Source organism: Cyprinus carpio, chromosome A1, assembly GCF_018340385.1.
Source record: "Cyprinus carpio isolate SPL01 chromosome A1, ASM1834038v1, whole genome shotgun sequence".
NCBI lineage: Eukaryota > Metazoa > Chordata > Actinopteri > Cypriniformes > Cyprinidae > Cyprinus > Cyprinus carpio.
Genome location: NC_056572.1, coordinates 8,372,509 through 8,435,108, shown reverse-complemented (window position 1 = coordinate 8,435,108; position 62,600 = coordinate 8,372,509). Strand labels below are relative to the sequence as shown.

Genomic DNA, 62,600 nt, shown 5'->3' with positions numbered 1-62,600 from the left:
TGACTGAAGGTTAGTATCACTGATACCAAATACTATATGATGTCTCTATGAAATAATTTTTTTTCTTCTAATATTTAATCATTGATTATAGCCATTCAACATTACAGTATAATTGAGAGCTATCAATTTGGACATTTATTAGACTTTAAAAGGTAACAACATATAATTTAAGTGAACTCAGCAATCTTCAAATAAACCCATTAAAATAAATGTCATATTTAGTTACCTGTGCCCTTCAGGAAGTAGGAAATATACAGAAATTAAATGTAGTTATCAAACTCTAAATTCTACACTAAATATAGATGAATCCTTAAAGCTACAAAACTTATTGATTTCCTCCTTTTCTTTTGTTCTTAATAAATGCATGCACAGTTTTAAGCCAGCTTTAATCACCTTTTTGGTAACTTCATGACTTAGGCTAACTGACAACATAACTACGACATTTCATGCTCATAGTTTCTTTTGCGCTTTAACATGATATACAGCATGCACCCCGCATTTGTGTGTGCAATTGAAGAGCACATGCTACGAGCACAGTATAACTGCTGACAGGAAAGGAAAAATGGTTTTTACTGACATATGGCCTGACAACATCTCATCTGACCGCAGTTCACTGAAGCTCCCTCTTCACCTGTAACCAGAAGCAGCAGTTGTGAGTGGGATGGCTAACCCTAGTTTCGCCCTGCGATAATTGCATTAAATATTTTTAACTCATTAAACTTTAAAAAAAAATAATTGCATGTGTTAATGCATTAATTTTAACAGCACTAATTTAAATGCTTAAGTTTATGATCAAAGCTCTGTAGTTTTATTTTGGGAGCAAAACATGTAATGCAATGCAATACAGTGAAGACTGAGAGATGCATTTTATGAACAAATGTTCCTCAAAAGCCTGATGTATGATATCTGATACTCACATCTTAACATAAAAAAAATGTATTAATAATCAAGTAAACCATAGTTGCCTCAGTCCAGTAAATGTTCATCTTGAAATATTAGTAAAAATATAACAATTATTCTTAAGTTTACTTTATTAAAATCAGTAAAGATTTCAGAGCAAAAAAAAAACATGAACCATGACCTGAATGAGAATTATTATTTATTTTTTAAGAAATTGTAAAGATCTAGTTTGATTTTTTTTTCATCAGACTTTCACCCCCAAACATAAAAAAAACATGTACTAGATGATATTCAGCTGTCAATGTGCATGCAAAATTTGTGTTAAAACAGGGTTAAAGTTTCAATAATATCTGTTTTGACTAGGTCAGAGTTAAATAATAAAATAATTTGAAGGGAAATTAGTTAATTTTTAAATTGTAATTATTAGCAAGTCAATCTCAACAGAACTTGAGGGTTAAATGGCAGCACTGTCTCATCTTCAAACAAACCCTTATCTCATATGATTAATTAACTTTAAAGTTATACCCTAATTGTAATGCCCTGTTGTTTTACAGAGTACGTATATGACACATAGAAATATTTTAGGGGAAACATTTGCATGTTTCATAATGCGGATTGTGTAGCTGAATGAATGAGATGATTACTGTATATCTGTGTGGCATGTGATTCTTTTGTAAAGGTTCAGAGTTTTACATGTTACTGGCCTTCAGGAAGAAACATATTAAAGGAATGTTCCGGGTTCAACTTCTACATCTGTGCTGCAGATTAACACAGAAAATCATTTTGAATTGTTCCTCAGTTGTGTCCACAGACATTTTGAGGGGCAGGGCTTCAAGTGGAAAAAAAGGCACTCCTCATATTTAATTTTTTTCTCTAAACAAAACGTTAAATATATTAACACAACTCTATTTTAATTCCCTCACACTCACCCAATTGTTTCATGTTGTGTTATTTTTCAACAGATGTCTACAAAATAATCAGTTCAAATAGAGACCATGGTCTTCTTTAGCACTTTGTCACAAGAACAGGCAACAACAAAAGAAACTAAGCCACAATGTGTATGTTTTCTATGCTACTGGTTTCAAATATATATTAAGAATAAATGACTGCACAAAGGAGAGGGACATAGTTTCACTAATAATTTGTTTATTTTGCAGAAGACAATAAATTGTTTTAATTATTTTGGTGTTATTGTAATATAAAATCAACAAAGACCTTCACACTAAACTGAAAAAAGCAGTTGGTGCTAACTTGTTATTTTACAGGAAAAACACTGCATACATAATTAAAATAGACTGCAAAATTATGAAGTTCTTGTTTAAGGCATGTACTGTTCCATTTTGAAAAAAGGCATCAGAACTAAAAAGTCTCAACATTTCCCGACCTGATATTTTGATTTTTTATCGGTTTGACAGGGAAAGCTTATTGGTTTGACAGGGAATTCAGAAACACACACACACACACACACACACACACACAAACACACAAACACACACACACACACACACACACACACATATACATGTCTGTCATGACAACTCTCGGAGGGATTGGCATGGTAATGTACATGATAATGTTAATGTATTTGGTCTTGGCGGAATAGATCTGCTATGCTGCTGCTACTGCTGCAGAAGAGCAAGTACTGAGACTTGCTACTGTCAATACATCCACAATATGCTGCTGTAAGCATGTAAGAAATATTGCTGCTGCAAATATTACATACATGAAACACATACATGAGACCTATCAGACTGTGCCATCAGAGTTTCATGCCAGAATTCTGTATATATTCATTAAAACAAACAAAAACAGAAAATCTCCCCAGAAAAAAAGGGCACTTTCTCTCGAGGAAGAAAAAGGGCAGGTGCTCAAGCCCCCTGTGATGTCTGTGTGTGAACGTGCCTGGTTGTGTGTACAGTGATACAGTAGAAGTCTATGGGGAAAAGCATTGCAGCAGGAGAAGACAGACTATAGAAACTTTAGTCAAAAAACTTAAACATTATGTGTCAACATGACACTGGTGTAATAAAATTATATCCAATTTTTAATCTCCTGTTAACTACACTGAGGAAAAAAAATGGTGTAGGGTTTACTTTGAAACAGTTTCACTCAGAAACTGCTAGTACATTTCACAAAAGAAATACAAAGAAATGGCAAGTAACACATTGAAGTAAAAATGAAGCAGAAATTAAATATTGAAATATAACCATTCTGAAATAGTAAATAGTTTATCAAACATATTAATAGCTCTTTAATTCCATCCTCCAAACTTCAATTTTAAGGTTTTTGTCATCAATCTTATTCATACTGGTTTTTAAAACACAAACATAACAGTACCTTGTGTATTATCCCAGTGTATTTGATATGATGGGGAAAGCACCAGAAAGCTACTGTGCGTTGACCTACAGTAGTAATAGCAGCATGTATATCAACCTGCTTGTGTTTTGCCCTTATTTCTGTTGGCTTTTCTTATGGCATAATAAAGCACACTATCATAAGGGACACACTGTACTATAAATCTAGTTGCAAATTGATGAATACATGCCTGTAAACATTTTATAACTTAAAATTTCTTTTCAAAGGCATTTTATGGCATTTAGGGATCATATTATGGGATCATTCATGAAAGTCTGCTTATTAAACTGGATCGACTGAAATAATTTAACAGGAATGCCTTCCACCAAACATTGTTTTTTTTTTTTTTTTTTTTTTTTTTTTTTTTTTTACATTTTGCAAAAAGGTTCTTTTTTAAAAGTTAGTTGCTAAGATAACATTTCCTATTTAAATTTCCACATTTTCAAAAAAAAAAAAAATTCTAATTTCTCATCAATTTATATTTTATTTTATTTTAGCTTACAAGATTTCAGTTTTAACAAACACATATTTTTATTAATCTTATAATTAATGTCAATATTAATAGTATTTATTGATATTTTAAATGAGCATTTGTTTATATTTTTAGTTTTCAATTAAGTTTAGTAATTTTGTTTCATGCTTGTTATTTTTTTTCATTCTTATATTTCTATATAGCTTTAATTCATTTGCGTTTAGTTTTAATAAGTTTAGTACTTTGATCAAATTAGTTTCCAAGTTTTTCATGTAATATTGTTATTTTATTTATTTCAGCTTTATTTCAATTAGCGAAAATGATAATAGTTTTAGTGTGAGTTAATACAATAACACTGGCCACAGTCATAATTTAGATTGCAGTTTTTCACCTTCTCTCAGAATAACCTAAGAATTAAAGTGATTGTTCACCCAAAAATGAAAATTGTGACATTATTTACTCACCATCAAAACCTGCATTCCTTTATTCTTCTTCTTCCGTGGAAGAGAGTTTTGTCATTTTGAAGTGTATTTTAGGCTTGTAATGTCACTAGGAACATGATACGAGCCCTTAAATCACATCACACAATAATGGTGTCATCCAGCGTCTGGTTCACTCTACAGGTTCATCTTTATTCAGGACCTCATAGTACTGTATATGTCACCTTAAAGTCTTTAATAACTACTGTAACTTCTTCCATTGACAAAATATAACAACTACATCTCTGCTTCTGTGGGAATCTGTGGCATTTTACCATATCATGCAATTAGACAGAATTAGAGCAAGCACACACATTTCCATCCACACACACATATATGCAAAGTATGCTTGTTAAAGTAAACAATCTGTTCCACTAATCTCAGTTGTCTCATCCAGAACATGTCTCTGACTGCTAGAGTCCATCAAACTCACACACACACACACACACACACTTACTAATTCTCTTCACCATTTCTCACTCTCTCTCTTTATAGTGTCATACTTAAAGTACTTTTAAACCAAATGTACTAATTCTCTCTTAACAAAAACAGATTTTGACACAAATGACATAGACATGACTGATTTAACTGCAGTAAACATTGATGTCATGTATCGTTTGGTACGGCTGACATTTAGCTGTACCAAGGTGGTATTATTTGATAATCAAAAACACACAAAAAATAAATAAATAAATAAAATAAAATAACATAATTAAAGATTTAAAAAAAAAACTTTATTATATATATATATATATATAACTTTATTATACTTAAAGGTGCATAAAATAAAATTTATAAAGATTTAAAAAAAAACTTTATTATACTTAAAGGTGCATCAAGTAATGTTTGCAATTTAGAAAAAGTTTTACCCTGAAAGAAATGAATTTTATTTTTGTAAAATATGTTTTAAATTTTGTACATGAAATATGATGCCACTCAAAAAATGTTTTATTTTTTGTTCCAAAAACAGCATTTAGTGTTATTTATTTTATTTCAGTCATTTTGTTTCGTGCTTTTCTCAATATTTTTTATTATTTTTTTTCTTTCTATATACAGTAGTTTAAATTAAATTTTATTTCAGTTGTTTTGTTTGTTTTAGTAATTTTGGTACTTTTTTCTAGTTAGTTGCCAAGGCAACGTTTCAAATTTTCGTTTATGTTTTTTAAGTTTTTCAACTAATATTTATATTTTATTTAATCAACTTACCTTATTTAAAATTGATGTAAATAATTTTTAATATGCACTGGTCAAAAAACTGTCATAATTTAGATTCACTTTTTCCAAATTACCGAAATTAAAGTGATTAAAATATTCTGTCATTATTTATTCACCAAAACATCTTCTGCTTTTGCATGATGCAACAGACAATACTTTGTGCACCTTTAATTATTTTTCATTTCTTTAAATAAACAATAATAATAAATTGAGTTACTAAATAAGTAGCACATGGGGATTTTGACAATGATTTTTTTTTAGCCGAATGTAAAACATTTGGGAAGGCAATGACAATCAACCCAAAACATCCATCTTTGCTTTAAAGTGAGACTGCATTATCAGACTGTATTATAGTGTGGACTACAGAGCTGAGCATCATCCCCTCGCCACCCCGCTACTAAAACGAGATACGATACATTTACATTTAGCTAACATTGACGGCAGTCTATGTCCTTTAGCGCTGCTATATTCCTTGCCTTCTGATTGGTTGTGGATTAAAATGCAGGTGCGATCTTGTATCCAGGGGGGCGGGTCTCCACGGTTTCGATGAGCGGTGGACTCTGGTAAGCATTGACGGGGATGGTGGTCTGACCAATTACATCATTGGAGGGGTACGGCTGCTTGGGCGGCTGTTCGCCCATGTGCTCGGTGGTGAACAGTGTCAAGTCAGTACCGAGCAGGAACCTCTGAACAGCACACACCGTAAGGCCCGCCTAGTCAGGATAACCAGGATTATGCATATTAGTCTGATTAGCATGTTAATGAGAAAGACAATCACGTTCATGAGGTATCAAGCATAGTAGCAAGAGTTAGTTGGAATGCTTGAGTTAACCCAGTAACAGTATAAACACCTGAAGATCCAGAAGAACTATTTCTGTCTTTACTAGATCAAGAGTAGAAGTTCATTCTTATAGCTGTAAATGACTTTAAACAGAGTACACAATATACAGTATGTAATGCAATGTAAATGGGAGGAAAATAGAGTCTGTGTTGTTGTGTGCCGGAAAATCAGTCACTATAGTCATCAAATTTTGCATGTATTTCTGGAGTTTTTGTAAACTGAAAATTATAAATTACATGTATTGTCTACTCTGCCTAAATATATAGTATCTAAGGAAATACTTTTTGCATTCTTTCAGCTTTTATAGTGATCATATTGTGCCATCACGTACAAAAAGATTGTGCTAAAAGGTAAATCTTTGTCCCTTATTTACCCCTAAATGGTACTTATTAGTACACAGTAGTATCTAAAGTATACATATTAATAACTTTTGAAAGACTACCGCCCCAGTGACAGTTTTGTACCTTTTTTCTGAGAGTGTACTGAACATATAGATAGCACTTTGTACTACTGTCAGAAAAAGCATAGTTTAGTGTGCATTTGACATTAGTATAGGAAATCTACATCTACACTACTGAGAGAGTGTTAGGATGTTTGGACAAAAGCCTCTGTTTATCCTCCATAAAGGCAGTGTTCTTAAACCTGTGCACTGCTAGCAGACATAGATATGCCTGAAACACAAACACCAATGCTGGCAGTCAAATATACACGTAATTGTGATTGTGTAAAGCATCTATAGGAAGGTGGAGTGACTTACCCAGGTCAGGATTGAGAAAAAAGAGAAGGCAATAGCTGCGCGTGCCGCGTCTGACGCCTGCTCCAGCGGCAGCTCTTGAGGGGACGTATGACTCCACTGACTGGCCAAAAAGCAGAATCCTACAAACCAAAGGAACGTCCAGAATCCTAAAGAGAAGAGATTGGAAAATGTGTAGCGGCAAATCTATTTTAAAAGTCTTCAAAAAACTGAATTTTGATTTGTTTGTATTTTCCAGGTACATGCTACATTTTATTATTGTACAAAAATACAGATAATTTCAGCAATTTGGCCTATAGACAATCAGGATTATAATAGTATTATGGTATCATATATATCATATTTGTTACTTGAAATAAAATTAAGGATGACTGAGATCAAATAAAATAAAATATAAAAACTTACTTTTTTATTTCAGCTAGTTGACAAGCCAACATTTTTAAAACTACAGTATACGGACATAGTATAAAAAAAATATATAAATTACAAAACACAACAAAGTTACTGAAATTTTACCTAAATGAAAATTTAAAATATAAAACACAAAAACGTATTCTAAATATTAATAATAACCAGCCAGTTTATAAAGAAAATGTTCATATTTAAAAAATAGTTCATTGCTATGACAGCCTGTAATAGACATTTCTCACTCTTTGTGAAGCTGTAAAGTAATGACAAAACTGTAATAAAAATATTTTAATAACTGAAATAAATAAACAAAAAAAGCATATTTTAACTGGCTTTGAGTGGTCATCACTATACATAAATGTACAAGTAAATTAAAATCACTGACTGGATATTATTGTAATTGCATCAGAATAAACAAATTATTTTCATTCATAAAATCACAATGATTTATATCAGAACATTTTTACCTGAAAATACCATCTCCAACAGCACTGCTCTCTTTCTGTCTTTAACACTGCTGATCTGGGGGAAATAGATGTCCAGGGCCAGGAAGAAGATGCTTGCTAAGAAAGCCATTATTCCTATAGTGATGCCGTAGTTACAGGCATCTGCGTTCTTATTAAAGACACAGTGCAGTCGCTCGCTGCCCATATTCACATAGCCCTCATTTATTATAGAAGCAAAGACCACCATGGAGAAGATCTGGAGAGAGACAGTGAAAAACGACATGAGTCACAGGAATAGGTATATAAACCTTATCCCTGGTGTTAAATTAATAAAACCCCTTAAATTATTTGCATTCTCAGAACAGAAGGCATCTAAGTGAAGCTTTTCTTCTATTATGTTATACATGCTAAATGGAGGGGACACCATTCTCCTTACCGATGCCGTGTTATGCATTTCCCAGGAAAGAATTTCATTTACACCTCAGGGAGAAAATGTGGCTAATTCTCACTAATGCAACAGATCACGCACAACCACACCCACTCAAACAGATGCCAAGGGATCACCAAAAAGTGCACAACATGCAGTCTAGTGTGTTTTGGAGCGACAGTAAGAGAAAATCACAAGTAGTGCTCATATATTGCGGTGCCATGTGCTATTTTTGGCAATGAAATCCCATAAACTGACGCACACATCACACAGTCGTCACAGAAACAGTTATAGCTGCTGTGGTTATTGGCTGCATGGCTGGATAAAACACTGTGTTAAAGCAAGAAGCAACTACCAACATGCCTCGAAGCCCTACATCTGACCCCGATTTGTTGAAGTAACCTATAATCTACTCAGGTTGAGTCAGTCATGTTAAATAACATGCCTTAAATAAAGTCAGTTAAAACTACTACAAAACATTTTACAATGCATGGAGGCTTTTTAAAATTCAAAACATTATCTTCCTCTGCCCTTATGCACGGATCTGGTAATTGGTGTCCATTTACGGACATATCAGTCATCTGTAAAGTTACTACAGTGAGTTAATTTATAGTTTAAGCTCACTTGTGCATTGCCATTCCGGAGAATGGCCACTGGCTTTAAAAGTTTCTACCAAAACTGTACAGTATATTTATTTTCTTATAATACAGCATATTTTCTTCCTACAATGTTTAGGGAGATCTGACATTAATATTTTGTCATTTTGTTTTTTTTTAAAGAACATTTCAATAACCTAAAACTCTAGGTGTGTCATTTGCATTAGAAGAAAAAAATATATAAAGGTCAACAGTACATTTATTAACATCTTGACATTATTTTTAATCATACAAACTTGACTAATGACAAAAAAGTAATAAATCCAAAGAAAACAACAAAGATAAAACTTGACTTTTGTTATTCATTAATTTTATTGCACGAATGACGCAAGGGTTGTAACACCAGTGACAACAACACAGTGACAAATCTGCAAAAAACACTATTGATCAGACTAAAATCAATCTGTTATACAGCAATGACATGTAAATGAACCAAATGAGAAAATGACATTCAGCGATAAATCATAAATCATTTTTTTTTCTTATTAAAACGCCAGATAAAGGATAGAATGAAGATTTATTAAATGTCTGAAGTCTGTTTCATTAAATATTACCACTGTTTATTACTATTATTATAATAAATGTAATATATTCATCACTGTATTTTAACAATGACCCAAATATCTCTAGGCTACATGTGGCACTACACTGCGCGCACGCAATGCGTGCGTCACTACCACAGCAACATCTGACGTGCGTCCACCTAAAGAAGACAGCATCCTATAATAACACCCAATCATTACGTTAAATGATTACATACGCCCTTTAAGCACTGCAAATATACAAAATAAAAAATATATAAAGCAAGATCACCCTTGTTAAAATAACCGCTCGACCATTAAAATGGGAACAGAAGCATCATTCTGTCAGTCATAATTCATAGAAGATTGCTGTTCTTACCCATGCCAGGACTCTTAGGACTGTCTGTGGCTGTTTGATGAACGCAATCAGATCAAATGCCGAACCGGTTCGGCCCGCTCCAAACGAGCCCGCTCCATCCATCCTCCCAGCAGTGTGGCGCGCTGACTGCTGCTGTGCGATGCTCTGCGGAAGAAGAGCTGAGCGCGTTCACGATCGCCTGTCGTGCACACCCATAGTCGAGCGCGCGCCTGTTCGTGTTAAATAATGGTGGGGATTTTGATTCATCTCAATGATTCGAATCTTTTCAAGCAGTTCACGAAGAAGAAGGCCCACCATATCATGTATGTAGCTAGAGAACATAAATGCAGGAAATAAAAATAAAAATAATACATTTTAATATAATATAAATATTTTTTTACGACAGCCCTCAGTCAAGTTTGACTTTTCGTCCCTTTGTAGTAGAGTTCATCTGGTCATCTCTATAGGCCTAGATAGCTATGCCAGTAGAAGGTGGTAACAAGTCGATGTCTTTGTTAGTGTTTGGGATTGATAAACGCATTTACTAAGTAACAAGTTTTTTAGCATTTTAGTCACGAAACAATTAACGTTAAAGCAGTTCCGGTAGAGGACAGCAACTGGATCTATGCTAAATCTTCAGCTGTCATACAATATATACTTCTTTGGTGAGTTACTGTAACCCCACATGAAAACGTACAGAGCACAAAACACGAGTGGCTATCGTGTTATTATGTGGAAGAAAAATAGTTGTCCAGTACATCACAGGTTTACCAAAAATGCGATTCTAGGTCCGGGAGTGAGTCAGTTAGGTTAATAAAATTGAGGTTTGGCCAAATTAACAATAAAGAATTTATTGTTACAGATGTTCTGCAAATTATTGTTTAGTGAACTTGTTTTTATAAAGAAAACTTAGGTGTATTTAAGTTGTTATTAGAGTACAACTCTATATTCTTTGATGAATTATTAAAATGAACTGCAATTTTAAATATGAGAGTGACGATTGATTATGGTTTGCGTCTCACATTGTGTTTTCGCGCACACACCATAATACTCCATATGGTGGCAGTATAACATAGCCTACTGGAATGCATTTCAATTATACAGCATAGTGATTACTCATAGGTATGGTGCCCACAAAAAATGTTTAGACACTTAGCTATATACTTATAAATGTGTGAATTGTTTTGCATTGCATTCATTGTTTTTCTCAGAACCAGCTTTCATTTTCTGAGCCATGTTTGCATTGTATATATATATATATATATATATATATATATATATATATATATATATATATATACATATCAAACTTTATTGAAGACTCAAGGTCCAAATTTAAAAGACAACAGGACAACATATACAACCCATAACATCTATCACACACAATAAAAATTTACAAAATACAGCAATACCAATGTCTCCACAGCTTTGACTGATACCGTGTAGTAGTTATTAAGTTTTGATTTATTATTTAGTTCAAATTATTTATTGCTGTCTGACAGATATTGTCGTTCTTACATTGATTTTGTAATTGAATCTATGTAATCTATGTAAACTCAATATACAGTACAATGTTTAGATATGCAAGTCATAATGATACTGAAGGTGGTTGCTTCTTTTTTAATGCCGTCACAACTTTAATTTTAAGAATTTTTGATTGACGAGTTGACACCATTCTTGCATTAATCTCTCTCTCTCTCTCTCTCTCTCTCTCTCTCTCTCTCTCTCTCTCTCTCTCTCTCAATCTCACTTCAATTTCAATTTAGGTGAGCTTTATTGGCATGACAAAAACTGTACATTTGTATTGCCAAAACAGTTGCTGCTGGGCTGCTTACAAATAGTACACATATGTATTAACAGAAAGAAAAAGAATAATAGTAATAGTAATAATAAAAATATATAAAAAGTATTAAGCATGTAGTGCAAAATGAATTGGTTTATGTAAGTGTATAAGTTAGGGAGCAGCAAACACACAGCAGTTCTTGTGTTTTCCAAACAGATACAGCAGTTTCTCCTGGTTCTTAAGAGTTTTAAAAATCTGATGTATCTGCTGTATTTTATCATAGAAAACTGTCCATATGTCTGTGTATTTGGAGCATTCTGTTAGGAAGTGCAGTTCTGTTTCCATCTGATTCAGATCACAGTGTGAACACAATCTCTGCTCCGGGGGCAGCCATGTTTTTCTGTGTCTGCCCATCTCTATCATCAGCTTGTGTCCGCTGCGTCTGTATCTGGTCAGCGATCTTCTCAGTTTCTGATCTGACACTGTGTACAGATACTCTGCCATACTGTATTCTCTCTTTAGGGCCGAATAGCATTGCATTTTACTCTGTTGTTGTTTTTGGGTTTGCCAGTGAGTGATGTAGTTCTGTTTAATTTGTGCAGTAATCTGATTGGTTCTGATGTTGTGATTCAGATCATCAGTAGATGTTAGTGAAGCATCAGGACTGAATCCTTCTCTCTCTCTCTCTCTCTCTCTCTCTCTCTCTCTCTCTCTGTCTCATAGATGTCAATGGGTCACCACAGGGAACACACACCATCATGAACACCCATATGCTAATTTAAGACAAATATCATTATTCACCTTTGCACTTAGTCCAATTGGGGATGAAGCCACTACATTTTAATCACTGAAATTAAAGTGTGTCAGTGTGGACTCCAGTTTTTAAGTAGTTCTTAGACGCCAGGTAACACCAGTTCTTGGTGCTGATCTGGTCACTTCTATGGTTACAACATTACGTCAATATGTTTAATTACTCCTGTGCAAGTGCTCCAATTTCACTTTGATTGTTAGTAATCATGTATGAAATATTCAGCTACTGCTAATTAGTAACCTATAAATCAGAGAGTCATTACTTTTCAATGTGCAACAGGTTGTGTATCTGTAACAAAGAAAGTGAATTCAAATGAGGAATAATTATCACAATCTCAACAAGTGTGTGGATCTGGTCCAAATCTGGTTCTCAATTATTTTTGAGAAATAATATAAACATTTACTACAAAGGGACAAAAATCAACATTGATTGAGGTCTGTGGGTTGAAAATAAATATTGCATTTTATTTAAAAATATAAACAATTAGGGGTAGACCTAAACATTTCTAAGATGAAAGTTACTATTTAAATGCATTTCTAGTATTATTAAAGTTTATATATTAAACATTTTGTTACTGAATATTACAAAATAATTATAAAAACGCAATAAAAGCAGGTTTGAGTCAGTCCTTTCCTGTCTACTCTCGTTCCTATTAAAAAAAATGTTTAAGTAATCATAATAAATTCGAAATAATTCGTAAATATCGCAATACTTTCTTAAAATTGCTTTTTATAGCAGCAGGGGTTTGCTGGCAGCTGATCGCTTCGCTTATTGGCTATCACTGGAGCAGAACATCATGCCCATATGTCTACGCGCAAGGCATTATGCGCATGCGCAGTTCGCCAAACAGTTGTGGTTCCACGAGTTTGTGTTCCTTCTACGGCTCTGTACAATCTTGCAGCAGCATAATAATTACTATTTCTTGGATACATTAAATTAGGCTGATCAGCCCGGCGACTGACTAGACCAGAAGGCGTGCGTTTTAAACAACATGCAGCTGTAAGCCTGTGTCCACTGGAAGCTAGTGGTAGCGAAGCTGTGCTACGTGCTAATGTTATGAGACTGAACCGCAGAGAAACGCCGCCTGTGATTGACAGCTCACTCACTGCTTTGTGTTACAGATTGAGTTGGGTTGCTCGTGGAATTGGGCAGTGGAAACTTTGGTGTAATTTGCTAAACGGGGGGAAGAGGAAATAGGCGGCACCGCTGCGGGCCTTCATTCACACGTCGCGCACGACTTCAGTGACCGATACTAACATTATAACATGGGGACCTAAAGTGAATTCAGGTTAAACAACACTTTGCCGCAATTTTTCAGACTTTGCGCTTGAAAATGGCCGGTTTTACAGATCTGCGGGAGAAGCTGAAGTCGATGACACCGCACAGGGACAAAGTTTTCGAGTACAGCGACGGCGAGAAGCGCAAACACCGCGAGTCGGATGACGACGAGAGCGAGCACGAGGAGCGACGGGACGCGGAGGCGAGCAAAGTGAAAAGTAGCATTAAGCAAGCGAATATCTTCACGCAGGAGGAGTGCGCGCGCATCGAGGCGAAGATAGATGAGGTGGTTGCCAAGGGAGACAAGGGGCTCTACCGGGAGCACACGGTGGACCGGGCGCCTCTGCGGAACAAGTACTTTTTCGGTGAGGGCTACACGTACGGCTCGCAGCTTGAGAAGCGCGGGCCCGGGCAGGAGCGGCTGTACTCCGAAGGCGAGGTGGACGATATCCCGGACTGGGTGCACGAGCTGGTCATCGATCGCCTCGTGACGCACGGCGTCATAGCGGAGGGCTTTGTTAATAGCGCCGTGATCAATGACTACCAGCCCGGGGGCTGCATCGTGTCCCACGTGGACCCCATCCATATCTTTGAGCGACCGATAGTGTCCGTGTCGTTCTTCAGCGACAGCGCACTCTGTTTCGGATGCAAGTTCCAGTTCAAGCCCATACGCGTGTCCGAGCCCGTGCTCTACCTGCCCGTGGGGCGCGGCAGCGTCACCGTCCTCAGGTCGGTAACGTTGCTAGTCCGGACACTACTTTGTCACAATTAATTTCCAGAGCATGCTATTATTATGCGATTCTTTAAAACACCATGTATATATCCATACGAAAAAGTACTGTGGCAGTACCATAGTATTTTGAAATATACTATGGTACTACTATGGTGCATGTCCGAAATACCATGATCGTAACATGGCCCGTTTTGGTATAGTTTTGCAAGTTCAGTTATGTGATATTGAATTACCATATTACTTTGATTTATACTATGGTACTGTGTAACAGCTTATAATATTTTACCACCATAAAACCGATTCATTTCTACTTTTATATTTTCAGTTTTTATTTTAAAGTTGTAGTAATTTTGTTGTTGTAATTTTAATATATATTAATTATAAATATCAAAGTTTTATTAATTAATTTTTATTAATTATAAATATCATTATATATATATATATATATATATATATATATATATATATATATTAGTTTTTCATTATTATTTTTATTTCAGTTTGTTATTTTGGTGCAAGTTAAACTAAATGAATATAAGAAACGTTCCCTTGGTAAGTAGCTGAAATAAAATTAGTTTAAAATTTAGTATTTATTTATTTTATTTTATTTCAGTTAACGTTTCATTGTAAATGTATTAGTTAGAAATATCATACAAATAGCAATATACTTAAACTTAAATACCATTACAAATTTAAAAATTAGAAATATCATACAAATAGCATTGTACTTTAATTTCAGTACCATGGTATATTTCAAAATGTTGTACCATTACCATCACTGTACCATGATACTGCCACATTCTTTTTTGTAAGGGCGTTACCATTCTGGTAAAGCCCAAAAAACATATTATTACTAAAGTTCATGTAGGAACTTATTTATTTTATTGTCAGCTGAAGCCCTTTTACCTAAAATATTTACTTGAAGTACCCCAAGATTTTAAATTAATATTTCAATAACACATTTGCATGTTTATTATCCTGTGGTGTTAGTTCATTGTAACATGACATGCAGGAACACAAGTAAAATATTTGATCCTTTTTAAAAAGTATTTCATTATTTTTTATTTGCATGAATTATTAGCTTTTCATTATGAACCATGTCCTAAAAACGTATTATTTTTTGCTTTTGTTATGTTTGTTTTGTTGTGCTAAAATGTAGTAGAATATTGAGCTCTGGCTCATGCTTTTACTGTTTTGATTGGTTTTAGTGGCTATGCAGCCGATGACATCACACACTGCATCCGCCCACAGGACATCAAGGAGAGGAGAGCTGTCATCATTCTGAGAAAGTGAGTTGCTCTGGTTTTGAGTCAGAGTTGTTCTTAAAAGCTCTGGAAGCATGTGTGGGGGTGTACACTGCTCTGATATATGCTCATGTTTTGCTGTAGAACAAGGCCGGATGCTCCTCGCTTGAACTCCAGTTCACTGAGCCCTTCCATCCCCTCTTCTGAGAGACGACACATACTCAAAGCCAAACGCTCACACCGCAAGGCCGACCCAGATGCTGCACACAGGTACTTGCCAAGAGTTTCATACCACATTCAGGACTGTCTCCATCATATCAACAACTTATACTCAGATAAACATGAAGGCTGTTCATGTTTACATGAGGTAATAAAAGTATGACTAATTATCTAATAATAAAAAATAAAAAATAGTATGGCTTGTTTTCTATTCCTAAAATAGAAAAACCTAGTTTATATTAAAGTTGCACAAAGATAATAGTTTTATGTCTAAAAAAGTAAATATGACAATTGTTTAAAATGGTGTACACTGAAAGCGGTTTAATTCTGCTTAAGAGTGGACACTAATGGTGGCTGCCGTCTTGAGATCACATGACCGGCTGAATTCTTCTCAGTATTTGTACTATTTTAGTAACCCTATTATCTGACAGCTTTCGCTGCATTCGCTGCACCCATATTTTTGGATTGGTGGTGTAGGGTATTTCTGCAACAAGAGTGCTGTCATATCAGTCAGCAGAACATAAAAGTACACTTTAAAGGAATAGTTCAGCCAAAAATTGTATCATTGTTTATTCATCTACATGTTGTTCCAAACCTTTATGCTGGGGTCACTATGAACTGTCATTGAAAATAGAGCTGTTCCAAGAAAAAAAGTAGCATCATACATGTTTGGAATGACACAAGGGTGAGCAAATGATGACAGAATTTTCATTTCTGCATGAACTGATCCTTTAAGACTCACAAAGTGGTTGCAGTCCACACATACAATTTGCTAAAAGCATTTTGCTCTTTTCCCTTACACAGGCCTCGTATTTTAGAGATGGACAAAGAGTTGCAGAGGCGTTCCCTCTTCTCTCGACAGAGACGTCACGGCGACGGCAGTTCAGAGAACTCGTGGAGAAAAGCAGACGAGAGAGAGCTGGGCTCACGCTACACACAGGATCATGCACCCACACGACGAGTCAAAATGAGACGTCACTGAGACGCAGACGCTTTTACATTTGCTCGAGGGGATGGGAAGCCAACAGAGTGACTCAGTAAAAGAGAAGCTTCCGGAGTGGGTGGATTCAAGGACATCAGACAGTGGCTGCTTTACTCAAGAGGCTTTATCTATCTGTTCAGACATATCAAAAATTAAACTTTAAAATCCACTATATTTTGTTCTGTGTGTTTAAAGGAAATGTATGGAATAAAAAGACATCTATGCTGACTAGTGGAATTCAATTCTAATTCATCAATTCACATGCATATTCATCAGTGTCATGCATACAGCTCATTCACATAAAAATTTGTACTGGTCAAGTTTTTTCAAAGATAGATTTTTGAGAAATGCTCTTTTAAACATGTAAACAGATTTGTTGGATAAATTTTGAAACAGTAGCTTAGAACAGGCAATCAAGCTACTTTTAATTTTTGCAGAATCTTAAGTCACAAAAAGTGTGAAGGAAAATTAATCTTTTTTTTTCATGCCATTAGACTGATTTAAATTAAAAGTATTATAATAAAATGTCTTTGATTCGCTTGCAGTGGCTTGTCGGTTGATTTGTCTGTGCACAGTGACTTTACTAACAAAGACAAGATCAAATCTAAGCCCTAGAATCATCTTTGATATGCACAATATAAGTTTTCATGTTTCTAAAAACAGGATAAAAAAAGTGAAATAGTCATCGCTTCATTTGAATGTTCTTTCCTTTCTCAATGCTTATTTATTTTCTTTTTTTTCCCATTTAAGAGTGGAATTGCCATTATAACAAGTTCTGATTGACAACTATGGTTATTTGATTTATCTATTTCCAAAGGAAAAAATTCATTGTCAAAATTATAGCTGTCATTCGAGACCTGTATAAGACTGTCATAATGGCAACAGTTTTATTTATTTTTATACTGTTATTTCTGATAATGAATAAAAATGTAGAAGAAAGATGATAAAGTGTCTGTCCCATTGCAGGTGTTCAATAGAAAAGTGCAATTGACTTCATGAGACTCTATATATACTTTGTATTTAAGAGGCTGACACGACTCTTTTTGTTTAAAGGTTGAAAACCAATGGAGCAGATTACACTGCATAAAAGGTTAAAGGGAGATGATCAGTGTGTTCCTGAAAGATTCTATGTTTATTCTTTATTTTTCTAGGTCTAATAAAAATTGAGGTTCGTATCTGCATTTTGTAGCTCACTTTTAAATACCAAAAACAATCTCAACCTTTTTTTTTTTTTTTGTCAAACTCAATTCCTGGAGGGCCGGAGCCCTGCAGAATTTTGTTCCACACATACCCTTTAGTTTTCAAATAAGCCTGAAGGACTTGAATAGGTGGATCGGGTGTGTTTAATTAGGGTTGAATCTAAATGGAATAGGTCGATCATTTACTGTCCACAGTTTAACATACATAGAGTTTCCATTTTTGCTCCAGTCTGATATTTATAATTTACACTATGCACTGTTTTATACGGTTCCGAAATGAAAATGTGAGTATTTAGTGTGGCTGGATCTCTGTGCCACTATATCATCTTGAATTGTTAAATAAACATACACAATAATTTACTTCAGTGTATCCACTGTTTACCCAATAAATGTCCCACAGTTTCTTACTTCAAGTGCTGTTAGTGAGTGGAAAGAGTGCGAAATTGTCCACTAGATGGTATTAGAGAACTTTCCATCCATTTTTTCATAGAAAACTATATTGGGTTGATTACTGTGTTGCTTATGGATAGTATTAATTTAATTGCTTTACATATGGTTCTAGGGGAGACATATTACTGTTTTCAGTTTATAGAGGGGTGATAAAACAACACCAAATATATAGCCAAAGTACTTAAAATTAAATTATAGTTTTAATAAATTATATATAATCTAGTTTATATATGAATTAATTAAATCAGTAATAAAAATATAAAGCTTATTAAATAAACTGGATAGTATGGAGTGTTTTAAACTATTTCATTTAACAGCACAATGTACAATTAAGTACTAATGTACAAAGTAATTATTTAATTTGGTGTTCTTCGGTTCGGTTTATTATAATATTTTCAAGAAAAATGTAGAATGAACAATGTGACCAAATTTGCCATAAATTACACAAGCAATGAATTAAGAAAATGTCACAGTATAAGAACATAACACGAAACGATACCATTTATGTTTCAAAAATATAAAACCTTTTTGAATTCACATAAAAAAGTACTTAAAATAATTTATGAAATAAAATAAAAAATATATAATATATATATATATATATATATATATATATATATATATATATATATATATATATATATATAATGTGGAGCCGCTCTGTTAAGATGAATAACTGTATATGCTTTTTCCTTTATGTCCGTGTAAAGAAATTCCATAGAAATAAAGCAACGCACCTTCACTGTAGTTCTGACGTCTATTGATACTGTCATCTCATTGGTCCATATGTACGTCAATCAGCTGGATAGTGACGTATGAGGTGTTGTTATAGTTGACAGGGCAAGTACCTGCTGGACAAAACTACTGAATTTGATACTCTAATGGCTCTGAATTTACTTTAAAACCATATAAAGGTAAGTTAGCGCTTATAAACTGTCGATTGTTTAATATCACCAAGCGTGTTAGTTTTCTGGTGATGTTAGCAAACGATAACAACACAGCGAAACACTATTGTTTGAATCAGTGTAGTTTGATTCTCAACCATTTTGAACAACTGAAAATAAGTATTCGAGTTTGGAGGTTATGCGTGATTTTATATAATATTTAGCAAGGAAAACATGCATCGTGTGAAAGAGCACGTCTGTAAACATGACAGATATAAACCACTGATAGTGTCATGTTGTTTTGCACAGTCTTATCTGAAAACACAATGTTATCTGGGTTTTAAAGTCCATCTGTATGTATTTAATGTGTACTAACTCAGTTGGGTTTACCCAATAACCATAATGAAAGAATGTAGAATTTGTTTTGTTTTCATTTGCCTGCGATCTGGCCAAGAACTTCTGTTACTTTTTGTAAAAGACCTTTGGAATGTAGTTCTTGGCGAGCATGTGAATCTGTAAATCCCTTTGGAATAAAAATATTAAGCCTTAAAGGTATCCATGAGATATTCACCCATGTCTTACTAGTGTAATCTGTAGATCACAGATAGAGACTGAACTCTAAATCAGAAATCCACAGAAAAAGAAAGAGAGAGTGGCAGGTGAGGCTTCAGTGGCCTGCGCAGTCACGTAGCACACATGAGCACTGTGTGTCTTAACCTTCATAGTACTGAGTACTGTGATAGTAGGTACCTTGGTACGTTAATGGTATCGGATGGTTAAATCAATAATAACATTTTAATTTTAGTACTGTGATACTTAATGATTACTATTTATGGTACACATAGGTCAGTGGTATTCTTAGTACCATGAATATATCCAGGCCCGGATTAAAAATTCAGAGGGCCCTAGGCACAATGTCTTGTAAAGCCCCCCACACACAATTATATGGTACTATTCATTGGAAACACCTCTGTTGTTTATATCAACCTGACATTGGTAGGCAGAACTAATGTAAATAGCCTCTGCCAGTAAGGTAGACAGTTAGTGTAAATAGACACTTTGAAATGTGTTTCTTCCCCTTGCTTGGGCACCAAGTGCGCATGGGCCCCTGCCCATAATGCCCAGTGGATAATAGATAGATAAGATAGATAGATCATTTATTTTGTCCTCAGAGAGGCCCAGAATATATCATGATAGATGTCTAAAACCCATGGAGTTACCCTGATTTGTGGAAGCGCATGTGACATCAAGTGGTCATGTACTGTAAGTCTCTACTGACATTTTCAGACCATCTCACAGAGGAAGTGATGTATTATTCTGGTAAAAGGCGAGGAGAAGATGGGATTGCTGCTGTCATTGACTTCCTGTTGTCCAATGCCCGGCTGGTGCTGGGGGTCGGTGGAGCTGTGGTGCTGGGCATTGCCACATTAGCTGTGAAACGGGTGATTATTCATTATTTTTGCTTACTACCCAGTTCTGATTGGTCAAATGATATATTGTTTATAGAGTGCATATACCATTAATTAAAAAAGCTTGTAGCTCACAGTAGGTCTGCATTTAATGGTTTGTAAGTTTCCATTAAAAAGAAAAAATTAATTCTTCTATGAAGAAAATGAATGGATTTTTACTTCTAGAACCTGACTGTTGCACTCTGTTAAAGCTTATTTTGATTATTTATTAATTTTTTTTGTCTCCTCCTCTTCCTATGATGTCGTAGCTAATAGAACGTGCTGGTAGGCCTCCTGATGAGAAGCCTGACAAGAAGATGACGGACAGCTGGGAGGAGTTAAGCTTGGTTAGTGCCTCCCCCAAACTGCTGCACAAGAGTATAGAAGGAGTGGTCATGAAACAGATTGCTGCCGCAACCAAGAAAGGTACATACTTGGGAACATACTTACCTTTATTTAGAAGACTTGTTGCTAAAAGACAACAAGAAATCAAAACGGACCATATTTAGGGTCTTATTCTGCACAATTCATCTATGCATTCTAGTGCCAAAAAAAAAAAAAAAAAAATTCTTTCATCTAAATGTATTAATTCCACTTTTCAAACTGGTCTTTATTTAGGCATTAATGTTGTTACTGAACATCTGTGTCACTAAAAATATATCATGTTATGGAACTAAAATGGGTTGTGAATGCTGTTATTAAGTAGAAACACTTTTTTGTGTTTAGCAGAGCTCTCCCAACCCATCCCCCTGCCCTCACCTGAGCCCCAGCGCTGTAACACTGAACCACCTCAGCGACGGAAACGCATGGATCTGTGTGTGATGACATTTGTGGACCGTCTGCAGCAGTACTACAGAACACGTGTGTGTCTGTCAGGGGAGGAGGTGTCTGTCGCACAACAGAGAGTGTTAGATATAGCCACAGAGATCCAGGCCTTCCTGCACTCCAAACACCCAGGCATGCCACTGGGAGACATGACGCTGGCGGGGTCATTGCTCGACAACCTGCAAGTGGTTAAAGCCGACCATGCTTGCTTGATCGTGCCCCTGCAGGTATCAACATTCTATGTGGACTACTTGTTTACTTGCAGGTGTAAAAAAAAAAATCCTATTAAAAATAGTTGCTATCCCATACATCTCAAAGACCCATAGAGATTCATGATATCCAGTGCTAGCCTGCAGTTTTATTACACATTTATATTACATTATGGTGATTGTTCATTAATATATTTATTGTTTTTCTGTATTTTTTTTTATCTCAAATATTCTAGGGCCACTATCTGTTCAAATCTCCATGTACATTTTCACACCAGGATGTTATTTAAAAAATATATTATATTATATTATATTATATTATATTATATTATATTATATATATATTATATTATATTATATTAAAAAAAAAAACTGTCCTCCATAAGTTTTTGGTAACTCTTCTATAATATCTGTCAGTTTTTGACCAAAATGTATTTTGAATATAATATAATATAATATAATATAATATAATATAATATAATATAATATAATAAGTAGTGCTGTCAAAATAAATGCGTTAATGCATGCAATTAATTTTTATATTTAATGCAATTAATGCAGGGGCAGAGCTAGGCTTGGCCACCCCACTCACAACTGCTGACTCTGTCTCTTTTTTTTTTTTTTTTTGACAAGAATTGCATTTATTTAGACACAGAACGTCTTTACAACCACAACAAACAAGAGAATTTTCAGACATGCACTCCAATGGCGCCTCAGCAGCAGGCACTATTCAAACGAGTGCAGAAAAGGTGCAGGTGACGAGGGAGCTTCAGTAGAACAACAGTAAAGATGAGGTCAGATGAGATGTTGTCAGGCCATATGTCAGTTAAAACCCATTTTCCTGTCCTGTCAACCGTTATACTGTGCTCGTAGCACAAATTAAACTATGAGCATCCAGTGTCATTGTCATGTCATCAGTTAAGTCATTAAGTTACCAAAGAGGCAATTAAAGCTGCCTTAAAACTGTTCATGTAAGTGTTTGTTATATACGAGTCAGATTTAAGAACATGTCTCTGAAATGCAGTGGTTTTAAAAAGTGTCCTGGAGCAGCCCAGCACTGTCTCTCTCATCTAACACACCTGATTAAACTCGGCAGCTCATTAGTAGAGACTTTAAGACCTGAAGTGGGTCAAAAAAGGTAAAGAGTTGTGAGAAGATATGATGTGGGTCAGATCCGTGTCATGTTCTGCAGCAGCAGCTCTTAAAGCAGCCAAATAAGTATGTATGTAGCCAAATAATATATATATCTATATTTATATATATATATATATATATATATATATATATATATATATATATATATATTATATATATATATATTGCACAACTCTGTATACATTGGACTGATATTTTAGTAACACCAAACTCTAGGAATATACCAGTATCGGATTGGGACACAATATCATATATATATATATATATATATATATATTATTTAATTTATTTAATTAATTAATTAATTATTTTTTTTTTAATTTTTTTTTTTTTTTTTTTTTTTTACAATATTTAGTTTAGATCATATTCAGACAAGCCTTCCAATATTAGCAGTTGGATCTTTGATCTTAGATATTGGCCTTACAATGGCCATGTGCTTGACCCTGAAATTGTATTTAAATTTGTTCCAAATGTGTTTTATACAGTTGGAGTCCAGTCTGTGGACGCCTATTGCCGGAGAGGACACATTTTTGGGTCACCCTCAGTACTGCATGGTGCGCCGTGAAAACCTTGAGTACTTCCCGAGGGGGCGGAGCTACTGGGATCGACATTTGCTGGCTGGATACTTGTCGTCGCGGCTTGTTTCCGAGCAACTAGGCAAGACAGTGATGGAATCAATGAACTGGCCATCGCTGACCGGAACCTTGGAGTGCGAGGTGCGACCAGTGCTTGGGTCTCCTGAGCTCAAACTGGAAATTCAAGGGTTAACTCAAAGCAGTTATGACAGTGGAGAACGCTTCTATATAACAGTTTTGCCAACAGTGCGCCTTGGTGAGATGACGCTTATGGCGCAACCAGAGATCACTGGGTCATTCGACTACATCTGGTACCAGAGCCTATACACTAGTGAAACGGCTAGACTAGCAGAGCTTGACAAAGCAGACTCGGGGGTCAGAAGGAAGTGCCTGAAAACCCTAAAGGCGGTGTGCTGCAACTGCCCTTCACTACGCAAGCTCAACGCCAGCCATCTTAGCAACGTCATTCTACACATGAGTGAAAATGAAACAGATTGGACAGAATCAGCATTTGCTGATAGGTTCCTGCAGGCGATCACTGAGCTAATCGGATATTTGGAAACTGGAATCTTGCCTAGTTACTTCAAATCTAATGTGAATCTGTTTCAGGGTTTTACTGAGGACGACATTGATGAGTTGGGCTTCATGCTGTACTGTGCTGTAACTGAACCTGAGATTCTTCTGATCTGATTCACTCCTCCTCCTATACCCCCTGCGCACAGAATAGTACTTTTTTATTAAAACAACTCTCCATTGTCTATTCATGGTCCCCTTATGTGTATTTCCACTTACCTACTCCTTTAAAGGGGATTTTGAAGTGACATTGGCTCCATTTGACTATGCAGCACTTACCTAGACACTTTGCTTGGATGTAGATTTTAAAGAAGTGAGAGAAAGCTTTCATAGTTCAGACGATTTGTCTGTGACTTAAGATGGATTTTCTTTTGTTGATAACCTGTTCTGAGCTCTGTGTTGACCATCAGTATATGTTTTATTATTTTGCTTTTAGGAGCAAAGGCTATAATCACAGACTATGCAAAGCTGTGTTCAATCTGAAGAAGCAAATACTTAATATTAAGACAATAAAGCAGTAATGCAATGTTAATTTTTATATACTTTTTTTTTCTGGGTTATTTATTCTTACTTACAAAGTAGCAAAACTACTGAGTTTGTTTGGGGAAAAATGTTATCTAAAAAGGTTGTCTAAACCTTTATGTGTTGTTTTCCTACCCATCCACATTCTAGCCTTTTGTCAATACTAGCATAAAAGGCTTTGAAAAGACAGAAATAATTAAACTAAAAGTTAACATGTAAATGTTACTGCAGGTTTCCCAGTATATGTCTTATGATAACTTTTAAACAAGTTTGGTTAAAAAAATAAATAGCAGAAACAAAAATACTGGTAGGATCAAACTTCATACCGATCCTACACTGCTGATAGGGTTACATCCCAGCCATCACAGAATGTTCCCCTAATGTTAGTTTTTGATTCCCGTTTGGATATGTATTTATTTTTTGAGAACCAAGGAATAACATTTTAGGAACTTTATTTTTAGGTTAAAATTTTTGCAACCATAAAATAATGTTCCCAGAATGTTGCAGGGTGGTTATTTTTAAAATAACCTAAAAATAACTTATACAGAACATTCCCTTATGGTTATTTCTAGATTATTGTTTTGCAACCATAAATTAATGTTCCCAGAACATTGTGGGATGGTTATTTTTTATGACCTAATAATAACTTTTATCAACTATAGAACGTACCTCCTATGGTTATTCTTAGGTCATTTTTATAACCCTGTAAACTATTTTTCCAATGAAACGTTGCAGATGTTTTTTTGTAATGATATACAGAGCCCTGAAGTTCGTTTAATACAGCATTTACTAAAATACAAAAATTTGATAAATCAAAACGCGTTTTAAATTATTATATTAAGCCAGTGTTAAGTATAAAGTCAGATAAGAGAAATCATAAATTTGTGTGTTTGTTTCATCTTTATTTACTGCACCTAACTGAAGAGAACATGATGTTAATAAAATAAATATAGCCTATTGCATTTTTATCAGTGTGTTAAGGAAAATGCCAATAATATTGCCATTACCTGATGACTGTTGACATTTATGAGAAACTGCAATAATGCCCGCGAACATATCCTTTTTGTTCCACGCTTATTTTGAGGGGGAAACAAGTAGAGATTGAGTTGGTTATGATGAAGTTGAACAATTTAAGGTAATATTATATTTGTTTAATTTGTGGCATATAACAGCCTTACTGAAGACACTGTGGAAATCATAATGTGGAAACATTTTGACATAGACCTTTAACCTGTTAACCTGCACCCCCCATTTTGGGACTCACAGCTGAAAATGACCTACCTAAATTAACATTGTAACAATTCCTTACTTCAGTGTGCTACACACACTATTTTGGTGCCCTTGGGCTTTACTATTTGGGCTTTTAGTTGATAATGCTCAAAAAGATAAAAAATTATTATTATTATTATTATTTTTTTCATATAAAAATACATGAAATCAGTCCTCGAGCAATCCAGAAAAGTAATGGGCTGAAAGTCACGTCTCATGAGTTTCTATTTCAAATCTGAAGAAGATACCATGAAAAGCTATTACTTATTACTAACTACTTACTATTTTAGTCATTTAACATACCAATGCATAGTTTTTCAATTATAAAACAATAGACAGAATCTTAGACATCGTATAAGTAATAATTTGATCTGAGCACTAGAAAAATACAATAAGAATAATTTCAGTAATAAAAATAAAAAAATTAACTATGTATGCCAATTACAGTACATCCTGAGATTGCTAGAAATACAGCATTCACACTGATAGATGCTCATATAGAAAAATAACACACTCATATGCGCTCATACACATATTAAAAACACACATACACACACACACCCCACAAAAAACAAAAAAAACAAAAAAAATGAAGAAAGAAAAAAAAAAGAATTATTTGTGCAAAGTTACGCCCAACTCAGATGAAATGGTGCGTCAGCGTGCGTCACGAGAGAGTGGCATAATTCAAATAAACAATATTCCACCTCTCTTTGACTTTTTTTAGTGGATGGTCTCATTCTGTTTGTGACACATATGCTACAAAACCATGATGTTTTTTACTACCAAAACACAGTATTTTGAGTGTAAGTTATTCCATAACGGATACAAACAATACTTTCCCCGATGAAATGAGACGTAAACAAAGGAATTACAATTCATATTACTATGTTATTGCTTCGTTGGACTAAAAGTGGTCTTTGGGATGTCGATCAGTGGACCCTTACCTTTCTAACTAAACCGGGATTTACAGCTGTGGATGTGTTTATGACTCATTATTATGACAAATCTGGTATTTACTGCGTTTTGATTATGCATGTCTTGATGTGTACTGCTTATGCATTTAGCAAATACATTCCTTATAAGCTTTCCATTGAAAAACAGCAATCTGTCGTTGATGCTTGAGGCTTAGACCTTTATAATGATATAGTTTGTAAAGATTCATTTTGTCCTGTTTCATTCAATCTATTAGTAAACATTGACACATGCAAACAAAGAGTGTTCAGTGTGCTGGCATCCAGGTGCGGGTTAACAGGTTAACTAGTATAATTTCACAATACTTCTTACACCCCTGTTCGGTTTCTTTGTTTAATACTTTTTACCACTATGATTAGTTCTCCAGACTTGGTGGCTTTCACTAAAGAAAGAGATTTCAGTGAAATAGCCAAAGACCCCTCAGCACTTCCTGAGGAACTGTCTGTTCCCATGTATGCCTACACTGGGGACACCACCCCATGGTCCAAGATGTCTGGTGCTAATTTTAAGAAGGACTTTATCATTTTATCAGAGTTTTCAGAGCAAGTTGGGCCAAAGCCTTTGCTTACAGTTCCTCCTGAAACCAAGGCTTTTGGAACATTTGATTTAAACCACTTCTCCCTTCGGATCATGTTAGTGGACTATCAGACCTTGCTCATCAGCCTGGCAGGTTGTAGCTCTTTGAAACTGAACTTTGTAGAAGACTCAAAAGTATTTTTAGGGGATTCTGAAGAAGGAGCATTTGCATATGCGCACCACCTTATGCTCTATGACTTGGAGGCTCAAGGGTTTGTGCGACCTCTTTACCTTGCCTATGTGTCATCTGATGAGAATAACATTATACAGCAATTCCAAGTCACCTTTATTTATATAGCGCTTTTAACAATACAGGTTGTGTCAAAGCAACTGAACAACATTAATTAGGAAAATAGTGTGCCAATAATGCAAAATGACAACAGTAAACACAAATTTCCAGTTAAAGGCAGGTCATCATTGAATTCGGTGATGTCATCATCCAGCTCAGTTCAGTTTAAATAGTATCTTTGCAATCTATTGCAATCAAGTCAACGATATCGCTGGAAATGAAGTGTCCCCAACTAAGCAAGCCAGAGGCGATAGCGGCAAGGAACCAAAACTCCATCGGTGACAGAAAGGAGAAAAAACCTTGGGAGAAACCAGGCTCAGTCGGGGGCCAGTTCTCCTCTAGCAGTTCAATTTCAGGCTGCAGCAAAGTCACATTGTGCAGAGGACTTAACTGGTTCCTGTGGTCTTGTCCCGGTGGTCGTCTGAGACAAGGTCTTTACAGGGGATCTGTATCTGGGGCTCATTTAGTTGTCCTGGTCTCCGCTGTCTTTCAGGGCTGTAGAGGTCCTCTCTAGGTGCTGATCCACCATCTGGTCTGGATACATACTGGATATGGGTGAGTGCAGTGACCATCTGATCTGGATACAGACTGGATCTGATGGCTACAGTGACCTCGGAACAAGAGAGAAACAGACTAATATTAGCGTAGATGCCATTCTTCTAACGATGTAGCAAGTACATCGAGTGTTATGGGAAGTGTTCTCGATTCCGGTTGACCTAATTAATGCAGCCTAAAAATCCTTTAATGGATTTGAATGTTAGAAGCGTATTAGTGTGTTATGTGTAAGCCAGGTTAAAGAGATGGGTCTTTAATCTAGATTTAAACTGACAGAGTGTGTCTGCCTCCCGAACAATGTTAGGTAGGTTATTCCAGAGTTTAGGTGCTAAATAGGAAAAGGATCTGCCGCCCGCAGTTGATTATGATATTCTAGGTATTATCAAATTTCCAGAGTTTTGAGAACGTAGCAGACGTGGAGGACTATAATGTAATAAGAGCTTGTTCAAATACTGAGGTGCTAAACTATTCAGGGCTTTATAAGTATTAAAGCAAGATTTTAAAATCTATACGATGTTTAATAGGAAGCCAGTGCAGTGTTGACAGAACTGGGCTAATATGGCCATACTTCCTGGTTCTAGTAAGAACTCTAGCTGCTGCATTTTGGACCAGCTGGACTATGTTTATTAAGCGTGCAGAACAACCACCCAATAAAGCATTACAATAATCTAACCTTGAGGTCATAAACGCATGGATTGATATTTCTGCATTTGACATTGAGAGCATACGTCGTAATTTAGATATATTTCTGAGATGGAAAAATGCAGTTTTACAAATGCTAGAAATGTGGCTTTCTAAGGAGAGATTGCTATCAAATAGAACACCTAGGTTCCTAACTGATGACGAAGAATTGACAGAGCAGCCATCAAGTCTTAGACAGTGTTCTAGGTTATTACATGCAGAGTTTTAGGTCCTATAATTAACACCTCTGTTTTTCCAGAATTTAGCAGTAAGAAATTACTTGTGATCCAGTTTTTATATCGACTTGCATTCCACTAGTTTTTAAAATTGGTATGTTTAAAAACAGGGAACAGGAAGAACTTTGCTAATGAACTGGAAATTGCAGAAATGAGAGAATGATCCAGCAAACTTTGCTTTGACAACAGCAAAGCACAAGGAAACAAGATGGCGCCTGTGTCGGCATGTTCGGTTGCTCCTCTGTCTGCTAGTTTGGCTGTTTGTTTGGTTCTCAAACTGTGGTGCCCTTGTGGTTTATGATCGCCAGTCTCTCTTAGATATTAGATCAATATTTTTCATTTTTACAAGTTGGATGTGGAGTGTGTCTTTAACAACCGTAACACGGTTGGAAGGAAACATGGGTCTCGGGGAGGTCGTACGATCAAGCTGAAAGCCCGTCTGCATGCGGGCTGTATCCCAAGCCCCTTTTGCGGGCCGCACTATGGGGACTCTGTGGTCTGGCATCTCCTGGATCAGGCTCACCAGTGGCTTCGACCTGTTCTTCCCCTGTTCCCGTCCTCCGTCCCTTGGGTTGGCCTTCCTCGACCATCTTCTCCAAAGAGCTGGAGCGGCTCCTGGTGTGCTGCGGCCACTGCGCAGAGTGTCACTCTCCTCCGGAGTTGTCCCTCCACCCAATATGGTTTTAATCAATGCTCGTTCAGTGGTGAACAACACTTTTCTGCTGAATGACTTTTTCTCTTCGCACAATTTGGATTTTAAGTTCATCACTGAATCATGGATTAAGGATGGCGATTATACCCCTTTTTTCTGAACTGGTCCCGGTTGACTGTACATTTTTTAACTCTTCTCGCCAAAATAGACGAGGGGGTGGGTTACTCACTGTGATGAAAAACTCTCATTGTGCACAATGTCACGCTGTCCCTGTGGATATTTACACCAGCTTCAAAGCCCAACTTCATCTTGACTGGAACAGTCCTGTCTGCTTAGGGGTGATCTACCATCCTCCAGATTCAGTTAAGGACTTTCAACAGCAATTCACTGATTTTATTGGTAACATTGTTATTAAATTTGATAGTATTTTATTGGTGGGTGATTTTAACATTCATGTTTGCTGTCAGTCACGGGGTCGATATTTCTGATATTACAGATTCTAATTATATGCTCTCTGACCACAGGCCTATTTTATTTTCCATGTCTCTTCCCAGTCTTCTTCATGTCTCTACTAAAGCATCATCTACAGTATGTCCTGGGTTTATTCTCCTCAGTTCAGTGAAAATTTTAGTCAGTGCTTTACTAAGCCCTGTTCTCATCATTTTCTTGACTCCCCATTAGCAGACCTGGATGCGGACAAACATTTGAGTCTGTTAAATAGCGCCTGGCTCAATGTATTGAATGAGACTGTTCCTCTAAAACCTCTTAAGCACAAACCTAAATCTGAATTATGGCATCTCGGCTGCTAAGGCAAGATTGTAGAAAAGCAGAGCGGAATTGGAAATAGGACAGTTTACACATCTCACTATAGTTGTTTAAAGACAGATAATAGGCTTATCAGAGAGCCGTCAAAGCTGCTAGGGCAACCTATTTTCCAAATTTAATACTTCATAATCAGTCAAGACCTAAAATCTTGTTTTCTGTTATCAATTCTGTTGTTAATCCCCCGGTCAATACTGTATCTGTTGCCTCTGTTGCTCTTTGTGAAAGTTTCTCTAGGTTTTTTAAGGAAAAAGTAGTTAAACTAGGCAGAGGTGGAAAGAGTACAAAAATATTCTACTCAAGTAAAAGTACCATTACATTAATGAAATTTTACTTGAGTAGATTTTTAGACTGGTACTTTTACTTGTACTTAAGTAAAAGTAAAAAAGTAGCTAATTAAAAATTAACCAAAATAAAAAATAACTAATTAAAATTTAAAAATTGGAGGGAGGCAAAAAATGGACTAAAGACCAAGAGTGACGAACCCAGTTCCTGGAGGGCCACAGTCCTGCACAGTTTAGATATAACCCTAATTAAACATACCTGATCCAGCTAATTTAATCATTTGGGCTTATTTGAAAACTATATGATGTGTGTGCTGGAGCAGGGTTAGAACTAAACTCTGCAGGGCTACGGCCCTCCAGGAACTGAGTTTGACACCCCTGAGGCCTATTAATCTCAAACTAGTTGTTTTTAATTAAAGGAATGAGTTATTTTGAATAATAAGACATTTGGGCTGTTACCAGGCAAATCAGTATCAACAAACTCATCTTTTCAATGCAGACGAAATGCAGAAGCTTCATCTGAAGTGGCATTTAGATGTATTTACACACTGTTTAGTGCAGGACAAGAATGCATTTAACCTGCAGTTACAAATGCATGAATAATGTTTTGATATACAAGACACAAAATGTTGAATACTCATTTGAAATTATAAAAAATTAATTATTTAAAAAATATATATATATATATATATATATATATATATATATATACTTTAAATGTGAAATTAAAATGGCCAGTATGTGTCAGCAAGTCACTGTTAATAAGTTAATCATTGCGATTGAACCAAATCATTTAAACGGTTGATTCATTCAGGAATGAAACACTGTAATGTTGCTCAGAGACAAAAAACTGTGCTTTGGTGGCTGTGTTTGGAATTATTTTTTGTTTGTAAAAATAGAGCAAAAACAGGCAATATGGTGTCTAAAACGCAAGTCTCTTTAATTAACTTGTTTACTGACCTGTTGTAAATATATATATATATATATATATATATATATTTAATCATGATGATTTTTGGAAGAAAAGACGGCATTCTTTGTGTGATTTTGATTTACTATATGAAATGATATATGTAAATTTTCTGCCCCTATATCTTCAATTTTGTGATCATTCTAAATGCATTTTACAAGACTGAATCACACACTGAAAGAACGCACTGTAAATGCGCGCGCACATAATTAAAACAACAATTATGATGTTATCACAGACGATATATATCGCACACTCCACACCACTGTCTTTTTGGCTAATTTGTGCAAAACCTCTTGCTAAAATGTCAAAGCTTCATTTTAACTACCAATGTAACGATGCAGTTATTTAGCTTACCTCTACATGCTTGCGAAGGGCTGATGTCTTGTCGGATTTTAGAAGCTGCTAGTTTGGTCTCCCTAGGCAAGCAAAGCTTACACTGCATAATAGAGCATAAAAATGACCAGGGGTTCACTTCATTTCCTTCGAGTTCAACTTCAGAATATGACGGGGTTTCGTTTTCCGCGGTGTCTGCACCACTAACGCCTGTTTTGTCCGTCTGCATCTTTCTTGTTGTGATTTTAGCGCCAGTTTGCCCTCCTGCCCATTATTTACTGACGTAGTTTCCAGGGAGCGATTTTTTTTTTTTTTTTACTCAGTAATTAATGTGTTTTAAAATGTAGCGAAGTACAATACTTCAAACAAAATATACTTAAGTAAAAGTAAAATTACAGATTTTAAAAATTACTTTAAAAAGTAGAAGTACACAAAAAAGCTACTCAATTACAGTAACGCGAGTAAATGTAATTCGTTACTTTCCACCTCTGAAACTAGGGCTGGTAGTTCATATTCCTCCTATTGAGCTGCCTCTCCCCCCGCAGTTTTCTGCATCTTGGGACGTCTTTGAACCTGTCTCCCTTCAGTCTTTTGTCACTATTGCCAAGTTGAAACTATCCTTTTCTTCATATGATGTTATCCACCCTAGATTTTTAAAGCAAATTGTTGATTCGGTTTGTAACAGGTCTAGTGTCCTTTTTAAATAAACGTATTTCAACTGGGGTGGTTCCTGTTCATCTGAAGTGGCTACTGTCACACCTCTCCTCAATAAGTCTTCACTTGATCTGTCAGTTTAAAAAAATTATTGCCCTATCTCTGTTTTGCCATTTATCGCCAAGGTTTTGGAAAAGATTGTGGTTTTCCAACTTCAAACTTTCCTTGCTTTAAATAATCTGTTTGAGCACTTTCAATCTGGGTTTAAGGCTGCCCACAGTACTGAATCTGCTCTTTTGAGAGTGTTAAATGACATCTTTTTAGCCACTGATATGGGTGACTCTGTGGTCCTCGTTCTCTAAGATTTATCAGCTGCTTTCGACACGATTAATCATTCTGTATTAATCAGTAGACTGAAATCTTGGGTGGGTCTCTCTGGCACAGTTCTAAAGTGGTTCCAGTCATTTTTATCTGACAGGAAATATGTGGTTAGGCTAGGAGAATTTTTATCTTCCACTGCTTCTCTGCCCTGTGGCCTTCCGCAAGGCTCTATTTTGGCCCCCTCCCTATTTTCGAAAACATGGAGTGAGATTTCACTTTTTTGCCAATGACACTCAAATCTATTTACCTTTTAGGAAAAATGATCCACTGGCCATGACTGCTCTTTTATCCTGTCTAGATGAGGTTAAATCCTGGTTATCTCAAAAAAAAATATCCTTAAATAAGAAGAAAACTGAAGTAATTGTTTTTGGCCCTTCAGAAAATATGAAAGCATTTAATTTTGACCTGGGATCCCTATCAACTTTTAGGACTTCACAGGTACGGAATCTGGGTGTTTCTTTAGATGACTCATTAAAATTCGATAAACAAATTTCCACGGTGATTGGGTCCAGTTTTCATCAGCTCCATACACTTGCAAAAATAAAACATTTCCTCACTGATAAGACTCTGGAGATGGCAGTGCATGCTTTTAGTACATCATGTCTTGATTACTGTAACTCATTATACTGTGGCATTTCTAAAGCTCAAATTGCTTGTCTTCAACTGGTCCAAAATGCTGCCTCTAGATTTATTTTAAAAAAGAAAAAAAGGGATCACGCCACTCCACTTCTAAAGGCCCTTCATTGGTTGCCTGTTCAATTTAGAATACATAATCGTATTATTTGTTTTTAAATCTTTACACAATCAAGCACCCGGCTACCTATCTGAATTGCTGCATCAGTACATCCCCTCGAGAAGCCTAAGATCTGGCAACCAGAACCTTCTTTTAATTCTACATTCCAGACTTAAGTGTACAGGTGACCATGCCTTCTCGGTAATCGGTCCTCGCCTCTGGAATGACTTGCCAATGGAGATCCGAATGGCCCCTAGTCTGACCATTTTTAAGTCTCATTTAAAAACCCATCTGCTTTTATTGGCCTATTAGGTTTTATATTCCTGCCTGTTTTCTATTTGTGTTTTATTTTATTCTGGTTCTTTGTTTTAGTCTGTTTTGTGTGTTCTTACTACTCTTATGATGCTGTTTCTTTTGAGAAGCACTTTGGTCAGTCTTGTGGCTGTTTTAAATGTGCTTTATAAATAAAGTAAACTTGAAACTTAAAAACCTGAGATAAAACTGAGAGATTTACAGTATACCAGAGTCATGTTACTTAGAGAACTAGAAAGAGTGTTAAATAATCTATCTGTAATTTGCAACAATGAAAGGGAATGGATGTTGAATGGTATACCTACATTAGAGAGAAATGCAGAAGATGTGAAACTGAAAGAGAAATCACTATCTCACAAAGATGAAATGAAATTACAAGAGAAATACAGGTGTGGGATTTCAAGAAAGGCAGAAGTAGAGTTTGAAAAAGGTAATAGATCATGTATTACACATGATAGAGATGAACGATTTGGAGAGCAAAGGGAGGGCAAGCAGGATAAAGGATCTTGCCCAATGCCATTGGCTAACAAAGGTGAGGAACTGCCCTGTGTAGAAAAATCCATTCAGCAATACAAAAGACTTCTAAAACAGGTCTCCTGCTACCCATCCAGGTAGCTTAGAGACTCTGAATACTCTTCTTATGAACCAGATGACCTCTCTCATTGTTTCGAGTTTGACCTGGATGATTTAAGGCATGGTCAGCTTGCTGGGCCAATACTAGAATATGTTTTTTTTCTTGCACAAACACACCCTCACACACCCGCTCTGCAGCTGATTAACTCTACTTCATCTTGCCGAATTGACAAGTGACTTAAAACTCTCAAGGAGTGTGATGACTAGTTCCACCATCAGACGCTACAGCAACTGTACTCCACTGACAGGACGTTCAGAGGAGATGCCTGCCATCTCTACTCACAACAACTCTGCCGTAATCACCTTCGCAACCTCAAATCAAGCAATTTCTTATTTGAGGATCCATGTGACTTGGAAGAGGAAGCAGACTTGGAAGAGGATTACAGATTGGAAAAGCCAGTCAACATTCAGTCCGAAAACCCTCCTTTCTTCCTGCACCTTCAATTCTAAGTGAACCTGCCAGTCTTGAGTCATATGTAATCCAAAATGCAGTGGCCAGAGTCCTTACCAGGTCAAGAAAATATGATCATATTACCCCAATTCTACGGTCTCTACTCTCTGCACTGGCTACCTAATAAGTTCCATATCAGTTACAAAATATTATTACTCACATATAAGGCCCTTAATGGTTTAGCTCCTGCGTACCTAACTAGTCTTCTACCACACTACAATCCATCACGCTCCCTAAGGTCACAAAACGCTGGACTTTTGGTAGTACCTAGGATAGCAAAGTCCACTAAAGAAGGTTTTTTTCACTCCTAACACTAAGGTTGTGGGTTCGAGTCTTGGGCCGGCAATACCACGAATGAGGTGCCCTTGAGCAAGGCACCGAACCCCCAACTGCTCCCCGGACGCCACAGCATAAATGGCTGCCCACTGCTCCGGGTGTGTGTGTGTCTGTGTGTGTGCGTACATGCGTGCGTGCGCACTTTGGATGGGTTAAATGCAGAGCACGAATTCCGAGTATGGGTCACCATACTTGGCTGTATGTCACGTCATGGTCACCGTCACTATCTTAAACTGACAGTCACCACTAATAAGCTAAATATTGTAGAAACTTAATTTTCTGTAAAGTTGCTTTGCAACGATTTGTATCGTAAAAAGCGCTATACAAATAAACTTGAATTTAATTGAACATGCCTCCTGTGATGAAATGGTGCTAGTCAAACTAGAGTTGGGTGGACGTAGCCAATTTCCAGCCGTACCCAGCACTTTAAATACCCCTTCTGAGGATAACCTGCGCCTTATATCCAACACATCCCCAGTAGAGACTGAAATGGAAAATGGGGGAGTTGTTTCAGATTCGCATTGCCTAGAAAATGTGGAATGTTTCAGCTTTGATGAAGACCAGTATTAGTAGTGGAGATAGTATTGAGGTCTTAGGGACAGAGAAGTCCTTCAGATCCCAGGATTCAAACAGCACTGCAAAGACCTCCACCTTTGTCCACTACAGCTGCACTGGAGGGTCTAAGGCAAGGAAGGATACCTACAAGACGGACTAGCAGTGAAAACAGCATTAAGGTGCTTAGCACAAAATAATCCATACTACCTAAAGAACTGGAATATTTCCTTTATCAAATGAAGGCCTGCCTTCTGGAATACGAGATGTGCTGTGAGTGGTTAGCTGGGCCAGTGTGTGTGGTGATTGTTTGACAACACTCGGCGCCTGGTCAGCAAATGTCCTTCTTCGTACCATAGCCGCATGCCGCTAGCTTCAGTTTAAATATAGCATCAAAATAAAATCAATTTGAGCACGATTTAAACCCGGATGATTGTAACCACTCTAAACTCATCGGTCTTGGGAAAGCTAGAATGTCTCCAACATAGTGATAACATTCGTTGTCTTCTCTAGTATCTTTGTGATATCACAAATCCCAGAAAATATTTTCATAACCAAATTATTATCATGATAAATTATTTCTAGGGGATATTTAATTAAATAAAATATCTCCTTTTGAATTGTACTTTGAGCTTTGTAACTTTGCATACCTTTTTTATGCTCAAACAGCAACATTACAGACTAACTAAAGTTGAAAGTGAAAAAGCATAATAGCACCCCTTTAAAAATAAAATAAAAACTGGAATCTGGAACTCATATTTAACAGCTATCATTAAAATAAAACCATTACAGACAGTTAAGTTGAAGCCATCCTGAGTTTTTTTTTTTTTTTTTTTAACTCAGAATGTGCTGTTTGACTCGCACAAATTTGCCTCACTGCCTGGACCTATTGCCGATATCTCAGCATCCTAGATGTGGATCAAAAGACACTGCCCTATCTACAGTGGTACTCTTATCAACCTGCTGGTGGAACCAAGGAGCCACTTTAAACGTGGAAACACCTACTTCATGTTTGCTCAAAGTGTGCAAAGCAAGCTTGTCACCAGAGCATTCCTTTTAACATTTTCACATGGTTGCCATACACCTAGAAAGCCTGGGGAAAGTACATGGACACAGTACGAATTTCACAGAGATGATAAGAAAATCCTCAACTATTTATCTGAACTCATCAAAATGCACTTCATGGAGGTTCTACCCAATCTCCTCAGATTCAGCTACACCACAAACTGTTTTTAAACTCTGAAAGTTATTTACACAAACTTTTTGTAACAATTGCCAACAATTTGTGTACTGTACCATAGTTATGCTTATATTTTATTGCCGTCAAATGAAAAATTGCTTTTGCCCAGCAATAACAGTATATTTACACTTTCTGCATGCTTTGATATTTTGTTGACGAAGGAAGTTGAAGTGAATAATTACAGTAATATTGTAGTCTATCTCTTGTGCAAAGATTCCAAAGAAATAGCAGTTTACAACTTTAAATGATCTTCAACAAAGCAAAATTGAACAGCTTCATATCAGTGTTGCATTTGAAACTGTCATTTATTTACATTACGGCTGATGCTCAAAGAATTGTATATTGTTCTATTGCTGAATATAACTGTATTTAACATCTTCCAGATATTGATCATAGTCCTGTAATTGCGCATAATGTTGCAAAATACTGGTCAATTCCCAGACGAGAAAAACAAAGGTCTGGATAATAAACAAAAAAAAGAAGAAAAAAAAACAAAACTGACACTTATACTCTTTGAAAACATTAAATCCACTCTGTATGTACATTAAAACAATTTGTTTTTAAAACGGGATGCTGGTCAGACCCATTTTTTCTTGCTGCTGGATTAGATGCAGGATTTTACGTTTTTCTGGAGTAAGTTTGGCCTCCTGCAAGAGAGAGAAAGGTAGCTCACATTAAAAACAAGTTAAAGATTAAATCAAATATATCTTTGCAAGTTTATATTTAACCAAGACACAAATTAATGGAAAAGATTCTTACATTGCATTCAAGATACAGTTTCAAGCTTAGTTGCCAAGGGTTGTGTGATCTGAAATCAAATAGAGTGCATTTGCAAATTGTTGACATTCATTTTCATAATATACACTTCATTTTACCAAATTATTAAATTGCTGAATTGTTTTATAGTGGCATTCCTGTTTTATCCCCAATTGTCCTTTTTATATCCCATTGGACAAAATAAACCAGGAATATCCAAAACATCCAGTGCAATCTAACATCACATTAGAAATCGCCTCTTAATATTCATGCATCTATCACACTCTGTGCTGAAATATGTAATGGATATCTAGATGATTATGTAATAAAGAGCATGAATGACATGACATGACATATGACTATACTATAGTGATGTACTGCTGCTGCTTACTCATTCCAAGTGGCAAGCAGGCTATTGGTGGGATAGGTGTTCAGGTCCAGGACAACACTGTTTTCCCAGAAGTACATGCAGAGAAAGTACGCAACCAGGGAATGTTCGGTTTCAGTCCATTTTCTGAAGTGGATATAAAGCACATACACGCTTAACATGAAGGTCTTTGTTTTGGTGAATGTGTGCGAGCAGAGCACACATCCTTACCTCTGTAGGAGTTGGTATCGCTTATCAGACAGTTCCTCCAGAAGACAGCAAAGGAGGTAGTGCAGCACTTCTGGCCTCACCAGCAGACTGTAGAAGAACCAACGGAGTGCCCAGAAGTTGAACTAAAAGCAAAAGAGCCTGCACAAAATCAGGACTACTGAATTTAACATGGGATTATACAATACTAACACTTCAGCATTTCTTATTTTTGTTTTTAGCTGTACATGGAAGGCCTGAACTTGCCCGTGTTGACTAAAAACTAGAGAAAATAAGCACCCTGAAAGACATGATGACGCTGAGGATGGGCCTGAACTTTGAGTGGAAAATGCGCAGCACCAAAGCCTGAGTGGCCAACAGCAGTCTAGCCTGGTCAGGATAACCCTAATGGGAAGAATGTAAAACATCATTACATGCTGCACCAATAATCAAAAACTATGAATAATATCTGAACAAGTATTATTTAAACTATGTCAGGCATATATAAAAAAACAATTGTGCATTTAATTTGCTATCATTATATACATGCACACATATGACATGCAATGATGTTCTGAAATGAGGTGGCGAAGTCTCTTAATGTTGACATTTTTCAGGTGAAATAAACATTACTTACCCCATCAAGAAAAAAAACTAACTAAAACAATTCTATTTTGTATTTTTACATGAACAATGTAACTATTGTTCCATTTATTAAAATTAAGAACATTTTCCATCAAGTTCTCTTTTTTACGATAATATATAAAATACAACACACACACATACTGGAATAATATTGGGCATCATACACCCTGCTTTCATAGATATTGCCATTTCCCACAAATTCCAATCACCAATAATCAAAGGTTTAGACAAAAAAATAATAATAATAATAAAAAAAAAAAAAATGCAAAGATTTGATTAAAACTCACACTCTCAAAGGTTTTGGGGATCTGTATACGGGAAGTCGTCGTCAGCTCCTCAAGAATTGCACTGGCAGCGTCTCTGGTCTCCTGAGCAGAAACAAACAACTATCAGTCTCCATCAAAACGTCTCATTAGGTTTTCCAACCCTCTCCCCATCCAGACAGACACTAAATAAACACTCTTCTCACCGTTTGATAGGTGATGTCAGGCTCTGGATAGAATGCACCAATAGGAATACCATCTGGAGAAGTAAAACTGGAACTGACAACGCTGAGCAGATAAACCCACGTTTCTGACTACAAACATACAAAGACATCCATTATAAAAGATGGCAGACCTTAAAAGAGCACTTACTGCACACTCTAGTTGCAAGTGAGCACTAAGCCTAACTAAGCCAACAGACATAATGAAGAGTTAATGATAATGAAAAGTTAATGATAATGAAAATAATGATGTTTTTATGACAGGCAGCATCTAACTGGTGTTTGACAAAATGTTTTTGGATAATAAATGCCAAGTATATTTTGGTAGCTAGCGATATATAAATAAAATTGTATGGTAAAAGTATTAAAATCACTCAAGTATGTCCAAAAAAATAAATAAATAAATAAAAAAAACCTGAACATTTGCACATAAAATAATAAGTTACACAAAATTACATTATATACCGTTTTACCTACATTAGCAAAAACAATGCTGTTACAGTCCAGAACCCTCAGTGCAAACTTCAGTACCTCCATCATCTTGAATGAATTTGAACCTTTAATGAAAGCACAGAAACACATCGCATATAAAGCATTCCGTCTGAATGCTACTGCTCATGAAAATCACTTTCATCTGAAAGTTATGTGATCAGCAGCTGTCAAGCTGCAAATCAGCAGAATTGTAAATTCTGAAATTCTGCTGACATGAGAAACGAGTGTGCAATGTATAAATTATTTTTCCTCATTGAATAGGATTAAAAAAGACTGAAAAAACAGGCATTTTCTTTCTGTGTATGTTTCTGTCAAGAGGATAAGAATACTGTCAATTCTCTACCTTCGATGGGTGTCCACTTAGTGCTCAGTAAAGGGTCAGGTATGATCATATTGCCATTTCCTGTATCAAATTCTTGTGCTACATCAGGGGCGTGGCCTGACGTGAGAATTCTGAGATAAGCTCTGAACTGTTGAGGTGTGAGACGGGAGGCCAGGCACATGGCACCGGGCATCGGTGATAACATATGGCAGACTGCACCAGTGTAGTCACCATCCTAAACACACAAACATACAGGTTTATACTTTAGGAAACGGGTCCTTGCCTACTGGCCATGAATCCCTTGCAAGTTAGAAGACCCCAGAGAGACATGACTTCATGGCTTACTCAAAAGTGAAAATTTGCTGAAAACGTACTTACCTTCAGGACATCCAGGATATAAATGAGTTTGTTTCTTAATCACAACAAGTTTGTAGAAATTCAGCACTACATCACTTTCTCACCCATTGATTTTCTGCAGTGAATGGGTGTTATCAAAAGATAGTGACAAAAACTTCACAATCCACACGACTTCAGTTAATTAATTAACGTCTTATGAAGCAAAAAAATACAAGCTCATAAACCAAAAAAAAAACTCAACAAACACGTTTTAACTTTAAACCATCGCTTCTGGTCAAAAATAGGAGTTCATAAACCATAAAAACTCTTCCTCCAGTTCATCTCCTGTTGTCCGCTCACATCAAACTCAACAGACAAATTCAGACAAGATGGCTTTAGATTCTGACTGCACCCATTCACTGCAGGGGATGAGTGAGGGCGAGTAAATTAACCAAATTGCTCTGACTGCAACAGTTTAAAAGTTAAAACCATCTTGAACTTTATTAAAGCTTAATGAGGGTAATTGATGGCTGGAGTCATGTGGATAATTTGTGGATTACTGTGATGCTTTTATGAGTTTTTTGGACTTCATTCTGACTGCACCCATTCACTGCAGGGGATGAGTGAGGGCGAGTAAAATAACCATGAATTGTGTTAATTGTAAAATATCTCAAAAAAATTCTAAAAATGAGAATATAATTTAAAATTGTGTTAATGTAGAAAGCACCGAAGGAAAAGGCTTCATTTCAATTTACCTTACACAGGTAGAGGGGAACCAAGTCTTTCATTCTCTGCAGCCTAAATCCCAGACAGACAGTACCATAAATAGTAACAATAATAATCTGCATATATAACAATGTATGTTCATAATACACAGATGGAACTCACGTGGGATTATTGATGCTTTTGACAACTTTGAGATATCGAGCCAGCTCACGGTACCTAACAAACATTTTAAATAGGGTAGATTATAATTTTATTAGAGTTGGCAAGGGCTACAGCAAGGTCAAAGCTCTGTGCTTTTTATAAAGGAAAAACCCCTGGAATGGATTTAAATAGGGTAGAATGTTTTAAACATTGCTAAAGTATTATTGGTTGTTGCAACATTATTTAAAATACTCCAAGTAATGAAAAAAAAAAAAAACTTTTTTCTTTAAATATGCATAGAACCTGAATGACGTGGATGACCGATATTTGAATTCAACAGCTGCTGAGCTTTGTGTGCAAAAACTTTGCAGGCCTATACGATTTATTGCACATATCATTCAAGTAAATGAAGAGGGTTTTAATAAACAGTAAACAAAGCATAAAAAGTACATTAAGGAAGGGGCATTACTTGTTTTGCTGTTGAAGTTTACAGACTCTCGCTTGAATCACGACCAGAGGTTCACATAAGACTTTATGCCTCCGACCTTTGCCCTGCCTCTCTCCAGTGATGTTTTGACCTTTCATCACAGCAGAGAGCAAGGGATCATCCCAAGGTAGCACACTCAGACTGCAGCCAACGAAAAGACAAATTCAATCATTATTTAATCAACAGCAGACCACAACTAAACAATTACTGTATTAGCAAGCAAATTCTTTAAAAAAAAAAAAAAAAAAAAAACAGCACGTATGTGGTGTTACCTTTTTGGCAATGTGCAGTTTGAAGGCAGAGGAAGCTTCTGGTAGAAGGACTCCAGCTGCTTTATAAAAGAGCTGGAAAAATTAAAGGCAACTAAAAGCATCCACACCTTTGTCATAAATCTGGAAGACAAACATAGTTTAAGACACAGAAAAAGCAAACTCAAAGTAAACAGAAAAGAACTTTAGTTTGTACCATTACCTCCACAGGAGCATTGACACAGTTTCAGATACAATGTTAGCAGCATGTATATTTCTGCAAAGGAGATATAATACACTAAGAGCTGTAATTATACATTACATTGCAAAAAAAGGGATCAAAATGTGCAAGAGTGTAAAATATATTACCCAGGAGTCGTGTGGGTGACGAAAAGCTTAATAGCCCCTAACAGCATCACAACACAAGCCTTTGGATTCTCTTTCTTCGCTTCATTCAAAAACATTTTGATATGTTGACTCACAACAGTGTAACTGCAAGAGTCAAAAAGAAAAATTTTAACATGGCAAGCACTCAAGTTTTATGCATTGATTACAGATTTTGATTATAATTATTGGTGTTTGCAAAGAAACACTATTATTATTGATCATACCTAAAATCTTGCTACTATAACACTAAATTTAAAACATGTTTATTTCTTACCGAAAATACAATCCTTAAACCAATTTCCTTAATTCCACCTACATAATTTAAATTAAACAAGCTGACAATTTCCAAATTAAGCTATAATTTTTTTCTTCAAAATTTGGTTTATTAAATTTTATAATTCAACATACAAAATAAATACAAATTTACTAAATTGGAAAATAATATAAAAGGAGAATCACTCACTCATAATCCAGAATCTTAATGTGATGTTTATAGCATCCATTACATCCGATGGTTTGACACGGTGTTGTGCTGTTAATGTTGCGGTGACAGGTGCACCGACAGCTCGTTGAATAGCTTGGATCCTCAAACCCCAACAAAAAAGTAGCATACTTCATTGCCAAACTTCCAGCAAATTTCTGCAGTGAAGTTTCTACCGCATAAACACAATCAATTCAAAGATTAGCAAAGGACCTAAAAGACAATAAATCTGCAAATGAGTCAAGTCAGAGAACATACCTGCATGTCGTAGGTCTGAATCCATATCCAGTGGGTCAAAGGTGAAGTTCAGCTCATGCAGAAATCCCATCAGACTCTTATCACGGAGGGCCTTCCAGTAGACACTGTGCTTATGGGCATTACAATGGCAAATCCCAGGGATGGTCCAAAACTCACACTTTTAAACAAAAACAAAAGAGGGCATGTTTTTAGCCTGATGTGTGTTAAATCAGTAAAGATGGAAAATTATCACAATCCAGGACTCATCAAAACACCATGTGAAGAATTATGTATATTATGTATAAATTATGTATATTTTGGGAAAAAAAAAAAAAAAAAAAACTTTGGGGGAAAGTTGTTAAGGTGGCTCAGAGTTGACTTTCTTTTGAGAGACAATATATTTATAATGAACTTATTTGCAGACGGTTTAGATTGAAGGATAGCTACGTTACAAACTGCAAAAAAATATTTTTCAAAAACCCATATGACCTGCTCTTTAAAGTAAGAGAAACATATAATCAAATATTAAAATCCCTTTGTAGTGTGTTCATTTCAAATAAACTGGTTATTAAAACTACAAAAGCAGTTCAATCAAGAGCAGAAAGTGATTCCCTCTTTTCTTTTATTCTTAGATTAACATGAGGTCTGTAGGCCTATATTAAGGCCTACTCTGATCCACGGATCAAATATAAATGTTACACATCAGATGCTTTTCCCCAACAGTTCCCCAAATGTTAACTTAAGACATAACAGATTATGTTTGTGTGAATACTTATATACTGTAATTGTGTATATTTATCAGGATCACGCGTTGTTGGAAGCGCCTTTATGCGGGTCAGCCAGGAAGCGAGCAGAGAAAAGGTACTCCTCTCATAAAACATTCAAATAAAGATAATTTTAGATGTTTAATTACTATTTGGAGCATTGGGTTTGCTAGACAAGGGCTTAATGAACAAATTTTTGTGAAAACCACAAATTCAACATTTTTCACTTTTATTGCGTGTAGCTCAAAATTAGATATTGCTTTTGACAGGAATCAGTGGAGGAAGACGAAAAAAAAAATGCTCATAGAGAATGTTAACTGCAAGGGGATGAACTGAAGGTTTCAAGAAGTTTGCGGCCCAATGGAGGTCATGCCGTACATGTAAGAGTTAAATTTTGACTGATAAGCATGGAGATGATGTCTGGAGGCACTCAAATGCAAGGCCTCAGATAACTACTGAGCAAAGGCCCCCTCATTAGATCACAATCTTGGTAGAAGACTCAGTTATAATGTTCTTTTTTATCTCTCTTCTGTCTCATGTTTCAAGTTTAATCTGCAAATGTTTTGAGAAACAGCTGCAAATGCTGTGTGAATAATGTTTCTTTCTGTATTCAAGGACAGTAGGCCTGGGAAGAGTCTAGGACAGGGGTGTCAAACTCAACTGAACTATTGGTAAGCCCCTTCCCTCTAACGCAGAGGAGCCAATGGCAGTTGAGTATCAGTTGCACAGGGAGCGGAACTAGGACATCTTTAGGTTTCAGCGCTACAGAGAAACACTGGAAGATCCAAAGCTTGCATCGTTTTATGGGGTTTATGCTAAAAAAAATAAAAAAAAAAAACGTTTTGGCTGGGGTACTTGTAACACTGATTCCAGATATCCTGAGAGGATAGGCAATGGAAATTTTATTTTATTTTATTTCCTAAACCCAAACAAATTGTAGCAAAATGTCCCAAAGCATTCACTACCAATCTCAATGAAGACAAAAACGTTCGTTTTCTGGTCGTCATATTCTCAATAAGTTACAAATTTTATCTGTTCAAGCAGAACGTTAATGTCATCTTGTGCTTTAGCAAGGTATCTCTGGCTAAAACTAGCTAACGTTAAAGTTAGGGAGTCCCTAAATAGCGGACTGTTCTCGCATCTTGTACAGTGTAGGGCAAAAACACATAAACTAAGGTCTACAATTCACTGTCTCTTCATATTAAACTGGTTAAATGTAAATTCATTTAATTGTACCCTGCAATACATAAACAGTGTTGATCCTTGATGTTGTTATCTGTGATCATGATGAACGTAATATGAGGCTTCTCCCGCTTGCACTGTGATCTGTAAACCTCGCTACATATTTTATATATCCTTTCATGGCATATTTAAGTCCCACTTGAATTGTGGTCCTGTGTCCAAAATTTATCAAAAAGATATATGGACAAGGTTTGCGTCTTGAAACCTTGTGGTCCTGTTGTCGAGTTCCAAAAACTAAGGGGGGCGGGGCTTACCGAAAGGTCGATTATGGAGCCCAAGGTTTGCACAATGAATAAACAGCTGTGATTGTAACAAGTCCTTCAGGCTTATTTGAAAAACTATCCGGTATGTTTGGAGCAGTAAACTCTGCTCCGGGGGCCAGGGGGTTTGACACCCCTAGGTCGATACTGCCTGGAAGGCAAAAGGCAGCCCAGAATTTTTGGTCAAAAATTAGTTAGATTCATTTTCAATAAATTAAAGGCACCTTTGTTATCCAAAAAATCATCTTATAAAATATAAGTAACATAACAGCTTATTTGAATAATCTACCTACAACTACTTAGGCTGGAGACAGGATTCTGCTCATGCTTTCTCAGTTCCACTCTGCGTAGTTACTGAAAATTACTCAAGTACAGTCTAGTCAAATAAAATGTTTCCAATTAAAAATTACTCAAGTACATAAGGTAAGCATATTGTGGAATGTTGAGGAAGACCAGTGCGGATGAAGATGACCCGGGAAGTGTAGATATAAGATAAAAGTAGGATGCCTTATAATTATCTGTTCAATGGTATATCCAATGAACTTTCAAAGTCTTTGTTCCATGATAAATAAACATATACAGTTTAATACCGGTTTAAAGTATTAGCTCATTCCAGAATTAAAATTCCCTGATAATTTACTCACCCGTCTTCAGTCAAAAAGAAAATGTTTTGAGGAAAACATTCCAGGATTTTTTTTCCATGTAGTGGAATTCAACAGCGACCAACAGGGAAAAGACACATATTTATATGTCTTTGTATCAGTTTATTGTTTAAAATGGTCTGTCTGTGTACGTATCCTGGATGTTTAAATCTTTAAAAACCTAAAAGATATTTTACACTTTTACATGCATTTGTGGTTAAAAAGTATATACATATCTTATTTTCATTTATTGTTTCTTTAGATAAGAACCTTATTCCTTGGCTGGGATTGTGTAGAGCCCTTTGAAGATGCACTGAAACTGCAATTTGGACCTTCAACCCATTGAGAAAAAAAAAATCCTGGAATGTTTTCTCTAAAAAACCTTTTTCTTTTCGACTGAAGACAGAAAGACATGAACATCCTGGATGACATAGGGGTGAATAAATTATCAGGAAATGTTTATTCTGGAAGTGAACTAATCCTTTAATTAAAGCTCATCTTTGTAGCTCTCTGGGGTATGTTTTGGTTGTAAGATACTACCCTGTATCAGACATATAAATCTTATTTGACAATTTTGCTGCCAGACTTGGATTTTATATGTGAATTTACTTGACAGTTTAATTTCATTTTTTCCCCCGCTGAATTTAATCAATTTAGATCACAAAAAATAAATCAATAAAAATAAAATAAAAAAGTAATAATTCTAATGGTTCCAATATCCCAAAAAATTATTCACTTCTTCTATGAAAAACGTAATTAGCTTTTTCGCCTTCTGATTTGTCATTAGATAACATTTGCATATAAGTTTCATCAACAAAAGCAAACCCTAGACAGATATGAGAGTCTGATTTAGGTTAGAAGCCAGTGATCTCACCACGGATGCCAGTTTGTCACAGATATAGCAGAAACACTGATCACAGTGCTTTCCATTATCTTCTAGAGGTCCTGAAAGGTCCTGCTCTGCTCGACTAGAAAAAAAAAAACAAATGCATAAAGACACATAACCACTCACACACAAAACAAGTCCTTTACATAAGAAAGGAGTCACTGTTTTACTGACCAGAATGCCAGGGTGCAGTCGTATCTTGCGTGTGGAAGCACTGTTGCAGTTTGGGAGTATGTGATGGCCAAGTCTTCATCCAGCTCCTCAATATGTTTTGATACATCTGAGATCAACAGAAACCAAAGAGAAACAGAACACAGTGCTTGTGAAGGACTGCTGTATTCATATACCATATCGTTTATTGCATACCATGGTACGTTAATAAAGTTGAAGTAACGTTACTGTCATTGTACAAGAAGGAAAAAATGTTATTAACATGGTCATAAAAAACACTATGGCATTACTACTACAGCACATGCAAGAATACATGGTATTGTATATATCGTTTATGGGTCTATGGTACGAGTGAATGCTCACCATGATAACTTTCAGTTTTGTTAGTGTCATGTTTAAATATGTATTTAACAGACTACCTGCTTCGTTTCCCTCATTTTCAACGATCATCACAGAGGAATCATTGTGGGTCGTGAAGAAGTCACCTTCATCATCATCATCGTCATCGCTCAGAATGATTATAGGGATGTCGTGCTCCATCCTACAAAACATGACAGACGATAAGAGGAAACGACCTCTAAAACCAGGCTAACTCAGCTGGCATCGTGTGCGTTTCGTAAGTAAACCTTTAACATTTACTTCGTTCGATTTTTTTTTTGTAACTCAGTCGAAAAACTTACATGTTTTATCGAATGAACCGTCAGCGACCGCTAGCATTCAAAGTTTGGCGCTTTAGCTGACTCACGTGACTCTGACGAAATCATCTTCTTCTTCTATGGCGGGTGGCATCCAACGTTAAGGGACATTACCGCCACCTACTATACTGGAGTGTGGACCAGAGTGACTAACAGAACTTTATAAAATTAAAAAAAAAATTAAATAAAAATTATACTTTATATTAGATTTATTAACCCAGTTTCCTTCAAGAATACAATTAAAGAATTATAATTTCCTGTTTGGCGTATTTGCTTTGCATCTAGTAGGCTATCTCCTGTGGTGTCCTTCTGAATATTTCTCTTTCTGTAATATATTTTTGGCAGTACATGTTCTACTGATTCCTCCTCCTGACAATACTCACACAGACCTGTGGGATGTTTTCCAAAATCTTCTTCTTCTGGCTTTTTATGGCGGTTGGCAAACAAACAAAAAGGTAAATTCCCGACACCTACTGAGCTGGAGTGTGGTTCATTGATGGAACAGGAAGAAAGACTAAGCTGAGGACGAAAAAAACATATAATTCAAAAAAAAAAAAAATAGCATTTAAGGAAAAGGACCACTAATAATAAATTTGCTTCTAAATCTACTTAAACAGATGCACCTTTCTTAAATGTTTCCAGTGTTGGGGAAAGTTACTTTTAAAAGTAATGCATTACAATATTGCGTTACTCCCTAAAAAAGTAAGTAATTACATTACTTAGTTACTTTTTATGGAAAGTAATGTGTTACATTACTTTTGAGTTACTTTTTAAATCTGGGCAGGCCTTGTTTGTTTTTAATATAAAAAAGTTATTCTTTTACAATTGTAATAGCACTTTCACACCAAAAGTGAAATGAATAAGGAAATGTAACACGGAAGGAAATGTTCACGTCTGTACAGCAGAGGGCACAGCTCAAACAAATTGCATGAAGACTATGACTCAGGAGAAGAAATTTCAACACTATGCAGCAATAACAAAAATGAAACACAAATGTGTCATTTTTCTTATTAGTATGGTTGAATAAGATAATCGAAGGTCAGCAGCAAAGACACTGGTTAATAAAATGGGATTAAACACAAATGATATTTGTCTTAAGTAACATTTAATTATTGCAGGTTTATATAATATTATGAGTTTGCATTTGACTGTTTTCATTCATTTTGAGGAATACTGAATCTGTTTTTGTGCCATGAGAAGAGTAAATAATGTTCATATTTAGTCTAGAACTACAGTAACATAACAGTGCACACAACGCCTCTGCACTTTCTTCCGATTTCTCTCTACATGGCAACATGAGAGCTGTCAGTCAAGACATGGGAAACAAAGTAACTAGCGTTACTTATTTGAAAAAGTAACTCAGATATTTCCTTCTAAATTGAAAAGTTATGTGTTATTTTACTAGTTACTTGAAAAAAAGTAATCTGATTACGTAACTTGCGTTACTTGTAATGCGTTACCTCCAACCCAATTTCATTAATGCTTTATATACTTTCCAAGCCATTATTCAGCATTTGTTTAAGTGTAATATTTCCAATCCCCGTTTCTTTTAACTTTTCCACCAAAATTATCCAGAATTTCCACCAGAATTATACCAATTTTATTTTGAATCTGATAAAGATGTCTACCTCTTTCCTCCTCATTCCATTGTACTTACAATTTGCCTTTTATAGCTGTTCTAATTATAGCCTTAACTTCGTCTTTACAAAGTGGAATATTCAGTTCTATATAAGTTTATTTCAGCGCCTCCTTTGCTAGATGATCCACTTCCTCACTTCCTTCTCATCTACTCCCACATGTGCTGGAACCCACAGGAAACATATCTTCCTAATGTATTTACCCTGTACATACTTAAAATAATTTCATATAGAATATCTTGTCTTGAGGATCTCCCACTAATTAGACTTGATAATGCTGAGAAAGAATCTGAGCATTTCACCACATTCATTTGTTGAGAATCCTCCATCCACATGGTAGCTAACAATATTGCTGCCATCTCTGTTGTGTAAACTCCTACTTGATCAGATATCCTTTTACAAATTTTAACTAGATAATGTGGAATATATACTGCTGCTGAAACTCACCGTTTCTGGATCTTTAGATCCATCAGTGAAAACGGTAATTTTTGAACTATAATTCTGCTCAAGATACTGCATAACCATTGCATCCTAGTTATCACCCTATTTTTAGCATTAATAATTTTATTGGAAATGAAGATCTACCAGTGGTAAAGAGAAGAGCCACGGTGACATGGGTGACACTACTGTCAGGCTCAGTTCTACATTTATGATCCCTCTCGATAGAGCTTCCTCTTTTGCAATCCATCCAAAACTATTAAACTCGGCAGATTCATGTTCCCAACATTTTAACAACACTTTCTTAATTGGATGAGTTTCATTATGTCCCTTTACTGATATCCAGTAATTCAACATTAGCTTTATTCTTCTGATATCAAGAGGCATTTCATTAATTTCTACCTGTAAGGCAGAAGACCTGATAGCACCACAACATATTCGTAATGCCTGTGACTGTATCATTTCTACTTTATGCAGCAATGTTTTGGACACAGACCCATATGCTATACATCCATAATCTATGGTTGACCTAATTAGTGCAGAATAAATTCTCTTCAGTGAATGACCCCGGCCCCCCAATCCACCCCAGCTAAACATCTTAAAATATTTCAAACTGTTTTGCATTTATCAACAATTTTTTTTATATGAATTCCAAATGTCAGTTTAGTATCCAGCCAAATACCAAGATACCTTAACACATTCATGTGTTCTAAAGGTTTGCCATATAGCTGTAATTTTCTCTGACAAAATCGGGAATGTTGTCAGCCCAAAAGCTTTCCAAAACCCACCCACTCCAAGAAAAAAAAAACACCTAAAACATTCACTGCCAAAAGAATGTGATAAAAATCTATTACCATGTCAACCAGGTTGATAAGGACCGTTTCGTAAGGACCTCATTAAAACTAGATAGTGACCAAATAAAATTATAAAAATGAATTAATTTCCCAAACAAGAGAACAATACGGATCAAAACATGGCCAATACAGTCTAAGAAAATTTTACACATGACAAAAAAAAATCATTTACATAAAAACCAATAAAAAAAAGTACATTTACATAAAAACAATCAAACTAAAATACGCATCATCATAAACTTAAAATCAATAAGGCTGCAGGCCACAGGTTGGAATTTAATGTGGGCTTGGGCCAAAAATGGCACCAAATAGCCCTGCATAATTAAACTATTGGGCACTGAATTTAGATCTGCTCATGCTGCATCATATCTTTTTACGCGTTTTTACAGCATTGAGCATTACAACCAATCACACACGATTGTGTTGAGCTTATGAATGCAATGGCCAATCAGAGGCGTGTAGATGAGTCATTGCTGAAACACTTGACGGTAGCGCGGTCGCTGAATACTGCCCTCTTGCGATTTCTCTCATCATAAACAACAAAGTGCAGATGTTCGCACAATGCATATGATATTCATTTCACAGTGTAATCAGCTCAATTGATTATAATGAGAGTTTTTTGTTTGTTTGTTTTGTTTTTGAGTGTGCTAATGTGCTTAAACTCGCTCTAGACTAAAGTCAGTGATAATGTTCTTTGATAATATAAATGTTCTTTGCTCGCTTTCTGTACGTAATTTATTCACTCTTTGAATAACTGTGGACGTTAAAGCATTACAGTTAATAACTTACAATTAAATATAAATTCAGTAGCAATAAAAATATTTTATGACATGACACCCAAATCTGGTTATGAGTGAACAAGGGCTTATGGTACACCCTCTGCCTATATGAGGCTATGTCAAATATTTGCAAATGGGAAGAAATTACCAGACTTTAACCCAAAGAAACACAATATGTTTCGTTTTCAGTTCCAACAGCAAAAATAAGCCAATTCAAGTGCAGATAAAAATGCCCAATATCGGCAAGTGATCGGCATAAGCAACATAGCAACCAGTTAACTTTTTGGCACTCAGTCTACCTTTTGCGTGTAGCTATAGCAAACTTAAAACAGAACAATCCAAATCTCTCAAATCCAAAAATATTTCAGATGCCAAAAATCAGACTTTAGGCCTATTGGTCAAGACAACTGTCAGATTCTGTTCCTTGTTTTTGTGTACGTTTTACTCCCCATGTGTTTCCATGCCCATATTTGGTCCTTCCTGTTCCCGTCTCCATTGTGTTAATTTGATTCCAGGTGTTCCCCATTTATTTCTATTGATCCCAGGTGTGTCTCATCATCCCCTCGTCTTGTCATGTGCTTAAATAGTGTTCCCTGTATTCAGTTTGGCATCTGGTATTGTATATGTCATCCCAGAGTTTCTGTATCTGTAAACCTTTGTTTGTTGGATTAAAAACCTCAATCAAAATATTCTCCTGAGTCTTGTCATTCCTTTCCAGAGTGATCATGACAGAATACTGGACCCAACAAGATGACTACGGCTGAAGACAGGCTTTGGTGTCTGCGGCAGGGTGGTCGGGAATTGGGAGAGGTATGTGGAGTGTACCCCTACAGGAGTTCCTATAATGCTCTCCAACCAGGTGAGCTGGTTCGATGATGACGTAATTTGGCTGCGATCTTACCACGTATAGTTTTCCCCTGATTGAGCTGGTTAATAAAGTCCTTTATTTAAATGGAGTTAATCTGGAAGTAGAAAGCGTTCTAATGGTGATCATCATCCAGTCCCTCCCGAAAACCACCAGGCCTCACCAGCTCACCCCTGGCCAGGACCCTCCACATACCTAGCCAAATGTTCCGACCGCCCATCTCCTCCCAGCACCATCCCTGTCCTCAACCCAGAAACACCGGCTGTTCCACAGTCGAGCCCACTAGCTGTTCCACAGTCAGGCCCGCCGGCCGCTCCGATGTCCAGCCTGCCGGCTGCAGCTCTCACAAGCCCTTCGGCCCTTCAGAAGTCAAGCCCACTGGCTGCGGCTAACACAAGCCTCGCAACAAGCCCGTCGGCTGCCCAGGCTAACACAAGCCTGCCGGCCACAGCAACAACAAGCCCGTCGGCTGCCCAATTCACCCGTAACCAAGGGAGGAGGATGAGATGGTTCACAGCCCTCATCCCAGCCCCAGAGCTCGCTCCGTTGTCGGCTCTAGCCCCAGAGCTCACTCCGTTGTCGGCTCTAGCCCCAGAGCTCACTCCGTTGTCGGCTCTAGCCCCAGAGCTCACTCCAGTGTCAGCTCAAGCCCCAGAGCTCATCCCAGTTCCAGCACCTTGAAAGTGCCTTGATGTGCAAGCTCCTCCAAAGCAACCTCCAGTGCCAGCTCCTAGTAAGCACTTCCCAGTCCCTGAATCCAGCCCTGAGTGGGCTCCAGTTCCTGAGTATAGCCCACGGATGGCTTCAGTTCCCGAGTATATCCACGGCACTCATCTCAGCCACAGAGCTCGCTCCGGTGTTGGCTCTAGCCCCAAAGCTCGCTCCAGCCCCAGAACTCACTCCAGTGTCAGCTCCAGCCCCATAGCTTGCACCAGTGCCAGCTCCTTGAAAGTGCCTTGATGTGCCAGCTCCTCCAGAGCAACCTCCAGTGCCAGCTCCTAGTAAGCACTTCCCAGTCCCTGAATCCAGCTCTGAGTGGGCTCCAGTTCCCGAGTATAGCCCACGGGGGGCTCCTGTTCCCAAGTATAGCCTAGGGAGGGCTCCTGCCCCTGAGTTAAGCCTAGGGAGGGCTCCTGCCCCTGAGTTAAGCCTAGGGAGGGCTCCTGCCCCTGAGTTAAGCCTAGGGAGGGCTCCAGATCTTCAGTCAAGCCCAGGGAAGGCCCCAGTCCCTGGTTTGGGCCCTGAGAGGGCCTGGGAGCCCGTAAGCATCCCCAAGTATTTTTTGGGGGGGGAGGGTGGGGCTAGTATGGGTCCATCCGTAGTGGCCGGGCCGAGTGGTGAGGCCAAGGCCACGGAGGCCGTCCGGCCATGGCCTTCTGAGTTCCCTGCTCTGCCATGGCCTCCTGAACTGTCTAATCCACCATGGCCCCCTGAGTTTCCTACTCTGCCATAGCCTCCTGAACTGCCTGCTTCGCCATGGCTCCCCGAGCTCCCTACTCCGCCATGGTGCCTGGATCTGGTACTGCCTTGGAGGTGTCCCTGTTCCATAGAAGTCTGTTCTGAGGGACCTCCAAGGTGCCCACACTCCCACCCTATTGATGTTATGTGGTGTGAGGACATGCCTTTTAGAGGGGGGCTTTATGTAAGACTCTGTTCCTTGTTTTTGTGTGCGTTTTACTCCCCATGTGTTTCCATGCCCATATTTGGTCCTTCCTGTTCCTGTCCCCATTGTGTTAATTTGATTTACAGGTGTTCCCTGTTTATTTCTATTGATTAATGGCACTTTTCCACTGCGTGGTACGACTCGGCTTGGCACAGAACAGTACCGCACGGCTCGACATGGCATGGTTTGCGTTTCCACTGCAGTTTAGTATCACTTTAAAGTGGGCGGGATTATTCACATGTCATTATAGTTGCACTGCCTGTACTGCCACGACTCCTAAAAAAAAAAAAAAAAAAACTTTTCATTCCGCGTTGCCCCATCAAGCTCTCGCTGGATCCGCTCCTCGGCTATCAACGAGAGGAACATCTGTACTTCTGCAACAGACAACAAAACTCTTTGGTTGTTAAAAAAAGGTGCACTCGTTCAAAACCGTTGCATTCGATCCTTTGCCAGGTGTGCTGATTTAAATCTAGTGGTTCTTTTGTTTTTGTGTCAATGGCGCAGGTAGTAACGATTCTCTCCGGCCAATCCGTGATCAGCAGTGTTTACACGTCACATTTTGGTAATGGTACTTGGAACCTCAACCAAGGTGGTACTTAAAAAAAGGTCCAAGGTATCAGGTACTATACCCAGTGGAAAACCCCCCAAAAGTGAACTGTACCGAGCCGTACCGTGCCATACCATGCAGTGGAAAAGCGCCGTGTACTCCTTTAAAGCACATTGACAACAAATGACTTTTTAAAACATAATGATTTAAACTGTACTTTACATCTTTTTTTTCTGTGACTATTAAAAGTAATGAAAGTGTACTGTCTTTAAGTACACTTTTTTTTATTTCAGTAAAATTGTATAATCTGCAAGTGCAGTTTCCAAAAAATATACTTTTTAGATTTGATTTACACAGCCATAGACATGTATAAATAGAGACACTTTGCTGCAGTATGTGAAATGATTATACATGACATTTAAATTCACTTCTGATTAACTTCTCTGGCTTTCCCCACTGCTGCACATTTCAAAACAAGACTAATGTAATAGTGAGATACTGAGATGTGTGTACAGTCTGTGTGCAAGTGTGTATTTGCTCTTGCATCGTGTCAGTAGATTTTTCTCTCTTTATCTTCCATGACAGACTGCAATGCAGGATTGCTAACTGTGTGTAGCCCCCCATAAGACTGCTGAGCGCACCCACCCACATACTGCAGAGAAGATGAGGATGAAGGGTTTTGTTTCCTCAGCATCTCCTGAGAGATCTCACACACAATGTTTCCATGGAGATGACACTTTATGTATGTGGTTCTTTTGTGTTGAGCATGTAGGAATAAAAGACACAATCACACTTGTTCTCACAGACATGTTTCTAAAATTATCTTCCAGTGCATCTAAATTTGCTTTTATGTCTGAGTGTACATGTGTTTGCCTTAATCTCCTTTTTTAAAAATTCTTTAAAAATTTTTTTTTTTTTTTTTTTTTTTAAAGTCAGATAAGAACTTATCTGACTATAAGATATCTATAAGGTCTTAGTGTGACCAAAATGAGGATAATAGATAATTTAAGGGTTTAGTTCTGCATTTCTTCCAAAATCTCCTGAGGTCTTCCGCCCAGGAGCAAGCCATTGGAATGTGAAAACAGAACTTCAGACGACAAAAGAAGAGACATTTTTAAGAAAAGAGAACAGTTTAACACTGTTCCTTAAAATGCAAATGCACTGTATCAAGATGGTGGTGGGTACATGAATATGGTTACCTGAAAAATCCAGATGCAGATGTCATGATTTGCATTAATTGGGGAAGACCGGGGGCCAGTTGTCACAGTGGTTGGATCTTAGTAACTTCATCTGTCAAAAATGCATACACAAATGTGTTTTCTCTTGCAGTGGTTTTTGTGTGTTAATTTTAAAACCTAGTTTAGTCCTTACCATGCTCTCTTAAAAATAAAGATTCCACAAGGAATGATGCCATAGAAGCATTTTTAGTTTTTGGTTCCTCAAAGAATCTTACATTGAACAGTTTTTAAAAGCAGCATTTTCCCCCCAAGGGGGCCACAAGGAAGCACTAGGGGGTCCATGGAAAGATTAGCCTACTGAAAAACAAAATGTAAATAATAATAATAATAATAATAACAACAACAAAATTAAACTGAATAACATTCTATAAAATGTTACAATAAGAAAAGATTCTAATAAATGTAACAAAAAAATTATTTAAACAAACAAAGAAAACAAATACAGTGTGAGTATGGGTAAAAACTAAATAATATAATATAAACATTATTTTCCAAGTATTTTTTTTTTAATTTACAATATTAATATTTCCACAGTATAAATTAGCCTATGTCTTTATACATTATACATTTTATGGAGGTCCCTCACGAAGATTATCATGAGGCCCTCAGCATCGAAAAAATAGCAAACCACTGATCTAAAGAAACCTTCTCCTCTAAAAACGTTTTGCGCAATGGCAAGTTTTCATGGATGTTAAAGCTTTTTCATGAAACCACATATGGCAATAAAAATATTTATCTTTAAGAGTGTAAAATTTAAAATAAATTGTAAATGTTATTCATTCATTCATTCATTCATTCATTCATTAATTCATTCATTCATTCAATTCATCTCGAATCAGTGATATAAAACGTAGATTTTTATTGTGACAAGACAGTAAAACAGTAAACTGAATATTTTATTCCTGGGCAGTGATGGTGGAAATTTTCAATAGTTTATTTATTTATTTGTATTTATTTATGTATAGCCAAGAATTTAAGGAACTGTGTTTATACAGATATGAACCCCCTCTATAGAAAGTGTGACAACTAGCCCCGGTGATCAATTGTTAAGCGCGTGATGATTCCGTGACTTGCTCAGGAGGGCGGGGAGCCTCGAGAGAGAATGAAGGAGCAGAAAACGAGCATCCTCGAATAACACCGCTTGGAAACGAGACACTGGATCTTAATTAAAGATTATTCGCTTGAGGAAGTGAATGACATTAGAACATCAGGTAAGAGACCTGTTATCCATTCACGAGAGCTAGCGACAGCTCTGATTGATGTTCAGTTATTATCATACTGTACGTGTCGATTGCATTTAGTTGCGAATATGTAGGCTATAAGCATGTCAAAAAGACAAATGATCCGTCGTTCCAGCAGCAATGTGATATAGTAGGCTATTTCAGTTTTATTTTCCCGCCGTAGAAAATTACACTATGACATTGAGGCTCCATATTTCTAAAAATAGCTTTGGTGGAACGGTCAGGTGACCTCGACGTGTCAATGTTAATCTCGCGTTTATCACCTAGTCCGGCTGACTAGTCTAACTGTGTTACATAACATGCCGTAAAATTTAAACCGCGCGCGGTTGGACAAAGTCAACTGGCAGGAGAGAAACAACACTTTCATGCCCAGATGCTTCAAGTGAAAACAGGTGTAGGAACAAATACAGAACCACTGCAATGCTTGGTTGAATAAAACGAAAGAATAGATTTTTACTTGCACAGTATAGGTCTATAAAATTCAGGGGATACTGAATATATATATATATATATATATATATATATATATATATATATATATATATATATATATATATTTAAAGCATACATGTTTTTGCCCAGTAATATGAATTCTGACATTTTTTCCCCAGGCATGTACTCTGAGGAGTGGAGCAGAAATCGGCAGGGTAGAGAGAAGGCTGTGATCACGAATTTCAGCTTCAGCCAGCTGCCAGAGGAGGAGAAGAGGGGTCGGATAAAATCTCACAGTGGTAATGGTGAGTTATGAGCAACAGTTAATATTAAGCAATAACCGAATATACTAATCAGGGCTATGAAAATTGCACATACAAAAATACATTAAATTGCATATACACATATATCTGTGTGTGTATATATTGATGTATTTGATGCATGCATTAAGGTTATATCAAATGTGGATACGATGCATGAATTTCTGAAATAATGCATGCATTAGTGAAAGGATTCCCAGACTTTTTTGTCAGCCAAACTCTTTTGACATTAAATATGTACTTGAAGTTCTCCCGGAATTGTATATTTCAATAATATAACAACAATTACATTCACAACTCTCTGATGTTGGTTAAAAATATTTGGTAACATTTATTTTGATTATTTTTATTTTTATTTTATTTATTTATTTTTTGTAAATTAATTATTACCTTTTTGTCAAGTCACAAACCCCATGCAATTTCCTCAAAACCCTGCATTAGTGCAAGACACCATAATGCACAACACAAAAGCATTGAGTTGTTTTTTATTCATTAAAACAGGGCTCAAGTTTATCAAATTCCACTGTCATTCTAGTTGCTATTCATTTAAGCTTGTGTCTTCTTTTCAGACTCAGAGGAATCCATTCCTGATGATCGCTACCATGGCATCTACTTTGCCATGCTGTTGGCTGGTGTTGGCTTTCTACTGCCATACAATAGTTTCATCACCGATGTGGACTACCTCCACCGCAAATTCACAGGTTTGATGCGACCAACCTGTCACACATCACAGGAAAGACAAAATTAAATTCACAGATCTGTAAGTCGATAAATGACAGCTATGCATTGCAGTCTAAATACTTCTCTTCTATTGTCAGGCACCTCTATTGTGTTCGACATGAGTTTGACTTATATTCTGGTGGCTCTCAGTGCTGTCATTGTGAACAACGCTCTTGTGGAGAGACTGAGCTTAAACACTCGCATCTGTGTGGGTGAGAACATGCAAAAACCACCTCAAAAGAAAACTATGTAAAGTCTAAGACAAACTCACACGCGCCCCTGCACCATTTTCTACATGTACGCACATAGATTCTTATTTTTCAATTGCAATATCAGTAATTATCCTGTGTTTCATAAATAGGATATCTGTTTGCATTGGGACCTTTGGTGTTTGTGAGTGTATTTGACATCTGGTTGGAGCTGTTTGACACTCAGCAGTCCTATGCTCTTACTCTAGCTGCAATTGCCATTGTTGCATTTGGATGCACAGGTAAATATATACAAGCAAGCATGCTCTTGCGACTGGCCTACATTGTGCTTTTGTGATCTGTAAACTTTGTACTTTTGACCTTTACAGTGCAGCAGTCCAGTTTCTATGGTTACACTGGGATGCTGCCCAAGAGGTACACACAGGGCGTGATGACTGGAGAGAGTGAGCCAAACTTCCATCACCACATGACTGAAATTATAACCATTATATTGGAATAAATGTAATATTTACTTCACATTAATGCTCCCATTCTCATTACCGTAATGCATTTAGTTTTAGATTTTTTTTTCCATATCGTTATCAGTGAAGATTCTCAGTAATTTAATAATATAGTAAAAAAAAAAAAAATGTAATACAAGTATTAAAGAGCTGGTCATATGGTATTTTAAAGTGTTGGACTCACCTACAACAGGTTTAAAAGCATCTTAGGTCAGAAAATGTAATTTTCTCAGAATATACATTTTATTTCAGAATCATTTTTCAATGATTTTGAAACGATTCGTTCGAAGCAGTTCTGAGCTTAAGGTTTGTAAACCCCTCCCTTCCATAAGCATACTCTGTCCTGATTGGTCAGCTGGCCAAGTCTGTTGTGATTGGTCTTTCCATATAAAATGTGTGTCAGAAACAAAACTCCCATTACCATAATTATTTTTTTGCCCGGAGATTTTTTTTTTGCCCCGGAGGGTTACTTGTAAACAGAGATCCTGTAAGCTTACAAAAATGGCATCGATATTACCTTATCAATTTGAGCCCGAGTCTAAGTATTTCCGTTTGTATTTCGCGGGCAGGCAGTGATTATTCAAATGTGTTACCTTGTTACGTATATAGGTAACAGGCAGAAGACTTGCAAATATAACGACTCGTTAAGACGGTTCAGAGTTGACTCTTTCTTTTGAAAGATGATATCTTTATTTATGATGCTCGTTTTTGATTAACAACTTTGCAGACTGTTTACACTGAAGGAAAAAATCTATTTTTTGAAAACCCATATGACCTGTTTTTAAAGGAATAGCTCAACCAAAAATGAAGATCTAAGATGTAGATAAGTTTATTTCTTCATCAGAACAAATGTGGCATTACATCACTTCCTCACCAGTGGATGCTCTGCAGTGAATGGGTGCCGTCACAATGAGAGTCCAAACAGCTGATAAAAACATCACAATAATCCACAATTAATCCACACGACTCCAGTCCATCAGTTAATGTCTTATGAAGCAAAAAGCTGTGTTTTTGTGAGAATTCATCAAGTTGTTTTAACATTAAACTGTCACTTCTGACCAAAATACCGTAATCCATAATAGCGCTTCCTCCAGTGGAAAAATTATTTTCACATCAAAATCCAACAACATATTTGTTTTGAATTCTTTTCAACTGTTTTCACTTCTAAACAGGGCTTGATCAGTGCATATTTCTCTGCTGATTCAAACGACACTACTGTATATTTTCACTGGCGAAAACAATATTATGAATAGAGGACAAATTTTAATTTTTGGCTGAAAATTAAAGGGGACATCAGATGCCTATTTTTCACAAATTGGTACTCTTTAGGGTCTTCATGAAATGTCTGTAACTTACTTTGGTTAACATCCCTCAATGGTAGTGTAAAACAACACCCTTTTTACCTTGTCAAAAAACAGCTCTGTACACAGCGACCCGTTTCGGTGCACGTCTCTTTAAATACTAATGAGCTGTGCTCAACCAGCCCCTCTCTACCATAGAAGAGGAAAGCGATCTGGACTTAATCATAAAAATTATGAAGTGGAAGACTTCTTCTGGAGGTGCAACTGGATCACGAACAGTGGGTACTGATCCATCCTTGAGTTTTAACTTTTTAGCAAAACTTTCCTTGAATTGTCCCTCATTCAGAAAGCAGTCTGGAGAAAAATGATTTGTGCAGACATAAACTAATATAGGTATATTTGGTGGCGCATTACCATCAAAAACAAAACTAATCCACTGTATCCTCAGAGGCTTTGATGTTGGGACAGAATGAAGACTCTTGTGTTTATTTTTACATCCAACTATAAACAATCTACATTGCTTATTAGACATTGTCGCTACAGCTGCTCAAGCATAGAGAAAATGGCGGACAGCGTACAACAGGCTGAGGGTGGAAATATGCTAATACAGGACGGTTCATCAGTCGTGGGTGGGGCTTGAGCAATATGATGTCATATTGCTCAGAAAATCAAAACGGCTTGATAATTGAGACTGTTTAAGTTTTTGGGGGGGATTAAAAAAGGAGTGAATGGAATTTTATCATTTTAGGGTGGTTGTGTCCACACACTGCTAAGACAATATAACACCATGTAAAAGTGAATTTTGCATCCAATTTCTCCTTTAAAGGCAGTAAACCAAATACAGATTCTTAAAAAAAAAATTACAATTTTATTATTTCATTTTATTATTAAATGTATATATAGATATAATATAATATAAATTAAATTTTTCACTTTTTTTTTTTTTTAATTATAAAACAATACTAAAAAATGAATTAGTGATATATTGTTTTTCCAAAATATGAATTCACCCAATTTTTATTGATCATATGTAATGTTTGTTTGACTGTGTTGTACTTGATATATATATATAAATATTTTTTGTCAATTATGGTTGTTTCAGGCACTGCAGGAGTTATTGTTTCTCTGAGTCGGATTTTTACAAAACTGCTGGTGGAAGACGAGAAGAACAACACCATCATCTTCTTCCTGTTCTCTGTCTCAATAGAGACGCTCTGTTTTCTGT

General features: G+C 36.5%; 6 protein-coding genes across 8 annotated transcripts in view; 4 read left to right on the top strand and 2 right to left on the bottom strand.

The window, feature by feature from the left end:
* Nucleotides 1-5,334: 5,334 nt before the first annotated feature.
* On the bottom strand, nt 5,335-10,035 carry LOC109068182 (synaptogyrin-1-like). 2 transcript variants are annotated; one of them, XM_019085033.2, is made up of 4 exons: nt 9,854-10,027; nt 7,892-8,126; nt 7,020-7,165; nt 5,335-6,134 (listed from the first exon to the last, which is right to left on the bottom strand). In XM_019085033.2, the coding sequence occupies exons 1-4, from the start codon at nt 9,953-9,955 to the stop codon at nt 5,916-5,918; spliced, it is 702 nt and encodes a 233-aa protein (XP_018940578.1). In that variant the 5' UTR covers nt 9,956-10,027; the 3' UTR covers nt 5,335-5,915. The 2 variants fall into 2 exon arrangements, with proteins under 2 accessions (XP_018940578.1, XP_042594362.1); XM_042738428.1 differs by lacking the exon at nt 5,335-6,134 and adding an exon at nt 6,151-6,933 and having other exon boundaries at nt 9,854-10,035.
* Nucleotides 10,036-13,240: 3,205 nt separating this feature from the next.
* Nucleotides 13,241-17,110, top strand: LOC109068183 (RNA demethylase ALKBH5). The gene is made up of 4 exons (XM_019085034.2): nt 13,241-14,433; nt 15,646-15,726; nt 15,826-15,951; nt 16,705-17,110. The coding sequence occupies exons 1-4, from the start codon at nt 13,760-13,762 to the stop codon at nt 16,880-16,882; spliced, it is 1,059 nt and encodes a 352-aa protein (XP_018940579.1). The 5' UTR covers nt 13,241-13,759; the 3' UTR covers nt 16,883-17,110.
* A 2,200-nt stretch (nt 17,111-19,310) lies between these two features.
* LOC109068184 (mitochondrial dynamics protein MID51-like) lies at nt 19,311-24,735 on the top strand. Its single transcript, XM_042738157.1, has 5 exons — nt 19,311-19,445; nt 20,703-20,857; nt 21,133-21,289; nt 21,590-21,915; nt 23,538-24,735. Exons 2-5 carry the CDS (start codon nt 20,723-20,725, stop codon nt 24,315-24,317), a joined length of 1,398 nt encoding a protein of 465 aa, XP_042594091.1. The 5' UTR covers nt 19,311-19,445; nt 20,703-20,722; the 3' UTR covers nt 24,318-24,735.
* A 1,858-nt stretch (nt 24,736-26,593) lies between these two features.
* LOC122139615 (guanine nucleotide exchange protein smcr8b-like) lies at nt 26,594-27,906 on the top strand. The gene has a single exon (XM_042738061.1). It carries the CDS (start codon nt 27,315-27,317, stop codon nt 27,885-27,887), a length of 573 nt encoding a protein of 190 aa, XP_042593995.1. The 5' UTR covers nt 26,594-27,314; the 3' UTR covers nt 27,888-27,906.
* A 9,798-nt stretch (nt 27,907-37,704) lies between these two features.
* On the bottom strand, nt 37,705-48,774 carry LOC109086893. Of its 2 annotated transcripts, XM_042737908.1 has the most exons (21): nt 48,617-48,773; nt 48,356-48,477; nt 47,940-48,045; nt 47,754-47,847; nt 43,994-44,150; nt 43,718-43,907; nt 43,237-43,359; nt 43,091-43,144; nt 42,892-43,011; nt 42,602-42,760; nt 42,154-42,207; nt 42,021-42,063; nt 40,951-41,164; nt 40,593-40,672; nt 40,101-40,208; nt 39,919-39,999; nt 39,287-39,391; nt 39,011-39,132; nt 38,804-38,926; nt 38,416-38,464; nt 37,705-38,303 (listed from the first exon to the last, which is right to left on the bottom strand). In XM_042737908.1, coding segments are annotated over exons 1-21 (2,193 nt in total). In that variant the 5' UTR covers nt 48,619-48,773; the 3' UTR covers nt 37,705-38,216. The 2 variants fall into 2 exon arrangements, with proteins under 2 accessions (XP_042593842.1, XP_042593901.1); XM_042737967.1 differs by lacking the exons at nt 37,705-38,303; nt 38,416-38,464 and having other exon boundaries at nt 39,011-39,148; nt 48,617-48,774.
* Nucleotides 48,775-57,698: 8,924 nt separating this feature from the next.
* The window catches only part of LOC109086894 (equilibrative nucleoside transporter 4-like), a 9,877-nt gene continuing 4,975 nt past the window's right edge, over nt 57,699-62,600 (top strand). Inside the window, exons 1-7 of the mRNA XM_042737816.1 lie at nt 57,699-57,863; nt 58,505-58,630; nt 59,215-59,346; nt 59,464-59,577; nt 59,727-59,855; nt 59,943-60,017; nt 62,478-62,600. The exon at nt 62,478-62,600 is cut by the window's right edge and continues 146 nt beyond it. Coding sequence (XP_042593750.1) covers nt 58,507-58,630; nt 59,215-59,346; nt 59,464-59,577; nt 59,727-59,855; nt 59,943-60,017; nt 62,478-62,600 — 697 coding nt within the window. The 5' untranslated portion in view covers nt 57,699-57,863; nt 58,505-58,506. The remainder of the gene's footprint in view (nt 57,864-58,504; nt 58,631-59,214; nt 59,347-59,463; nt 59,578-59,726; nt 59,856-59,942; nt 60,018-62,477) is intronic.

Excerpts from the sequence above, each read along its gene's own strand:
- LOC122139615 (XM_042738061.1), top strand. The coding sequence starts at position 27,315 with ATGATTAGTTCTCCAGACTTGGTGGCTTTCACTAAAGAAAGAGATTTC.
- LOC109068183 (XM_019085034.2), top strand. The coding sequence starts at position 13,760 with ATGGCCGGTTTTACAGATCTGCGGGAGAAGCTGAAGTCGATGACACCG. Across the intron at positions 14,434-15,645 it reads GGCAGCGTCACCGTCCTCAG|TGGCTATGCAGCCGATGACA; the intron begins GTCGGTAACGTT and ends GATTGGTTTTAG. Across the intron at positions 15,727-15,825 it reads GCTGTCATCATTCTGAGAAA|AACAAGGCCGGATGCTCCTC; the intron begins GTGAGTTGCTCT and ends GTTTTGCTGTAG.
- LOC109068184 (XM_042738157.1), top strand. The coding sequence starts at position 20,723 with ATGTATTATTCTGGTAAAAGGCGAGGAGAAGATGGGATTGCTGCTGTC. Across the intron at positions 21,290-21,589 it reads TGCTGCCGCAACCAAGAAAG|CAGAGCTCTCCCAACCCATC; the intron begins GTACATACTTGG and ends TTTTGTGTTTAG. Across the intron at positions 21,916-23,537 it reads GCTTGATCGTGCCCCTGCAG|TTGGAGTCCAGTCTGTGGAC; the intron begins GTATCAACATTC and ends TGTTTTATACAG.
- LOC109068182 (XM_019085033.2), bottom strand. The coding sequence starts at position 9,955 with ATGGATGGAGCGGGCTCGTTTGGAGCGGGCCGAACCGGTTCGGCATTT. Across the intron at positions 8,127-9,853 it reads TCCTAAGAGTCCTGGCATGG|ATCTTCTCCATGGTGGTCTT; the intron begins GTAAGAACAGCA and ends GTCTCTCTCCAG. Across the intron at positions 7,166-7,891 it reads GTTGGAGATGGTATTTTCAG|GATTCTGGACGTTCCTTTGG; the intron begins GTAAAAATGTTC and ends TCTTCTCTTTAG.
- LOC109086893 (XM_042737908.1), bottom strand. Across the intron at positions 47,848-47,939 it reads GACTGCACCCTGGCATTCTG|TCGAGCAGAGCAGGACCTTT; the intron begins GTCAGTAAAACA and ends TTTTTTTTCTAG. Across the intron at positions 38,465-38,803 it reads CTGCTTGCCACTTGGAATGA|ATCACACAACCCTTGGCAAC; the intron begins GTAAGCAGCAGC and ends ATTTGATTTCAG.